Here is a 60948-nt window from a genome sequence, read left to right as displayed (position 1 = left end):
ACAGTAGGGTACCGTAGCTTTTTTTCGCCATGCACAACTAAAGAATGTATGACCTAGCCTATTAGATTTCCCTCTCAGGTAGATGCTTACAGTTTCCAGAATAACACATTTGTGTGTGCACAGGTTCTTAGTTTTGTTGACTGCAAGTGTAGTTTTGTTGACTTTTGTTTGCCAGAGAAATGTGTGAAATGCATTCAAAAACAGATGTTAGTAGTTCATCATTTGGAGTGATCCAACATGTCACACAGAAAAATAAGACATCTGTTGCAATCGTGTTAGCTTTTATTATTAAAACAATATTAACTTAGTGTATTGCTTACCACAAAATGTTGTTGATATCAAAAGACTGATGAGGCAAACTGACATTCACCTGATAAAACGTCATGATTCATAAAAAAAATTATCAATGACATCTCCAGCATAGCCATAACACATTCACACATTTCTGATGTGCCTCCAAGAAGGGTAATGCTGCATCTGGAAAAAAATGTAAGGTTTAAAAGGCAGCTACAGGAAATAAATGTTGCAGAACAGGAAATGTGTGGCACACACTTCTTCAAAGACACACACTTCTCTAAGTCCAAAATAAACAACACAAATCAATGTAGCCTATAAGCTTTTTAATGAAACAAGAACATTGCGATAGAACAAGAAGCACAAATTGAAGAACTACACTGTTGGAGTTTGGATCCTAAGATTTTCACTGTATCCCGCAATTACACCTGCAACCCTGTACATGTGACTATTAAATACTGAATCACTCTGGTGATTATACTGCGGGAGAAGCCATGAGACTATCCAAATCAGGGTTGGAGTAACTGAAATTATTTTCTATTACGAAGATCCTGAATTAAAAAGTAATTGACCCCCAATCGTGATCAAGTCAACAGATTGAAAGCACGTTCTCTTGAGAGCATACTGTACCTGACAGTGGAGGATGTTTCACTGGTTTACCTAACACACCTCACTGGACATTGTTCCACAGATTCACTTTATGAATTGCAGGTCGACAGATTTTCTGGGAGCCTTCAGACGCACAACCGGCTTGTATGCATGGCTGTTAGGACTGCAATGCTGGTACCTCGCAAAATAGGCCATGTATGACATTCCATGATTTGAAACGACTTTAGACCCTGTACTTGATATGCTGTGTATCATGTAATAAGGGTCTGTATAGTCCCAGTATGTCTGATCAGAGGGAGGGAGGATCATAGAGGGAGGAAGCTAAACTCAGTGAGCAGCAGTCCTGAACAGCAGAGACCCTCTTCTCCGTTCCAAGTCAATTATTTCACCATCCCCCATCATGTCGCCCCTCTGCACCACAGAGATATGACAGAATGGGGAATGGTGGGATAATGCAGCATTCCTAAGACAACACAGAGGAACCCTGGGCTGCACTACATAATGACCGTACAGCTAATTACATGGAATACTGTTGTATATTACTGTAGCCACAGTGAAGGGTGTGCAGATGTGACAAAATCAACTCCTTTTGGAGGAATGTCTCCTGCGACGGCTGGTGTGACTGTTTCGCCTCGTGAGCTCAGATGGCTCGGAGTGCGACCGCTCGTGCGCCTTCAGGAGACGCAGGTACCTGAAGGCTTTTCCACACTGGCCACAGCTGTGGCCCTCCCCCGTGTGTTTAAACTTGTGCTCCCTCAGGTGCGTGTGTAGTTTGTAGGTCTTCCCACACTCGTCGCAGCTGTAAGGGCGTTCGTTAGAGTGCAGCCCCCGCTTGTGTATGCGCAGACCCCCGCTGTCTTTAAAGGTCTTGTCGCATATGTCGCATCTGTAAGGTTTGTCTGAAGAGTGCCTGCGTATGTGGGCCTGGAGTAGGCTGTTGTTGCCAAACATCTTCTGGCAGACGGGGCAGGGGAGTTTGGGACTGGGGTCATGGTCTTTTTGGTGTCTCTTTAGGTCAAACTCATAGACAAAGGTCCTTCCGCACTGGGCACACAGGAACTGGCGGTTCCCGATGTGATAGCCCATGTGTCTCTTTAACAAGCTTGGCATAAAGAAACGCAACCCACACTGCTCACAGGCGTACGGGCGGTCCATGGTGTGCCAGCGCTGGTGGGCGGACAGCTGGAATTGAGTTGGGAAACTCTTCGGACAATGAGTGCAGAAATAGGTATTCTCACTTGTATGACAATCCATGTGTCTTTTGCAGTACTGTACTTGCGTGAAACCCTTTCCACATATGGTGCATTTGTATGGTCTAGCATCCGTGTGGACGCGATGGTGATTCTGAAGGCCAACCTTTCTCCGAAAGCACTTGCCGCACTCGTCGCAGCTAAAGGGCCGTACGTCAGAGTGAATTTTCATATGGTTGGTCAGGAGTGCCAAAGTCCTGAAGAACCTGCTACAATCGGTGCACTTGAAAGGTTTCTCTCCCGTGTGTATGCGGAGGTGATCCTCCAGCCGTCCCCGAGACAGAAAACGCTTCCCACACTCTTGGCAGGAGTTGGTTGCAGGGTTTCTCTTTTTCGAGCACGCTACTCGTAGTGGCTTTTGCACCCTCTTCCTTTGGATAATGGAACTTTCAAAGAGATCGACCTCTGTTTCCTGACCCCCGATCACCACACCGCTTCCGAGACCTGTGTCGGCCGACTCCATCTCCTTGTCCAAATGATCGTTTTGTGGAAGGGGTGGCAAGGAATGGAGCGATAAAGTGTAACTGGCAATATGGGAGACCCACTGGTCGACACTGGTTAGCTCGACCGGCTGGTTATCCGTGGCAGGAATGACTATCTGTGAAGGAGAGGCTTCAGTGATGGAAGTATTCATCAGTGATACAAGCTGTTGCCGTCTCATCGTTTGCAGCATACTCCTTACTGTTGGTGCCCCTTTTGATGGTGCCCCTCCCACCAGTCCGCTAACACCTTGAGGACTAGAGCAGACCACGGCGCTCTCTGGCAGTGCATTCTCTTCCTCACCGCCACGCACTGCATCCTCTTCTCTCTCCACAGTACTATCTTCTCCAGCATGGTCAGAGTCATCTGACATCATTCCCAGATCCTCCAAGTTACTGAAGGAGGCAGGGTTCATGACACTTAGAGCGGCTTGTAATGATTCTGATGGCTCGTCAAAATCTGGCTCCATTGAAGGCATTCCACAGGCGAGGCGGAAGGACAGCGACGACAGCACACAGTCACCCACAGAAGACGTGACAGGTACTGAGAGAAAGGGACAAATATAGAAAAATGACATTCTGATTGGTTGAATGTGAAAGCCTAGGAATGAGCATGTTGACATTAACATTGAAAAACTATTTCACATTCCTGTAAATAGAGCTAGTTCAAAGTGATCCATGACAGTTTGGGGAAAACTACATTGTTCTTTGTTTATCTGTTGATAATTCTACTTAACATTAACAGGAAGGAGAAGATATGATTAAAGTAAGCCTACCAAACTGACTCTTATTTAGCAGGTTCTGGTGCTGGAGGAGGATCTTCAGGTGCTCAGGGTCAGACACAGACTGTCCACATTCCTCCAGGTCAGAGGGGGCAGCACTGATCATAGACGCTATCTGAGAAGAAGAGGTAGAAGCTAAGATTAGCAACCAGGGGGTTTCTTACAATGTGCAGGATAAACAACATTACGGCATGTGTTGGCACGTATACAGTTGTCTAACAATGTCAACATGAGATATGATTGGTGAATTGTTAGTTATAGACTTGTTGTGTAACAGTTCATTACCTGGGAGAGATCTGGCACAGATAGCAGTCGTTCCAGTCTGAGGACCAAGCCTCCCACAAGGGCCTGCAGTGCTGTGTCATACTTGGAGCCATACTGTGTATGGAACTCCTCCTACAGGGAAGGAAAGAAAAAGTTTAAGTCAGTGTCTTTGAAATGACAAAGTGGACAGTGTGAGAGGAAAGGGAGAAAGTGTGCCGAACCTGGAAGAAGTGCTTCCTCTCGTAAGGGTTTTTCAGCAGGGTTTGGACCAGCGCCACGAAGTTAGCCTGCGACTCCTCCACTTCTGCATCTTGCTGCTGTAATCAGGATTTGTAGGGGTGACAGGGTTTGTAGAAGTCATAAGTCCAACCTGAAAACAACTTTTTATCTCTTACCCCATCCATGTTTGCCCTTTGCAGATCTAAGGAATCAGATGAGTGACAGCAAAGCAAGACGGATGGCAGAAAGCTCCCGCAAACCCACTGGAATGTGTTAACACTTATGTCGTTTACACTTATCCAGTACCCTCAGATTTGTACACTACAGAGCTAAAGGCTATTTTCAAACCAGACTAATGTGCAAATGTTACTGTCTTTTAAGTAGTCTTTCGAGAATGGTATTGACAGAAATGTTTTTGTATGCCGTGTTACAGGTGTGTTGTGAGTCTGTGCGCCGGTATAGGGCGGCATTTCCACACTGCCACACAAGAGATACATATTCTTACCCCCAAGATGTTCATCTTTTCCAGGAGACGTTGGATGTCCTGAAGGTTGGGTGGGTCCTTGCGGAACAACTCCAAGATCATCTAAAATAACGGGACAAAATTGTACATGATTTTTCTAATACACAATGTGTCAAAACCACCCCTCCCATGACCACATATCATGTCACTCACCCTTGCTCTCAGGCCCAGGATGAGTTGAGCCCTCTGTTTGTAACTCAGCAACTTTGGAACAGCTTCAGTCACCACAGTTACAAACTCCTCGACCTTCCCATAGTGCATCACATTGCGTTGATTCACCACATGCCATACAAATGAATACATCAGCCGCAGGGGAGAAACCAATAGTCGCAAAGAGGAAAATGGAAGTGGGGGAGCTATAGCAAGACGATAGAACAACATGTTAGGGTGTGTGGCTTCATCCTCTAGGTTCTATAGCAACAAATACCTCCAGCAACATGGCTAACTGGCTAGCAAACTTAAATGTATAAGGCAAGCCGAAACGAACATTAGCTTTACACTTAGCTACCCATGGAAGATGCTAGCGCTCTGCACTGCAGTGACTTGGGTCTGTTACCAGGTTCACATTTGTAAAATTGGTTAGATTGCTAATACATGGCTAGCAAGTGTCGTATAATGTAACCTACCCGTACTGGCTGTACTCTTCTTGACTCGTTTGTCCATGCCGGAATGTTACCAAATATGTACGATAGGCAGAAATCTAACAGTAAAGGTAACTAGCATGATAGATAGCTATCATCAACTCACTGACTATTTATATAATTATGAAAATGGCGACAACAACAGATGGAAACGGAACCATAACCAGAACAGAGTTTTGACCAGACTATTAACAATAAGATTGGCAGCATAACAACATTACTGCCACCTATCGTGCTGGAATAAGAGCCGCAATTGAATCCTACTGCTCTCTTTTTTTGAAATTACATTTTAGGTTAAAACACGAATTTCATAATTTTTCTGTATATATTTGGTTGAGTATGAATCCTTATTTTGTGGCTTAATGAACGCTTTAAATATTATAAAAAGTCATCACACAGTACCGTTCTAGCATACATTTGGTTTCCTTTGCTGTGAATAAAATAGCAAAACAATGAGTAGTGGCACACAATTGTGACTTTATTTGCCTTTATCCAACATCAAATGTTGTGGATATTTTTTGGAAAGGCTTCCGGCAATCATTGACTACTCTCAAAAAGAGAAATTAATGAGTAGCTGTCAATTTACATCTTATGTCATTGGAATTTCAACCTATCCCATAAAAATCATCACAAACAAATATGTTTTAATGACACAATCATTAATTGTTATCTAAAAGGAGATATGTTTATTGCTGCATAAATTAATCCAGACATTATACTATTTTTCAGTGTTCAGTCTATTTAGGGAATCCTGAATTATGGTCCAAAATGGTTAAAAATCTACAACAAAAAATTTGAAATATTATTACAGCTATTGGCAACTTGTCAGGACATTAAAACGAGCATTCCAGTCATTGTGTGTGGAAGGCTGCCAGTGAAGTAAATCAACTCCTTTTGGACGAATTTCTTTTGCGACAGCTGGTGTGACTGTATTTCCTTGTCTGCTCAGATCGCTCTCCTGAGTGCAACCGCTCATGTGCCTTCAGAAGACGTGGTAACTTGAAGACCTTTCCACACTGGTCACAGGGGTGCCCCTCCGCCGTGTGGTGGATAATTATGTGCTCCTTCAGGTGCTGATTCAGCTTGTACGTCTTCCCACACATGTCGCAGTGGTAAGGGCGTTCACCCGTGTGCAGACGTTTGTGACTGCTCAAGCTGCTGCTCTGTTTAAAGGTCTTGTCGCATATGTCACATCTGTAAGGTTTTACAGAGGTGTGCGTAAACATGTGAGCCTTAATGAGTCCGTTGCTGCCAAACACCTTCTGGCAGACAGGGCATGGGATCTTGGGCTTGGGGCCATGGTCCCTTTGGTGTTTCTTCAGGTCAAACTCATAAACAAAAGTCTTTCCACACTGGGCACACAGGAACGGGCGGTTCCCAATGTGATAGCCCATGTGCCTCTTCAGCCCACTGGGATGAAAGAAGCGCATCCCACACTGCTCACAGATGAACGGGCGCTCCGTGGTGTGCCAGCGCTCATGGACAGAAAGCTTGTATTGGGTTGGGAATCTCTTCGGACAATGAGTGCAGAGAAAGTTATTTTCACTTGCATGAGACTGGATGTGTATTCTGCAATAGAATGCTTGGCTGAAGCCTTTTCCGCAGATGGTGCATTTGTGTGGTTTCGCACCCATGTGGATGAGCTGATGCTTCTTCAGGTCAGCCTTTTTCCGAAAGCCCTTGTCACACTCATCACACTTAAATGGCCGCGCTTCAGAGTGATTTTTCACATGAGTGGTCATGTATCCTAAGGACCTGAAGGCCCTGCCACACTCAGAGCACTTGAAAGGTTTCTCTCCTGTGTGAATGCGGAGGTGATTTTCCAGCTGAGACGGATAGATAAAACTCTTCCCACACTCCTGGCAAATGATGGTTGCCTCAGGGATGTTCCTCTTCGAGGGTGCCGTTATTCTTTGTGGCTTGGGCGGCCGTCTCCTTCGGATAACAGCCTTCTCAAAGAGATTGGCTTCTGTTTCCTGACCCCCAATTTCCACACTGCTTCCAAGACACGTGTCACCTGACCGGATCTCCTTGTCTTCATCATTTTGTGGAAGGGGTGGCAAGAAAGGGAGCGAGATAGTGTTACTTGCAATGTGGGAGACCCACTGGTGGACACTCGCTAGCTCGACCGGCTGGTTATCTGGCTGGTTCCCATTGGTGACCGTTTCAGGGATGACAATATGTGAAGGAGAGGCTTCGGTGATGAAAGTATTCATCAGTGTTACATGCTCTTTGTCTGTCTCTGTCGGCAGCATGCTCTCTACTGTTGGTGCCCCTCCCACTGGCCTGCTTACACTTTGAGGAGTAGGTGAGACAACGTAGTTCTTTGACAGTGCATTGTCTTCTTCACTGTGGAGTACTGAATTTTTTGTCCCACAACCATTATCTCTGGCATTCTGCTCTTCTCTCTCCACAGTAGTTACTGCTCCAGCGTGGTCCGATTCATCTGATATCATTCCCAGATCCTCCAAGTCCCTGAAGGAGGCAGGGCTCATGATGCTTAGACCGGCTTCTAATGATTCCGCTGGCTCGTCAAAATCTGTCTGCATGGACTGCATTCCACAGGTTAAGCGGAAAGACAGCGAGGACAGCACACAGTCCCCTACAGAGGACGTGACAGGTACTGAGAAAAAGGGACAAATACAGAAAAAAAAAAAAGACAATTCGATTAATATTTTATATTACACCACATTCTGATTGTTTGAATTTGAAAGTATTGGGCATGTTTAGATTAATACCATTTCAAAGTAATTCAAATTCCTGTAAATACAGCTGGTTCAAAGTTATCAAGAGAGTGAACCATGGCAGTTTGGCAAAAAGGGAAAACTTCATTGTACTTTGTTCAGCTGTTGACAATTCTACTTAACATTAACAGGAAGGAGAAGATATGATTAAAGTAAGCCTACCAAACTGACTCTTATTTAGCAGGTTCTGGTGCTGGAGGAGAATCTTCAGGTGCTCAGGGTCAGACACAGACTGTCCACACTCCACCAGGTCAGAGGGGGCAGCACTGATAATAGACGCTATCTGAGAAGAAGAGGTAGAAGCTAAGATCAGCAACCAGGGTTTTTTTAGAGTGCGCAGGATAAACAATATTATGTCATGTGTTGACACGTACACTACTGTTCAAAAGTTTGGGGTCACTTAGAAATGTCCTTGTTTTTGAAAGAAAAGCACATTTGTTGTCCATTACAATTACATCAAATTGATCAGAAATACAGTGTATTCATGGTTAATGTTGTAAATTACTATTTTAGCTGGAAACTGATATAGCTGGAAGCTGGAAACTGAATATATAAATAGGTGTATAGAGGCCCCTTATCAGCAACCATCACTCCTGTGTTCCAATGGCACGTTGTGTTACCTAATAATTTTAAAAGGCTAATTGATCATTAGAAAACCCTTTTGCAATTATGTTAGCACAGCTGAAAACTGTGGTTCTGATTAAAGAAGCAATAAAACAGGCCTTCTTTAGACTAGTTGTGTATCTGGAGCGTCAGAATTTGTGGGTTCGATTACAGGCTCAAAATGGCCAGAAACAAAGAACTTTCTTCTGAAACTCGTCAGTCTATTCTTGTTCTGAGAACTGAAGGCTATTCCATGCGAGAAATTGCCAAGAAACTGAAGATCTCGTACAACGCTGTGTACTACTCCCTTCACAGAACAGCGCAAACTGGCCCTAACCAGAATAGAAAGAGGAGTGGGAGGCCCTGGTGCACAACTGAGCAAGAGGACAAGTACATTGGAGTGTCTAGTTTGAGAAACAGACGCCTCACAAGGCCTCAACTGGCAGCTTCATTAAATAGTACCCGCAAAACACCAGTCTCAACGTCAACAGTGAAGAGGCGACTCAGGGATGCTGGCCTTCTAGGCAGAGTTGCAAAGAAAAAGACATATCTCAGACTGGCCAATAAAAATAAAAGATTAAGATGGGCAAAAGAACACAGACACTGGACAGAGGAAGATTGGAAAAAAGTGTTATGGTCAGACAAATCTAAGTTTGAGGTGTTCCGTTCACAAAGAAGAACATTCGCGAGACGAGGAAAAAATGAAAAGATGCTGGACGCCATCTGTCAAGCATGGTGGAGGAAATGTGATGGTCTGGGGGTGCTTTGGTGGTGGTAAAGTGGGAGATTTGTACAGGGTAAAAGCAATCTTGAAGAAGGAAGGCTATCACTCCATTTTGCAGCGCCATGCCATACCCTGTGGCTTAATTGGAGCCAATTTCCTCCTACAACAGGACAATGACCCAAAGCACAGCTGCAAATTATGCAAGAACTATTTAGGGAAGAAGCAGTCAGCTGGTAGTCTGTCTTTAATGGAGTGGCCAGCACAGTCACCGGATCTCAACCCTAGTGAGCTGTTTTGGGAGCAGTTTGACCGTATGGTACGTAAGAAGTACCGTAAATTCCGGACTATAAGCCGCAACTTTTTTTCCCAGGCTTTGAACCTCGCAGCTTAAACAATGACGCGGCTAATATATGGATTTTTCCCGCTTTCAATTTTTTTTTTTTTGCCAAAAAAACACATTCTGTGACGTGCTCAGTTTTTTGGCGGCATGAAGCTTTCATTAGACCAATGAAATTGCCGAACGGGTTAAGGTCAAACAACTTTTTTGTTTACTGTTTAGATTAAATCGAGCGCTCTCAAACTTCCCATCATTTTGATTACGGTAGTCATTTTGTCACCCTCATCATGGCAAAGACACGGAGAAATGCATATGATGCAGCTTTTAAGTTGAAGGCGATTGATCTGGCTGTTAGAAAAGGAAATAGAGCTGCTGCATGGGAGCTTGGTCTTAATGAGTCGATGATAAGACGTTGGAAACAGCAGAGTGAGGAATTGACTCAGTGCAAAAAGACAAAGCTTACTGCTAATTTTTTGTTACAAGCCGTGTTTCGTTAAAGCCTATTTATTTTTGTTACAAGCCGTGTTTCGTTAAAGCCTGTGTAAAGTTCATTTGTTTCAATGTACCGGTAGGCACCTGCGGCTTATAGACATGTGCGGCTTATTTATGTTCAAGATAAAAAAAAATTTAAAATTCAGTGGGTGCGGCTTATATTCAGGTGCGCTCAATAGTCCGGAAATTACGGTACGCATCAAGCCAATCCAACTTGTGGGAGGTGCTTCAGGAAGCATAGGGTGAAATCTCTTCAAATTACCTCAACAAACTGACAACTGGAATGCCAAAGGTCTGCAAGGCTGTAATTGCTGCAAATGGAGGATTCTTTGACGAAAGCAAAGTTTGAATGACACAATTATTATTTCAATAAAAAAATCCTTATTTATAACCTTGTCAACATCTTGACTATATTTCCTATTCATTTTGCAACTAATTTCATGTATGTTTTCATGGAAAACAAGGACATTTCTAAGTGACCCCAAACTTTTGAACGGTAGTGCATATAGTTGTCTAACAATGTCAACATGAGATATGATTGGTGAATTGTTAGTTATAGACTTGTTGTGTAACAGTTCATTACCTGGGAGAGATCTGGCACAGATAGCAGTCGTTCCAGTCTGAGGACCAAGCCTCCCACAAGGGCCTGCAGTGCTGTGTCATACTTGGAGCCATACTGTGTATGGAACTCCTCCTACAGGCAAGGAAAGAAAACGTTTAAGTCAGTGTCTTTGAAATGACAGTGGACAGTGTGAGAGGAAAGGGAGAAAGCGTGCCGAACCTGGAAGAAGTGCTTCCTCTCGTAAGGGTTTTTAAGCAGGGTTTGGACCAGCGCCACAAAGTTAGCCTGCGACTCCTCCACTTCTTCATCTTGCTGCTGTAACACAAATTGGGAATCATTTGATACAAAGTACAGCCACTTCGGTCATCAGAATTACATGTGTTACTAAAAAGAGGGGTATTGAGTAGGGGTGACAGGGTTTGTAGAAGTCATAAGTCCAACCTGAAAACAACTTTTATCTCTTACCCCATCCGTGCTTTCACTTTGCTGATCTAAGGAATCAGATGAGTGACAGCAAAGCAAGACAGATGGCAGAAAGCACATTCCAGTGGGTTTGCGGGAGCTAACACTTGTGTTGTTTAAACTTATGCAGTCCCCTCAGATCTGTACACTGCAGAGCTAAAGGCTATTTTCAAACCAGAGTACCGTGCATATTTCACCCTCTTTTAAGTGTATGTCGCTCCAGCCTTGGTTTTTCTGGGTTAATGATATTGACAGTCATTCTTGAATATGTTGTGTTACAGGTGTGAGTTGTTCACTGGTATGGGGCGGAATTTCCACACTGTCACACAGGAGAAAGAAATATTCTTACCCCCAAGATGTTCATCTTTTCCAGGAGACGTTGGATGTCCTGAAGGTTGGGTGGGTCCTTGCGGAACAACTCCAAGATCATCTAAAATAATGGGACATAGAAAAATTGTACATGATTTTTCTAATACACAATGTGTCAAAACCACCCCTCCCATGACCACATATCATGTCACTCACCCTTGCTCTCAGGCCCAGGATGAGTTGAGCCCTCTGTTTGTAACTCAGCAACTTTGGAACAGCTTCAGTCACCACAGTTACAAACTCCTCGACCTTCCCATAGTGCATCACATTGCGTTGATTCACCACATGCCATACAAATGAATACATCAGCCGCAGGGGAGAAACCAATAGTCGCAAAGAAGAAAATGGAAGTGGGGGAGCTATAGCAAGACGATAGAACAACATGTTAGGGTGTGTGGCTTCATCCTCTAGGTTCTATAGCAACAAATACCTCCAGCAACATGGCTAACTGGCTAGCAAACGTAATGCCGAAATAGACATTAGTTTTACACTAAGCTATCCATTGAAGATACAAATAGGGTCTGTACCAGGTTCACGTTTGTAAAATTGGTTAGATTGCTAATACATGGCTAGCAAGTGTCGTATAATGTAACCTACCCGTACTGGCTGTACTCTTCTTAACTCGTTTGTCCATGCCGGAATGTTCCTAAATATGTACGACAGGCAGAAATCTAACAGTAAAGGTAACTAGCATGCTTGATAGCTATCATCAAGTCACTGACGATTTTTTTTGTTGTGAAATTGGCGACAACGGGAAACGGAACCAAAACCAGAACAGAGTTTTGACCAGACTATTAACAATAAGATTGGCAGCATAACACCATTACTGCCACCTATCGTGCTGGAATAAGAGCTGCTACTGAATCCGTCTCTCTTCTCTTAAAATTTCATTTTAGGTAAAAACATGAATTTCATCATATATATCTGGATAAGTATGAATCTTTATTAATTAACTTTTGTGGCTTAAAACACTTTAAATGTAATATAAAAAGTAATCGCACAGGACCATTCTAGCAAATACTAGGTTTCCCTTGCTGTGAATGTTTTCAACTAAAACAGACAAACAATGAGTAGTGGTACATAATTGTGACTTTATTTGCCTTTATCCACACCAAATGTTGTGCATATTTTTTGTAAAGGCTTCCAGCAACCATTGACTACTCTCAAAAAGAGAAATTAATGAGTAGCTGTCAATGTACCACTTATGTCATTGGAATTTCAATAACCTATCCAAAAAAAAAAGCATCACAAACAAATATGTTTTAATGACACAATCATTAATTGTTATCTAACAGGACATATGTTTTTTTCTGTATGAATTAAGCCAGACATTCTACCATTTGTCAATGTTCAGTCGAGGGAATCCTGGATTATAGTCCAAAATGGTCAAGTTCACAAAAAGAAAATGAGGACATGATTACAGCCAATGGCATTGGATTTTTTGACAAAGTTAAACTTGTGTCAGAACAATAAAACTAGCATTCCAGTCATTGTGTGTGTGGAAGGCACACACAATGTGTGTGTGCAGAAAATCAACTCATTTTGGAGGAATGTCTCCTGCGACGGCTGGTGTGACTGTATTTCCTTGTCTGCTCAGATCGCTCTCCTGAGTGCAACCGCTCATGTGCCTTCAGAAGACGTGGTAACTTGAAGACCTTTCCACACTGGTCACAGGGGTGCCCCTCCGCCGTGTGGTGGATAATTATGTGCTCCTTCAGGTGCTGATTCAGCTTGTACGTCTTCCCACACATGTCGCAGTGGTAAGGGCGTTCACCCGTGTGCAGACGTTTGTGACTGCTCAAGCTGCTGCTCTGTTTAAAGGTCTTGTCGCATATGTCACATCTGTAAGGTTTTACAGAGGTGTGCGTAAACATGTGAGCCTTAATGAGTCCGTTGCTGCCAAACACCTTCTGGCAGACAGGGCATGGGATCTTGGGCTTGGGGCCATGGTCCCTTTGGTGTTTCTTCAGGTCAAACTCATAAACAAAAGTCTTTCCACACTGGGCACACAGGAACGGGCGGTTCCCAATGTGATAGCCCATGTGCCTCTTCAGCCCACTGGGATGAAAGAAGCGCATCCCACACTGCTCACAGATGAACGGGCGCTCCGTGGTGTGCCAGCGCTCATGGACAGAAAGCTTGTATTGGGTTGGGAATCTCTTCGGACAATGAGTGCAGAGAAAGTTATTTTCACTTGCATGAGACTGGATGTGTATTCTGCAATAGAATGCTTGGCTGAAGCCTTTTCCGCAGATGGTGCATTTGTGTGGTTTCGCACCCATGTGGATGAGCTGATGCTTCTTCAGGTCAGCCTTTTTCCGAAAGCCCTTGTCACACTCATCACACTTAAATGGCCGCGCTTCAGAGTGATTTTTCACATGAGTGGTCATGTATCCTAAGGACCTGAAGGCCCTGCCACACTCAGAGCACTTGAAAGGTTTCTCTCCTGTGTGAATGCGGAGGTGATTTTCCAGCTGAGACGGATAGATAAAACTCTTCCCACACTCCTGGCAAATGATGGTTGCCTCAGGGATGTTCCTCTTCGAGGGTGCCGTTATTCTTTGTGGCTTGGGCGGCCGTCTCCTTCGGATAACAGCCTTCTCAAAGAGATTGGCTTCTGTTTCCTGACCCCCAATTTCCACACTGCTTCCAAGACACGTGTCACCTGACCGGATCTCCTTGTCTTCATCATTTTGTGGAAGGGGTGGCAAGAAAGGGAGCGAGATAGTGTTACTTGCAATGTGGGAGACCCACTGGTGGACACTCGCTAGCTCGACCGGCTGGTTATCTGGCTGGTTCCCATTGGTGACCGTTTCAGGGATGACAATATGTGAAGGAGAGGCTTCGGTGATGAAAGTATTCATCAGTGTTACATGCTCTTTGTCTGTCTCTGTCGGCAGCATGCTCTCTACTGTTGGTGCCCCTCCCACTGGCCTGCTTACACTTTGAGGAGTAGGTGAGACAACGTAGTTCTTTGACAGTGCATTGTCTTCTTCACTGTGGAGTACTGAATTTTTTGTCCCACAACCATTATCTCTGGCATTCTGCTCTTCTCTCTCCACAGTAGTTACTGCTCCAGCGTGGTCCGATTCATCTGATATCATTCCCAGATCCTCCAAGTCCCTGAAGGAGGCAGGGCTCATGATGCTTAGACCGGCTTCTAATGATTCCGCTGGCTCGTCAAAATCTGTCTGCATGGACTGCATTCCACAGGTTAAGCGGAAAGACAGCGAGGACAGCACACAGTCCCCTACAGAGGACGTGACAGGTACTGAGAAAAAGGGACAAATACAGAAAAAAAAAAAAGACAATTCGATTAATATTTTATATTACACCACATTCTGATTGTTTGAATTTGAAAGTATTGGGCATGTTTAGATTAATACCATTTCAAAGTAATTCAAATTCCTGTAAATACAGCTGGTTCAAAGTTATCAAGAGAGTGAACCATGGCAGTTTGGCAAAAAGGGAAAACTACATTGTTCTTTGTTTATCTGTTGATAATTCTACTTAACATTAACAGGAAGGAGAAGATATGATTAAAGTAAAGCCTACCAAACTGACTCTTATTTAGCAGGTTCTGGTGCTGGAGGAGAATCTTCAGGTGCTCAGGGTCAGACACAGACTGTCCACACTCCACCAGGTCAGAGGGGGCAGCACTGATAATAGACGCTATCTGAGAAGAAGAGATAGAAGCTAAGATCAGCAACCAGGGTTTTTTTAGAGTGCGCAGGATAAACAATATTATGTCATGTGTTGACACGTACACTACTGTTCAAAAGTTTGGGGTCACTTAGAAATGTCCTTGTTTTTGAAAGAAAAGCACATTTGTTGTCCATTACAATTACATCAAATTGATCAGAAATACAGTGTATTCATGGTTAATGTTGTAAATTACTATTTTAGCTGGAAACTGATATAGCTGGAAGCTGGAAACTGAATATATAAATAGGTGTATAGAGGCCCCTTATCAGCAACCATCACTCCTGTGTTCCAATGGCACGTTGTGTTACCTAATAATTTTAAAAGGCTAATTGATCATTAGAAAACCCTTTTGCAATTATGTTAGCACAGCTGAAAACTGTGGTTCTGATTAAAGAAGCAATAAAACAGGCCTTCTTTAGACTAGTTGTGTATCTGGAGCGTCAGAATTTGTGGGTTCGATTACAGGCTCAAAATGGCCAGAAACAAAGAACTTTCTTCTGAAACTCGTCAGTCTATTCTTGTTCTGAGAACTGAAGGCTATTCCATGCGAGAAATTGCCAAGAAACTGAAGATCTCGTACAACGCTGTGTACTACTCCCTTCACAGAACAGCGCAAACTGGCCCTAACCAGAATAGAAAGAGGAGTGGGAGGCCCTGGTGCACAACTGAGCAAGAGGACAAGTACATTGGAGTGTCTAGTTTGAGAAACAGACGCCTCACAAGGCCTCAACTGGCAGCTTCATTAAATAGTACCCGCAAAACACCAGTCTCAACGTCAACAGTGAAGAGGCGACTCAGGGATGCTGGCCTTCTAGGCAGAGTTGCAAAGAAAAAGACATATCTCAGACTGGCCAATAAAAATAAAAGATTAAGATGGGCAAAAGAACACAGACACTGGACAGAGGAAGATTGGAAAAAAGTGTTATGGTCAGACAAATCTAAGTTTGAGGTGTTCCGTTCACAAAGAAGAACATTCGCGAGACGAGGAAAAAATGAAAAGATGCTGGACGCCATCTGTCAAGCATGGTGGAGGAAATGTGATGGTCTGGGGGTGCTTTGGTGGTGGTAAAGTGGGAGATTTGTACAGGGTAAAAGCAATCTTGAAGAAGGAAGGCTATCACTCCATTTTGCAGCGCCATGCCATACCCTGTGGCTTAATTGGAGCCAATTTCCTCCTACAACAGGACAATGACCCAAAGCACAGCTGCAAATTATGCAAGAACTATTTAGGGAAGAAGCAGTCAGCTGGTAGTCTGTCTTTAATGGAGTGGCCAGCACAGTCACCGGATCTCAACCCTAGTGAGCTGTTTTGGGAGCAGTTTGACCGTATGGTACGTAAGAAGTACCGTAAATTCCGGACTATAAGCCGCAACTTTTTTTCCCAGGCTTTGAACCTCGCAGCTTAAACAATGACGCGGCTAATATATGGATTTTTCCCGCTTTCAATTTTTTTTTTCTGCCAAAAAAACACATTCTGTGACGTGCTCAGTTTTTTGGCGGCATGAAGCTTTCATTAGACCAATGAAATTGCCGAACGGGTTAAGGTCAAACAACTTTTTTGTTTACTGTTTAGATTAAATCGAGCGCTCTCAAACTTCCCATCATTTTGATTACGATAGTCATTTTGTCACCCTCATCATGGCAAAGACACGGAGAAATGCATATGATGCAGCTTTTAAGTTGAAGGCGATTGATCTGGCTGTTAGAAAAGGAAATAGAGCTGCTGCATGGGAGCTTGGTCTTAATGAGTCGATGATAAGACGTTGGAAACAGCAGAGTGAGGAATTGACTCAGTGCAAAAAGACAAAGCTTACTGCTAATTTTTTGTTACAAGCCGTGTTTCGTTAAAGCCTATTTATTTTTGTTACAAGCCGTGTTTCGTTAAAGCCTGTGTAAAGTTCATTTGTTTCAATGTACCGGTAGGCACCTGCGGCTTATAGACATGTGCGGCTTATTTATGTTCAAGATTATTATTTTTTTTAAATTCAGTGGGTGCGGCTTATATTCAGGTGCGCTCAATAGTCCGGAAATTACGGTACGCATCAAGCCAATCCAACTTGTGGGAGGTGCTTCAGGAAGCATAGGGTGAAATCTCTTCAGATTAGCTCAACAAATTGACAACTGGAATGCCAAAGGTCTGCAAGGCTGTAATTGCTGCAAATGGAGGATTCTTTGACGAAAGCAAAGTTTGAAGGACACAATTATTATTTCAATAAAAAAATCCTTATTTATAACCTTGTCAACATCTTGACTATATTTCCTATTCATTTTGCAACTAATTTCATGTATGTTTTCATGGAAAACAAGGACATTTCTAAGTGACCCCAAACTTTTGAACGGTAGTGCATATAGTTGTCTAACAATGTCAACATGAGATATGATTGGTGAATTGTTAGTTATAGACTTGTTGTGTAACAGTTCATTACCTGGGAGAGATCTGGCACAGATAGCAGTCGTTCCAGTCTGAGGACCAAGCCTCCCACAAGGGCCTGCAGTGCTGTGTCATACTTGGAGCCATACTGTGTATGGAACTCCTCCTACAGGGAAGGAAAGAAAAAGTTTAAGTCAGTGTCTTTGAAATGACAAAGTGGACAGTGTGAGAGGAAAGGGAGAAAGCGTGCCGAACCTGGAAGAAGTGCTTCCTCTCGTAAGGGTTTTTAAGCAGGGTTTGGACCAGCGCCACAAAGTTAGCCTGCGACTCCTCCACTTCTTCATCTTGCTGCTGTAACACAAATTGGGAATCATTTGATACAAAGTACAGCCACTTCGGTCATCAGAATTACATGTGTTACTAAAAAGAGGGGTATTGAGTAGGGGTGACAGGGTTTGTAGAAGTCATAAGTCCAACCTGAAAACAACTTTTATCTCTTACCCCATCCGTGCTTTCACTTTGCTGATCTAAGGAATCAGATGAGTGACAGCAAAGCAAGACAGATGGCAGAAAGCACATTCCAGTGGGTTTGCGGGAGCTAACACTTGTGTTGTTTAAACTTATGCAGTCCCCTCAGATCTGTACACTGCAGAGCTAAAGGCTATTTTCAAACCAGAGTACCGCGCATATTTCACCCTCTTTTAAGTGTATGTCGCTCCAGCCTTGGTTTTTCTGGGTTAATGATATTGACAGTCATTCTTGAATATGTTGTGTTACAGGTGTGAGTTGTTCACTGGTATGGGGCGGAATTTCCACACTGTCACACAGGAGAAAGAAATATTCTTACCCCCAAGATGTTCATCTTTTCCAGGAGACGTTGGATGTCCTGAAGGTTGGGTGGGTCCTTGCGGAACAACTCCAAGATCATCTAAAATAATGGGACATAGAAAAATTGTACATGATTTTTCTAATACACAATGTGTCAAAACCACCCCTCCCATGACCACATATCATGTCACTCACCCTTGCTCTCAGGCCCAGGATGAGTTGAGCCCTCTGTTTGTAACTCAGCAACTTTGGAACAGCTTCAGTCACCACAGTTACAAACTCCTCGACCTTCCCATAGTGCATCACATTGCGTTGATTCACCACATGCCATACAAATGAATACATCAGCCGCAGGGGAGAAACCAATAGTCGCAAAGAAGAAAATGGAAGTGGGGGAGCTATAGCAAGACGATAGAACAACATGTTAGGGTGTGTGGCTTCATCCTCTAGGTTCTATAGCAACAAATACCTCCAGCAACATGGCTAACTGGCTAGCAAACGTAATGCCGAAATAGACATTAGTTTTACACTAAGCTATCCATTGAAGATACAAATCGGGTCTGTACCAGGTTCACGTTTGTAAAATTGGTTAGATTGCTAATACATGGCTAGCAAGTGTCGTATAATGTAACCTACCCGTACTGGCTGTACTCTTCTTAACTCGTTTGTCCATGCCGGAATGTTCCTAAATATGTACGACAGGCAGAAATCTAACAGTAAAGGTAACTAGCATGCTTGATAGCTATCATCAAGTCACTGACGATTTTTTTTGTTGTGAAATTGGCGACAACGGGAAACGGAACCAAAACCAGAACAGAGTTTTGACCAGACTATTAACAATAAGATTGGCAGCATAACACCATTACTGCCACCTATCGTGCTGGAATAAGAGCTGCTACTGAATCCGTCTCTCTTCTCTTAAAATTTCATTTTAGGTAAAAACATGAATTTCATCATATATATCTGGATAAGTATGAATCTTTATTAATTAACTTTTGTGGCTTAAAACACTTTAAATGTAATATAAAAAGTAATCGCACAGGACCATTCTAGCAAATACTAGGTTTCCCTTGCTGTGAATGTTTTCAACTAAAACAGACAAACAATGAGTAGTGGTACATAATTGTGACTTTATTTGCCTTTATCCACACCAAATGTTGTGCATATTTTTTGTAAAGGCTTCCAGCAACCATTGACTACTCTCAAAAAGAGAAATTAATGAGTAGCTGTCAATGTACCACTTATGTCATTGGAATTTCAATAACCTATCCAAAAAAAAAAGCATCACAAACAAATATGTTTTAATGACACAATCATTAATTGTTATCTAACAGGACATGTTTTTTTCTGTATGAATTAAGCCAGACATTCTACCATTTGTCAATGTTCAGTCGAGGGAATCCTGGATTATAGTCCAAAATGGTCAAGTTCACAAAAAGAAAATGAGGACATGATTACAGCCAATGGCATTGGATTTTTTGACAAAGTTAAACTTGTGTCAGAACAATAAAACTAGCATTCCAGTCATTGTGTGTGTGGAAGGCAGCCACTGTGCAGAAAATCAACTCCTTTTGGAGGAATGTCTCCTGCGACGGCTGGTGTGACTGTATTTCCTTGTCTGCTCAGATCGCTCTCCTGAGTGCAACCGCTCATGTGCCTTCAGAAGACGTGGTAACTTGAAGACCTTTCCACACTGGTCACAGGGGTGCCCCTCCGCCGTGTGGTGGATAATTATGTGCTCCTTCAGGTGCTGATTCAGCTTGTACGTCTTCCCACACATGTCGCAGTGGTAAGGGCGTTCACCCGTGTGCAGACGTTTGTGACTGCTCAAGCTGCTGCTCTGTTTAAAGGTCTTGTCGCATATGTCACATCTGTAAGGTTTTACAGAGGTGTGCGTAAACATGTGAGCCTTAATGAGTCCGTTGCTGCCAAACACCTTCTGGCAGACAGGGCATGGGATCTTGGGCTTGGGGCCATGGTCCCTTTGGTGTTTCTTCAGGTCAAACTCATAAACAAAAGTCTTTCCACACTGGGCACACAGGAATGGGCGGTTCCCAATGTGATAGCCCATGTGCCTCTTCAGCCCACTGGGATGAAAGAAGTGCATCCCACACTGCTCACAGATGAACGGGCGCTCCGTGGTGTGCCAGCGCTCGTGGACAGAAAGCTTGTATTGGGTTGGGAATCTCTTCTGACAATGAGTGCAGGGAAAGTTATTTTCACTTGCATGAGACTGGATGTGTATTCTGCAATAGAATGCTTGGCTGAAGCCTTTTCCGCAGATGGTGCATTTGTGTGGTTTCGCACCCATGTGGATGAGCTGATGCTTCTTCAGGTCAGCCTTTTTCCGAAAGCCCTTGTCACACTCATCACACTTAAATGGCCGCGCTTCAGAGTGATTTTTCACATGAGTGGTCATGTATCCTAAGGACCTGAAGGCCCTGCCACACTCAGAGCACTTGAAAGGTTTCTCTCCTGTGTGAATGCGGAGGTGATTTTCCAGCTGAGATGGATAGATAAAACTCTTCCCACACTCTTGGCAAATGATGGTTGCCTCAGGGATGTTCCTCTTCGAGGGTGCCGTTATTCTTTGTGGCTTGGGCGGCCGTCTCCTTCGGATAACAGCCTTCTCAAAGAGATTGGCTTCTGTTTCCTGACCCCCAATTTCCACACTGCTTCCAAGACGTGTCACCTGACCGGATCTCCTTGTCTACATCATTGATTTGTGGAAGGGGTGGCAAGGAAGGGAGCGAGATAGAGTTACTTGCAATGTGGGAGACCCACTGGTGGAAACTCGCTACTTTGACTGGTGGGTTACCCGGTTGGTTCCCAATGTGTGAAGGAGAGGATTTGGTGAAGGAACTACTTACTCATCAGTGATACAAGCGGTTGGTGTGTCTCTGTTGGCAGCATACTCCTTGCTGTTCGTGCCCCTTTTGATGGTGACCCTCCTACTAGTCCGCTAACACCTTGAGGACTAGATGCGCTCTCTGACAGTGCATTGTCTTCTTCACTGTCACACACTGCATTTTTCGCCCCCACTTCCATTATCCCTGGCACCCTCTTCTCGCTCCACAGTACTATCTTCTCCAGCATGGGGCGAGTCATCTGACGTCATTCCCAAATCCTCCAAGTTACTGAAGGAGGCAGGGTTCATGACACTTAGAGCGGCTTGTAATGATTCTGATGGCTCGTCAAAATCTGGCTCCATTGAAGGCATTCCACAGGTGAGGCGGAAGGACAGCGAGGACAGCACACAGTCACCCACAGATAGAAGTGAGAGGTACTGAGAAAAAATAAAATATGAAAAAGATTTAAGTACATTACATTTAAGGATATTCTGCAAATTAAAAATACTAGGCTTTTTATATATATTCCTGTTTAAAAAATCAGAAAATAGTTCATAATGAACTGAAAGGTCCCTTATGTAGCTTTGTGCGCGACCCAACCAAATGTACATAGAAATGTGAGTTATAGATCTGTCTTTCTCATTGTAAGCAAGTCTGAAAGGTGGTATATCGGTTCTATGCGTGCTATTTCTATGCCTTCCGTCCTTAAGTTTAGCTTTTGCATCTTTTTATTTAAGGTTTTGTAAACTAAATTCATACAGCTAAAAATATGATATTTAGGATTATTGAAATTATATTTCACAGTGGTTTATATTGTACAGAAATTCTCTAAATTGCTTGTTTTGACACTAACTGAAACTCGGCGAACACTATAGAATTTTACCAACCAGGTAATGGCTGAGCGATTTCTACACATTGTACATTTAATTATATATGTCAAAAATAAAACTTGTAATGTTCATTGTTTAGCTGTTTATAAATCTACTGTACATACACAGGGAGGATAACAGATAATGATTGAAGTAGAGTCTCCAAAGCTTCCTATGGACTGTTTTCAAGCCTACCATTTTTGTTGAACTGGGTTTTATTTAACAATTTCTGGTGCTGGAGGAGAATCTTCAGGTGCTCAGGGTCAGACACAGACTGTCCACATTCCTCCAGGTCAGAGGGGGCAGCACTGATCATAGATGCTATCTGAGAAGGAGAGGAAGAACCAAAGATCAGCAAAAGGGAGGTGGCTTAGCATGTGAGGTAAAGACAATAATATGGCATGTGTTGACTTAAATTGTTATCTAATAATGACAAAATGTAGGTATGACAGTGAACTGCTAGTTATATACTTGTCATTTACCAGTTCATTACCGTGCTTCTACACCTGCATTGCTTGCTGTTTGGGGTTTTAGGCTGGGTTTCTGTACAGCACTTTGATATATCAGCTGATGTAAGAAGGGCTATATAAATACATTTTATTTTATTTGATTACCTGGGAGAGATCTGGCACAGATAGCAGTTGTTCCAGTCTGAAGACCAAGCCTCCCACAAGGGCCTGCAGTGCTGTGTCATACTTCAAGCCATACTGTGTATGGAACTCCTCCTACAGGGAAGGAAAGAGTGACAGTGTCTACGACAGAACCTACCTGAATGACGGGCCACAAAAAGCAAGTCAGACGAAATGGAGAGAGAGAAAGTATGTCAAACCTGGAAGAAGTGCTTCCTCTCATAAGGGTTTTTCAGCAGGGTTTGGACCAGCGCCACAAAGTTAGCCTGCGACTCCTCCACTTCCGCATCTTGCTGCTGTAACACAGAATGTGAATAATTTGCTACAAGTATTTATTTGTATTTTTATAACTATTAAAATGGGTAGCTTTTACACCCTTTGAATGTATGCAGGAGAGAGAAAAATGTACTTACCCCTGAGGATGCACTGATGTTCATCTTTCCCAGGAGTTGTTGGATGGCCTGAGGGTTAGGTGGACAATCCTTGCGGAACATCTCCAAGATCATCTAAATAATGGGAATCATGGCGATATTGAGTAAACGTGCATCTTCCCCGCCCACCTTACACACATCTAGTTTCTACTGGCATTGATACAAATGTGTCAATCAAAGCATGATAAACCACCCCTCCCATGACCACACAACATGTCACTCACCCTTGCTCTCAGGCCCAGGATGAGTTGAGCCCTCTGTTTGTAACTCAGCAACTTTGGAACTGCTTCAGTCACCACAGTTACAAACTCCTCGACCTTCCCATAGTGCATCACATTGCGTTGATTCACCACATGCCACACAAATGAATACATCAGCCGCAAGGGAGAAATCAAGAGTCGCAAAGAGGAGAGAGGGAGAGGGGGACCTATGGAAAGAAGAGAGAACCAAAAAAGTGTTAGGCAGGAGTTGCATAAAAAAATGTTTTTGTCTACAACATCAAGGCAAAAAATATTATGATAAGACTATACCACAGATGGGCGTTATAATCTTTGGCTTTACTATATTTAGCAGCAATAGATAGCTACATTTAGAAAGAAAGCCAACATGACATTAACATGAAATGAATGTAGTTAGCTATACTAGTAAATTACTTTACAGTTCACTTAGGGCTGCCTGTAAGTTGAATTTGAGCTACTTAAGCTAACGTTAGCCAGGGTTAATAGCATAGACAGTTTAGAAACAACCCCTGCCCTACCCGTAGCTTTGACTCGTTTGTCCATGATGGAAAAGTTGTTATCAAATGTATGTATGGATAATAAACAACAAATCTAACAGCATACAGCTATATACATGTATTACTTCGCCACCATGGCCTTTTTTGCCCTTACCTCCCTTATCTCACCTCATTTGCTCACATTGTATATAGACTTATTTTTCTACTGTATTATTGACTGTATGTTTGTTTTTACTCCATGTGTAACTCTGTGTTGTTGTATGTGTCAAACTGCTTTGCTTTATCTTGGCCAGGTCGCAATTGTAAATGAAAACTTGTTCTCAACTTGCCTACCTGGTTAAATAAAGGTGAAATAAATAAATAAATATCAACATGCAATAAAATTAATAAATGTGGAAATGGCAACAACAACGGTACATCCAGAAAGTAATTAGTGTGTCGTCAGCAACACTGAAAGAGTACTTCCGGGTCACGGTTTCGGGAAAATGTCAAAATAAAAGTACCATACGTAATAGTATAAAAGGAATTAACCTGTATGTATTCATGATGTATGAACAATTATTGTCTGGACATTAACAATGATACATATTTGTTTATATTTACATTTTAGTCATTTAGTAGATGCCCTTATCCAGAGCATTCATCTTAAAATAGCTAGGTGGGACCACATATCACAGTCATAGTAAGTACATTTTTCCTCAATAAAGTAGCTATCAGCAAAGTCAGTGTCAGGAGCAAGTGTTAGTTCGCAAAAGGCTTTTAAGGGGGGGGGGGGGGGGGGGGGGGGGGAGATTATTTAAGTGAGGGGGGGATTTAAAATACTAATAGTAGAGGTGGAGTTTCAGATGTTTTTAGGAAGATGAGCAAGCTACTGTCCCAGCTTCAGGGGGAAGCCTGTTCTACCATTGGGGTGCCAGGACAGAGAAGAGCTTGGACAAATCTGAGCGGGAGCTGCTCTCCCGTAGGGGTAGATGGGCCAAGAGACCAGAAGTGGCAGAATGGAGTGCTCAGGTTGGGGTGTAGGGTTTGAGCATAGCCTGAAGGTAGGGAGGGGCAGACGCGTGTCGCCACCTGGGTGTCAGAAGGGGTGGAGGAGAAAAGTAGTTGAGTGTCATCCGCATAGCAATGATATGAGAGACCATGTAAGGATATGACAGAGCCGAGTGACTTGGTGTATAGATAGAAGACGGCCCAGAACCAAGCCCTGGTGGACATCAGTAGTGAGAGTATGTGGTGCAGACAAAGATCATCTGCCTGTCACCTGGTAGGAGCGGCCTGCCAGGCAGGATGCAATCTAAGAGTGTACAGAGCCTGAGATGCCCAGCTCTCAGAGGTTGGAGAGGAGGATCTCATGGTTCACGGTTTCGAAGGAAGAAGATAGATCTAGGACAGGTATTCCCAAACTGGGGTATGCCCAGGGGTACGCGCAATGCCGTCAGGGGTACGCCAAATAAAAATGTGATTCACATTTAAAAACAGTCCATTTATATTTTCCAACGGGGCTATACATTTGTGTGAGGTTTTTTTCTCTCCTGAGTAGCCTCGTTTCACTGCCCCAAATAAAATTAAACCATCTAGTGTTCAGCGAAATAACAACACAATGTCAAATACAGGTAGCCTAGTCAAATAATTAACATCCAATCACATTAACCATTACTCTCTTGCAGGAATTCCACTAACAGTCCGTATGTAGCCAAACGTAGCTGCTGCTCATGTTGGTATCTGTACTGATGGCACAAAAGCCATGACAGGGAGACATAGTGGAGTGGTAACGCGCGTGCAAGCAGTTGCTCCCAACGCCACTTGGTTACACTGCAGCATCCACCGAGAGGCTCTTGCTGCCAAGGGAATGCCTGACAGCTTGAAAGACGTTTTGGACACTACAGTGAAAATGGTTAACTTTGTTAAAGCAAGGCCCCTGAACTCGCGTTTATTTTCTGCACTATGCAATGATATGGGCAGCGACCATGTAACGCTTTTACAACATGCAAAAGTGCACTGGTTATCAAGGGGCAAAGTATTGACACGTTTTTTGAGAGACGAGCTGAAAGTTTTCTTTACTGACCATCATTTTCACTTGTCTGACTGCTTGCATGATGACGAGTTTCTCACACGACTGGCCTATCTGGGTGATGTTTTTTCTTGCCTAAATGATCTGAATCTAGGATTACAGGGACTCTCCGCAATAATATTCAATGTGCGGGACAAAATTGAGGCTACGATTAAGAAGTTGGAGCTCTTCTCTGTCTGCATTAACAAGGACATTTTCCTAACACAGGGTCTTTCCATCATTGTATGATGTTTTGTGTGCAAATGAACTCAAGCTTACGGACAATGTCAAATGTGATATAGCGAAGCACCTGAGTGAGTTGGGTGCGTAATTACGCAGGTACATTCACGAAACTGATGACACAAACAACTGGATTCGTTATCCCTTTCATGCCCTGCCTCCAGTCCACTTACTGATATCTGAACAAGAGAGCCTCATCGAAATTGCAACAAGCGGTTCTGTGAAAATTGAATTTAATCAGAAGCCACTGCCAGATTTCTGAGCATCCTACCTTGGCAAATCGCACTGTTAAGACACTGATGCCCTTTGCAACCATGTACCTATGTGAGAGTGGATTCTCGGCCCTCACTAGCATGAAAGCTAAATACAGGCACGGACTGTGTGTGGAAAATGATTTAAGACTGAGACTTTCCAATACAACCCAACATTGCAGAGTTATGCGCATCCTTTCTCATTAACCTGTGGTGAGTTATTCACAATTTTCGATGAACAAATAAGGTTTTATATGTAAGATGGTTAAATAAAGAGCAAAATTATTGATTATTATTATATTATTATTTGTGCCCTGATCTTATAAGAGCTTTTTGTCACTTCCCACAAACCGGGTTGTGACAAAAACTCACACTCATTCTTATGTTTAATAAATGTATCGTATAGTGTGTATGTGGCAGGTTTACAATGATGGCAAAAAACGTGAGAGTGCACTGACCCAGGCACTAGAGTGGGTACGCTTCTGGAGGTTGAATGTTTGAAGGGGTACGGGACTATAAAAAGTTTGGGAACCAATGATCTAGGAGGATGAGAACAGAGGAGAGAGATTCAGCTTTGGCAGTGCGGAGAGCCTCCTAGAATTGGAGGAAAGGGAGACAGAAAAGGAAACAAAGTATAGACCTGGAAGGGGGTTGCAGTGAGATTAGTGGGTGAACAGCCTCTCGTAAAGATGAAGTCAAGTGTATTGCCTGCCTTGTGAGTGGGAGAGGATTGGGAAAGGATGAGTTCAAAAGACAAATAATGTACAGGAAACACTCCAGTCTGGTTTTAGACTCCATCATTGTACTGAAACTGCACTTGTGAAGGTGTAAATTACTTTTGAATGGCGTCAGACCAAGGCTCTGCATCTGTCCTTGTGCTCCTAGACCTTGGTACCGCTTTTGACACCATCGATCACCACATTCTTTTGGAGAGATTGGAAACCCTAATTGGTCTACATGGACAAGTTCTAGCCTGGTTTAGATCATATCTGTCGGAAAGATATCAGTTTTTCTCTGTAGATGGTTTTTCTCTGACAAATCAATTGTACGTTTCTGTGTTCTTCAAGGTTCCGTTTTAGGACCACTATTGTGTTCACTATATATTTTACCTCTTGGTGATGTCATTCTGAAACACAATGTCAACTTTCACTGCTATGCGGACCACACACAGCTGTACATTTCAATGAAACATGGTGAAGCCCCAAAATTGCCTACCCTGGAAGCCTGTGTTTCAGACTTAAGGAAGTGGTTGGCGGCAAATGTTTTACTTTTAAACTTGGATAAAATAGAGATGCTAGCTATAGGTCCCAAGAAACAAAGATATACGCTGTTTGATCTGACAATTAATCTTGATGATTGTACAATCATCTCAAATAAAACTGTGAAGGACCTCTGCGTTACTCTGGACCCTGAGCTCTCTTTAGACAAACATATCAAGAATATTTCAAGGGCAGCTTTTTTCCATCTTTGTAACATTAAAAAAATCTGAAACGTTTTGCCCAAAAATTATGCAGAGAAGCTAATCCATGCTTTTGTCACTTCTAGATTAGACTGATACAAGGCTCTACTCTCCGGCTACCCAGATAAAGCACTCATATAAACTTTATTTAGTGCTAAATACGGCTGCTAGAATCTTGACCAGAACCCACATTTTTTGTCATATTGCTCCAGTGCTAGCCTCTTTCACTGGCTTCTGTTAAGGCTAGGGCTGATTTCAAGGTTTTACTGCTAACCTACAAAGCGTTACATGGCCTTAATAATGTCTGGAATGGAGTGAATGGAATGACATCAAACACATGGAAGCCATGTGTTTGATGTATTGGCACCATTCCACCAATTCCGCTTCAGCCATTACCACGAGCCCGTCCTCCCCTCCTCCCCAATAAGCTGCCACAAAACTCCTGTGGTTGGTCCATATAAACAGGATGCAACCGTAACAGACGGTCCATGACGCGGTGTATGTGAACGTGAGAAGATTACCTTGAAAACAAAAATCTTGGACACAGTCCCCAGTTCTTATTATACCTCAGTGATCCAGTTAGTGTTGCTGCCATGAATCAGAAAGTAATCTTAACATCCAACTGGAGGTTTTTGGGCGGCATAGAAGCTGGCAGCATTACCGCCACCTAGCGTGCTGGAATTTAATGTGTAGACTACGAAAAACGATGTAAAACCTATAGCGCAGGATAGGCCTACTCTTGAATACACAAATACTTTTTAGGCCTACACAAATGTCTGGATGGTTTATACACTTTGCACACTTGCTCTGTCAGTGTTAATTTTCTGCGTTCTGTCTGAACCAACCTTACCTAATGTAGTATCGGTGATCTATATCAGTCTATATTAGTTACTATGCTGTTACTAAGCACAAATGTATTACGTCAGTGTTATGTTACGACACCTAATACAGTGGGGGAAAAAAGTATTTGATCCCCTGCTGATTTTGTACGTTTGCCCACTTACAAAGAAATGATCAGTCTATAATTTTAATAGTAGGTTTATTTGAACAGTGAGAGACAGAATAACAACAAAAAGGAGGTTCTCACCCAAGATTTGAGGGTACATGGCCCTGTCCATCGTCCCTTTGATGCGGTGAAGTTGTCCTGTCCCCTTAGCAGAAAAACTCCCCCAAAGCATAATGTTTCCACCTCCATGTTTGACGGTGGAGATGGTGTTCTTGGGGTCATAGGCAGCATTCCTCCTCCTCCTCTAAAAACGGCGAGTTGAGTTGATGTCAAAGAGCTCCATTTTGGTCTCATCTGACCACAACACTTTCACCAGTTGTCCTCTAAGTCATTCAGATGTTCATTGGCAAACTTCAGACGGGCATGTATATGTATTCTTGAGCAGGGGGATCTTGCGGGCACTGCAGGATTTCAGTCCTTCATTAGGAGCACTCCCTTTAAGAGTGTGCTCCTAATCTCAGCTCGTTACCTGTATAAAAGACACCTGGGAGCCAGAAATCTTTCTGATTGAGAGGGGGTCAAATACTTATTTCCCTCATTAAAATGCAAATCAATTTATAACATTTTTGACATGCGTTTATCTGGATATTTTTGTTGTTATTCTGTCTCTCACTGTTCAAATAAACCTACCATTGAAATTATAGACTGATCCTTTCTTTGTCAGTGGGCAAACGTACAAAATCAGCAGGGGATCAAATACTTTTTTCTCCCACTGTAGATAGTGCACATGCGCACTATTGGGCAGGGGGCTGTAGGACATGAAATTGTCTCGCTAAACTACACTAACTGTACTCCCGTCTCCTGCATGGTAATTTTCTCCACGACACAAATATTACAGTGGCGATGAGGTGATTAAGTTTCTTAAACGGACATTGCTTGAAGGGAAAAATTTTGCGTGAGTAATGAAACTCATTATCCTGATGTAAATCGTCAGTAATTTTTTTCCGCCAGTAGAAGACTGTTTATTCTAAGCACTGCCAGTAGGTACAGTGTTCGGGAGCTGCCAAGTAGCAACCCTATTGGAGTCGAGAATAGCGACACTGCCCTCTGGTGGTTAAATTAAGAACTGTCGTTGAACCCATCGAAAATAGGCATCCGTTGAGAAATATTGTAAAAAAGAAAATGAAGAAAAAGAAGAAACGTAACACAGTGTATACATTTTTACAAATGAGTGCAGAGAATGAAGAAATTGCAGAAACTCTGAAATGGAGAAAGTGAAGAATTAGATGAAAAATTAATACAAGGAATGAGGAAACTGAAAAATTAACTGTGAAAATGGCAACCACTGGTCGAGTACCAGAGTTTGAGGCTACAAAAGAGGATTTTGATTCCTATTTAGAGAGTTTTGAGTGTTGGCTGGCTGCAAATGAAATCAAAGATGAAAAGAAAACGGATGTATTTCTCAGTGTTTTGGGTCCAACTGAGTATGGATTGCTGAAAGGTTTCATTCAACCAAAAAAAGCAGTGGAGTTGACCTATGCAGAACTGACTGAAACTCTTTCAAGGCATTTCAAGCCCAAACCAAATCTCATTGCGGAACGTTTCAGATTCTACCAACGTCACCAGAGTCAAGGGGAAACCGTGACTACGTCCTTGCTTTGAAAAGACTGGCAGGTACATGTGAGTTTGCACAATTTCTTGATGATGCTCTCCGAGACAAGTTTCTATGTGGTCTCACAAGTGAAGCATATCACAGAAGGCTTCTGTCAGAGAAGGACCTGACTTTCAAGAAAGCTTGTGATATCGCACTTGGACTCGAGCTTGCCCACAGGGATACAAATGAGCTATCAGGACATGCAGAAGGTCAGAAAGGATTTCACAAGGTCAGTGACACATGTGAAGGAAAAGGCTCACAAAAGTCACACTTTTCTCAGTCCCGTCCTCAAGGCTACACAAGAACACAGCAGCCTATATCACAAAGGTCTAAGCCAAGTTGCTACAGATGTGGGAGAGATAATCATCAGCACAGTGAATGTCGATTCCAAAATGAAAAGTTCCACAATTGTGGAAAGGTTGGACATTTACAGACAGTATGTAAAGCTCCAAAATGCACAGCAAGAGCGCACAAGGTGTCAGACGCAGCACAAGAAGAGGAAGGCACAGCTGGATCAGTATTGGAACTGTTCACAGTGTACACAGCTCAACAACAAAAATATGGAATCTATCTCAGCACGGATTTAGCTGGAAATCTGGAGCGTCTGTATCTCTTGTTCCTGAGAGAATCTACAAAGAAAAACTGAATGAGTGCCCTCTTCAGCCAACGTCCATCCGCCTTTCATCATACACTGGTGACACTATTCCTGTGTTAGGGCAGATCCAGGTACCAGTCTGGTATGAGGGGAAGGAGTGGACGCTACTGCTTATCATTGTTGCTAGGCAGAAACTGGTTACAGAACATCAAGCTGAACTGGGGAGAAATCATCAGTCTGAGAAATGACAAACCAGTGAGTCTGGATACACTCACTAACATGCTGGAGAAGCACAAAGATATTTTTAAAGATGGCTACCTACGGCGAGATAGAAAACTTCACTAGTAAAAGTCAAAGTGCAAGAAGGAACCAAGCCTATCTTTCACAAACCACGTCCAGTTCCCGATGCTCTTAAGGAAGCAGTAGAGATGGAACTGGACTGCCTACAGAATAATAACATCATCACAAAAGTGGAAAGGAGCGACTGGGCCGCTCCGATAGTTGTGGTCCCAAAGAAAGACAAGACCGTCAGAATGTGAGGAGACTACAAGGTCACAGTAAATCACTGCATACTACCAGAGGAATATCCACTACCAAACTCTGAAGATCTGTTTGCCACTCTAGCTGGTGGGAAGATTTTCTGTAAGCTGGACCTATCATTCGCTTATCAGCAACTGAAGCTGGATCCGGAGTCAGAACACTATCTGATCATCAATACACACAAGGGGCTATTCAGATTTGATCACTTGGCCTAGGGAATCTCGACAGCTCCAGCGAGATTCCCTAGGCCAATGGATCAGACCTTGGATGGTATAGACAATGTTGTGTGTTTCATGGACGACATCCTCGTGCCAGCACAAACCATTGAAGAGCACCTTGTAGTGCTGGACAAAGTGATGTCAAGACTGGAGAAATACAGAGTGAGAATGAAACACAGCAAGTGTGAGTTTCTCCAGGGCTCAGTGGAGTTTCTCCAGGACTCAGTGGAGTATCTCGGATACAAGATTGATGCACAAGGCCTGCACCCAACCAACAGCAAGGTGGAAGCAATCGAAACGCACCAGCACCCACAAATGTCTCAGAGCTGAGGTGATTTTTGGGGCTCATGAACTTTTACGGAAAGTTTGTGGCAAACTTGTCCACATTGTTGCATCCGCTTCACCAACTGCTGGAGGCTGATACAAAGTGGAATTGGCCTCCACAATGCGAATAAGCATTCAAGACTTGCTAACAGCGTCTGCTAAAGTGCAAGTGGCTTGCCCACTACGACACAGAGATGAAGCTGAGACTTGCATGTGATGCATCTCCATAAGGAGTAGGAGCCGTCATCTCACATGTTCTACCGTTAGGTGAAGAGACACCCTATTGCATATGCATCACGGACTCTGTCACCAAGTGAGAAAGATTATGCTCAAATTGAGAAGGAAGCCCTGAGCACAATATTCGGAGTGAAGAAGTTTCACAAATACCTCTACTGAAGGAAGTTCCAACTGCTGACAGATCACCAGCCTCTGTTGGCCATCCTGGGACCAAAATCAGCCATACCAACCCTGGCTGCACTTTGAATGCAACGTTGGGCTCTGATACTGCTAGCCTATGACTACGAGATTGAGTACAGACGATCCAGTGATCACTCAAATGTCGAAGCACTATCAAGACTACCATGCAAAAGTGACTCAGACAGTGAAGATGATAGAGCTGTCTTCCAGATCTCTCTCATCGACGAACTGCCCATATCTGCTTCAGACATAGCAGAGGAAACGAGGAAAGACCCAGTGCTTTCAAAGGTCTTGGACTTAACATTGGCAGGCTGGCCAACCTTCATTAACAGCAATAACCTTTGTCCATTCATCGACAAGAAAGATCTGTTGTGTACTGATCAAGGATGTGCTCTGTGGGGATCAAGGGTGGTGGTACCTCACAAATTGAAGAGGAGACTGCTATCTGTCCTGCATGAGGGACATCCAGGGATCACTCGAATGAAAGCACTCACCTGCAGTTATCTGTGGTGGCCTGGACTGGATCAGGACATTCAGCAGCATGTAATCCACTGCTCATCCTGTGAAGCTGTTCGCAAACAAGCCTGCTACTGCACCTCTTCATCCATGGTCCTGGGCTGCTACACCATGGGAATGCATCCATGTGGATTACACCGAGAATGACAAGCAACATTTCCTTGTTGTCGATGTCCATTCCAAATGGATGGAAGTGTTCCCTACTCAGCTGAACACAGCTGAGAAGACCATCAATCTTCTCAGACATCTGTTTGCATCCTTTGGACTAGTCAAGGAGCTCGTCTCGGACAATGGCCCTGCTTCCATGTCCATTTCAAAATGTTTCTCAAGAACAATGGAGTAAGGGGCATCCTGTCACCCCTTTACCCTCTGGCATCAAACAGAGCAGCGGAGAGAGCTGTGCAAACCTTTAATTCTTGGTGACAGGGGGCAGCATTCGGAAATTCAGATGAATAACGTGCCCAAATTAAACAGCCTGCTACTCGGGCCCAGATGGTAGGATATTGTCACGTCCTGACCAGTTTAGGTATTATTTGTATTGTAGTTTGGTCAGGATGTGGCAGAGGGTATTTGTTTTGGTTGGTTCGGGGTGGCTGGTTGTGTTTAGGGTGTGTGATTTGTTAGTTCTGGGTGTTGGGTATGTTCTAGGTTGTATTTTCTACATTCTGTCTAGTTTAGTTTTTCTATGTTTAGGTTTGGGTGTGGACTCTCAATTGGAGGCAGGTGTTTCTATTTTCCTCTGATTGAGAGTCCTATATATAGGTATGTGTTTGGGGTTGTTAATTGTGGGTAGTTGTATTTCGCACTGCTGTTATTATTGTAGCCTGTGAAACTGTCGGTCTGTCATTCTTTGTTTTCTTGTTTTCCGTGTTCACGTTTATTTAATAAATTATAATGATGAGCACGCAACCCGCTGCGTCTTGGTCCTCTCTCTCCTACGACAGCCATTACAGATATGCATATTATTAGTAGATTTGGATAGAAAACACTCTGAAGTTTCTAAAACTGTTTGATTGATGTCTGTGAGTATAACAGAACTCATATGGCAGGCAAAAACCTGAGAAAAAATCCAACCAGGAAGTGGTTTGTAGTTTTTCAAGTGATTCCCTATCCAGTATACAGTGTCTGTGGGGTCATTTTGCACTTCCTAAGGCTTCCACTAGATGTCAACAGTCTTTAGAACGTTGTTTCATGCTTCTACTGTGACTAGGGAGAGAATAAGAGGCCCTGGAGTCAGATGACTGAGAAAATGACATGAGTTCAGTGGTGCGCACTCCCGTGAGAGTTAGCTGTGTTCCTTTTCTTTTTTGAAGACAAAGGAATCGTCCGATTGGAATATTACTGAAGATTTATGATAAAAACATCCTAAATATTGATGCTATACATCGTTTGACATGTTTCTACGAACGTAAATATAACTTTTTTTGACTTTTCGTCGTGACATTTTGCGCACGCTTCCTGTATTTGGAGTAGTGGACTAAACAAGCCAACAAAAAGGAGGTATTTGGACATAAATGATGGACTTTATCGAACAAAACAAACATTTATTGTGGAACTGGGATTCCTGGGAGTGCATTCTGATGAAGATCATCAAAGGTAAGTGAATATTTATAATGCTATTTCTGATTTTAGTTGACTCCAAAATGGTGCGTATCTGTATTGCTTGTTGTTGTTGTCTGAGCGCTGTACTCAGATTATTGCAAAGTGTGCTTTCGCTGTAAAGTTTTTTGAAATCTGACGCAGCGGTTGCATTAAGGAGAAGTGTATCTATAATTCTTTCAATAACCGTTGTAAAGTCTATCAACGTTTATGATGAGTATTTTTGTAAATTGATGTGCTTATTCACCGGAAGTTTTGAGTGGCAATACATTTTCTGAACATCACGCGCCAATGTAAAATGGGGTTTTTGGATATAAATATGAACTTTATCTAACAAAACATACATGTATTGTCTAACATTGAGTCCTGGGAGTGTCATCTGATGAAGATCGTCAAAGGTTAGTGATTAATTTTAGCTGCATTTCTGGTTTTTGTGATGCCTCTCATTGCTTGGAAAATGGCTGTGTGGTTTTTCTTGTGAAGTTGATGTCCTAACATAATCCAATGTTTTGCTTTCGCCGTAAAGCCTTTTTGAAATGTGGTTGAATAAACGAGAAGATTATCTTTAAAAGGGTGTATAATAGTTGTATGTTTGAGAAAATAGAATTATGAGATTTTTGCTGTTTTGTGTTTTGCGCCCTGCTATTACATTGGCTGTTGGCAAGGGGTTCCACTAGCGGAACTCCTGTCCATAACAGGTAATTTTTTTTAAATGTAAATATATATATGTATATCTATATGCATACATACATACATACATAAACATTCATATATACTGCTCAAAAAAAAAGGGAACACTTAAACAACACATCCTAGATCTGAATGAAAGAAATAATCTTATTAAATACTTTTTTCTTTACATAGTTGAATGTGCTGACAACAAAATCACACAAAAATAATCAATGGAAATCCAATTTATCAACCCATGGAGGTCTGGATTTGGAGTCACACTCAAAATTAAAGTGGAAAACCACACTACAGGCTGATCCAACATTGATGTAATGTCCTTAAAACAAGTCAAAATGAGGCTCAGTAGTGTGTGTGGCATCCACGTGCCTGTATGACCTCCCTACAATGCCTGGGCATGCTCCTGATGAGGTGGCAGATGGTCTCCTGAGGGATCTCCTCCCAGACCTGGACTAAAGCATCCACCAACTCCTGGACAGTCTGTGGTGCAACGTGGCATTGGTGGATGGAGCGAGACATGATGTCCCAGATGTGCTCAATTGGATTCAGGTCTGGGGAATGGGCGGGCCAGTCCATAGCATCAATGCCTTCCTCTTGCAGGAACTGCTGACACACTCCAGCCACATGAGGTCTAGCATTGTCTTGCATTAGGAGGAACCCAGGGCCAACCGCACCAGCATATGGTCTCACAAGGGGTCTGAGGATCTCATCTCGGTACCTAATGGCAGTCAGGCTAGCTCTGGCGAGCACATGGAGGGCTGTGCGGCCCCCCAAAGAAATACCACCCCACACCATGACTGACCCACCGCCAAACCGGTCATGCTGGAGGATGTTGCAGTTAGCAGAACATTCTCCACAGCGTCTCCAGACTCTGTTACGTCTGTCACGTGCTCAGTGTGAACCTGCTTTCATCTGTGAAGAGCACAGGGCGCCAGTGGTGAATTTGCCAATCTTGGTGTTCTCTGGCAAATGCCAAACGTCCTGCACGGTGTTGGGCTGTAAGCACAACCCCCACCTGTGGACGTCGGGCCCTCATACCACCCTCATGGAGTCTGTTTCTGACCGTTTGAGCAGACACATGCACATTTGTGGCCTGCTGGAGGTCATTTTGCAGGGCTCTGGCAGTGCTTCTCCTGCTCCTCCTTGCACAAAGGCGGAGGTAGCGGTCCTGCTGCTGGGTTGTTGCCCTCCTACGGCCTCCTCCACGTCTCCTGATGTACTGGCCTGTCTCCTGGTAGCGCCTCCATGCTCTGGACACTACGCTGACAGACACAGCAAACCTTCTTGCCACAGCTCGCATTGATGTGCCATCCTGGATGAGCTGCACTACCTGAGCCACTTGTGTGGGTTGTAGACTCCGTCTCATGCTACCACTAGAGTGAAAGCACCGCCAGCATTCAAAAGTGACCAAAACATCAGCCAGGAAGCATAGGAACTGAGAAGTGGTCTGTGGTCCCCACCTGCACAACCACTCCTTTATTGGGGGTGTCTTGCTAATTGCCTATAATTTCCACCTGTTGTCTATTCCATTTGCACAACAGCATGTGAAATGTATTGTCAATCAGTGTTGCTTCCTAAGTGGACAGTTTGATTTCAAAGAAGTGTGATTGACTTGGAGTTACATTGTGTTGTTTAAGTGTTCCCTTTATTTTTTTGAGCAGTGTATATATATATATATATATATATATATATATATATATATATATATGCAGTTGAAGTCGAAAGTTTACATTCACCTTAGCCAAATACATTTAAACTCAGTTTTTCACAATTCCTGACATTTAATCCTAGTAAAAACCCTATCTTAGGCCAATTAGGATCACCACTTTATTTTAAGAATGTGAGAAGTCAGAAAATAGTAGAGAACGATTTATTTCAACTTTTATTTATTTTATCACATTCCCAGTGGGTCAGAAGTTTACATACACTCAATTAGTATTTGGTAGCATTGCCTTTAAATTGTTTAACTTGGGTCAAACGTTTCGGGTAGCCTTCCACAAGCTTCCCACAATAAATTGGGTGAATTTTGTCCCATTCCTCCTGACAGAGCTGGTGTAACTAAGTTAGATTTGTAGGCCTCCTTGCTCGCACATGCCTTTTCAGTTGGGATTGAGGTCAGGGCTTTGTGATGGCCACTCCAATACCTTGACTTTGTTGTCCTTAAGCCATTATGCCACAACTTTGGAAGTATGCTTGGGGTCATTGTCCATTTGGAAGACCCATTTGCGACCAAGCTTTAACTTCCTGACTGATGTCTTGAGATGTTGCTTCAATATATCCACATGTCCCTTCCTCATGATGCCATCTCTTTTGTGAAGTGCACCAGTCCCTCCTGCAGAAAGCACCCCCACAACATGATGCTGCCACCCCCGTGCTTCACAGTTGGGATGGTGTTCTTCAGCTTGCAAGCCTCCCCCTTTTTCCTCCAAACGTAACAATGGTCATTATGGACAAACAGTTCTATTTTTGTTTAATGAGACCAGAGGACATTTCTCCAAAAAGTACGATCTTTGTCCCCATGTGCAGTTGCAAACCGTAGTCTGGCTTTTTTTATGGCGGTTTTGGAGCAGTGGTTTCTTCCTTGCTGAGCGGCCTTTCAGGTTATGTCGATATAGGACTTGTTTTACTGTGGATATAGATACTTTTGTACCCGTTTCCTCCAGCATCTTCACAAGGTCCTTTGCTGTTGTTCTGGAATTGATTTGGACTTTTCGCACCAAAGTACGTTCATCTCTAGGAGACAGAATGCGTCTCCTTCCAGAGCGGTATGACGGCTGCTTGGTCCCATGGTGTTTATACTTGCGTACTATTGTTTGTACAGTTGAACGTGGTACCTTCAGACGTTTGGAAATTGCTCCCAAGGATGAACCAGACTTCTGGAGGTCTACAGTTTTTTTCTGAGGTCTTGGCTGATTTCTTTAGATTTTCCTATGATGTCAAGCGAAGAGGCACTGAGTTTGAAGGTAGGCCTTGAAATACATCCACAGGTACACCTTCAATTGACTCAAATTATGTCAATTAGCCTATCAGAGGCTTCTAAAGCCAATACATAGTTTTCTGTTTAAAGGCACAGTCAACTTAGTGTATGTTAACTTCTGACCCACTGGAATTGTGATACAGTGAATATAAGTGAAATAATCTGTAAACAATTGTTGGAAAAATTACTTGTGTCATGCACAAAGTAGATGTCCTAACCGACATGCCAAAACTATAGTTCGTTAACAAGAAATTTGTGGAGTGATTGAAAAACAAGTTTTAATATCTCCAACCTAAGTGTATGTAAACATCCGACTTCAACTGTATATATACATACATACATACACATATACACTTTTTTATGTACCTTTATTATTCCCCGCAAACCCTACCACTGCTCCCCCAATTGGAGTAAACTAATAAACAATAACACTTAGGCTTCTACCTTCAGTTTATACATACTATACACATTTTACAGACTATTTTACAATAGTTATATTTTGTTTGTTTTTGTCCTGGCCTTCCTCTATTTCTGATGTCCATCCAGTTTGATTTCTATTTGTATCTGTGCTGTTTCACAACAGTTCTGAACCTATATACATTTTACAGACCCCGTATGTTTTACATTTGTTATCTTGTTCAGCTCCATTGAACCCCTCCCATCTATCGCTTAACACCAGCCATTCTGGATTTCCATTTGCCATATATTTCTCAACTGTGCTGTGACGCTTCACAAAAGTACTGAACCTTTCTATTCTCATAGTTTCTACAGATTGTAAATTAAAGATAAACATTTTTGCTAAAATAATTATTATATTATTGATTGATTGAATATGACTTTTCAAATCACCAGTATTGCTATCTGCAGCGTTAATTCTAGGTAAATGTTGCAGTTCTTCAGCCATTCCTGGACCTGTGACCAAAAACGAGCTACATATGGACAGTACCGAAATAAATGATCTAATGACTCTGCCTCCTCACAGCAAAATCTTCAGAGCTGGGAAGATTGTTCTTACTAAACGAGATGTTCTTACTAAACAACACTAACTGTACTCCCGTCTCTTGCCTGGTAATCTTCTCCACAATACAAATATTACACCTAAATGGGCATAAATACACACACACACTGGCATATTAACTGATATTATATTCAAATTGGGCCTTGACCTCACCTGTATTTGCCATGATAATCCTTGTCATGATAAATGTTAATATTGTATTTCAACACAACATTTGTGAAAGTCCCCAGTAGGCAGATTTAGATCACTTCCTCTACAGCTGAGGGAGGTTTTTGTACGGCTCTGTATAACTGTGTGAACGGAGTAGCTTCATGCTGCTGACAGTAATAATCTCCTGCATCTTCAGCTTGAACTCCACTGATGGTCAGAGTGAAATCAATATCATATCCACTGCCTTGATATCGACCAGATGTGAAACCTGAGTTAAAGTTGATGATGAATTTAGGAGCTTCTCCAAGTTTTTGATGGTACCAGGCTAAGTCATCGTCAATGGCACTACTGGCTTTACAGCTGATTGTGGCAGACTCTCCAGACTGGACCATGACAACTGCAGGAGTCTGGGTCAATAGAATGTCCCCTGCACAGCCTGGAAGAGATAAACAAATATTAATTTGCAGTCTTTGATTTAAATTAAACCTGTTTCAGTTCAAATACGAATATTAGAATAAAGACTTTCTGTTCAAATTAGGACAATAATATTAAAATCGAATGCTTTAAGGTCAGTTACTGAAGTAATTCCAAACTTACCATTTGTGTAAAATGCAAGGACCAAGATAGTTACGGAGATAAAAGTCATTTTTGTCTTATGTTGTGTTGCTTCTATAAAGCACACGTTTAACTCACAGGACTATATACACTTTAAGAACACTGAAGCATGTGCTACCAATGCAAATTGTCTTCATATGCAAATGGAGCAACAGTCTGATGACACAGGACACCTGTGATATGAACGCTGTTGACAACTCATCAGTGAGATGACCAGAATTGTAGTGTGGTTTATTTATTCATAAAAAAAGCAGTATCAATACTGTCCCATATTGTAAGACAGACACTAATATAAAAACATTGCCTAGATATATTTTTGTTCACTTTAGAGTTACAGTATCTTCCTTCCCTTGTAAATACATCTGGCACCTTGTTTTTCTTGTTCTCCATGCGTTTCGTACCACCTCCCCTATTGGTTCCTAACGTCCTACACAGACACAAACAAAATGTACTTTGTTAAGTCACCTTGTGTGTGCCTGATCAAAACCTTACAACGAGTAACAAGTGAGTGATTTGTCACATGAGTTGTACGTTCATCCTCCTCCATGTTGTCTGACTCATATATGCTACCAACCACGCTGTGCACTCTCACCGAGCAACTTTTGTTGTCACAAAATCTCACAGACTCTCTCTCTCGCTTACACACACACACACACACACACACACACACACACACACACACACACACACACACACACACACACCACACACACACACACACACACACACACACACACCACACACACACACACACACACACACACACACACTATGTGACTGAGTGACAGTAGACTGGTCACACAATGCTGTCCTTGTGCAGTACACAAAAGGTCAGATGAATCAAAGCATATGAATCACAGACTGTCTCTCCTCTCAGGCTCTCAGACGTACTTCTAATCCATATCACAGCCAAATATCCTCCTCATATTCTTGGATACTACACTGGATATTGATTCACAATCCATTTGATAACATTTATGATAAATATTTAGCTGGAAATGCTAGTGAATCAGCACAGAGATGTTTTTGTGAGATGGTGCTTGGTGCTTGAAGAGGCTCAGGGCAGGTTATGAACGGATACGGGACTACAACTCTTAAAAAAAAGTGATTCCCCCATTTAGATAGACCACAAATATCAAACAAGTAAGAGTTTCTAAAATGTGTGTGTGCGTGCGGGTGAGTTACAGACAGTAGTGCCCGTAGGCGGCCCTTGCGACACTAGTCAGCCGGACCCTGGTCTATAGTATTTACATGTCATCATGACAAGTCCTCTGCCTGAAGGAAGAAACATTGGATTTCAAGTCTTCCTCATTAACTTCTCAAGTTCCATATGAAGAGCAAAGTGAGTAAAAATCCATATTTTTAAGTATGATATTATTATTAGATTTTCCTGAATATATTGTGATTTTTGTTTTTAGAACGTTTCTAGAATTAACTTGAGGGTTGATGAGAAAGTGAAGCCATATACAGATTTAGAAAAGAAAGCAATGTACGGAGGGGCTGGGAAAGGAAAGTCTTCCCTTTCTGATCTGTTTCCTCTGTCAGATTCGGACGACCACGTGTGTCCTCCTATTTCTATTCACAAGTCTTGGAGTATGCTCAGGAGGATTTGGAAATCCTGTCACAGATGACGTGAGCAGGCTGATGTTATTGGTAAGAACTTATACATACTCTAACCTGAACTGTACTATGCAAAACTAGTCTGGTGATTATTTAGAGTTTATTTTGTCATAAAAACTACTTTAAATCTCTTCTTTTGATACAGAAAAATGGGCCAAATAATCCTAATTTATTTTTACAGAAACACAATATTCCAAAGGATTATAACATTTCTATGCATTATATTCCCAAAGAGAGGGTGAGTAGAATTTCTCAAGAACAAAACATCATACAGAAACTTTTAGAAGGAGAGAAGTTGGGTGGTCTTAAACTTTGGCAGCATTTTTGTTGAGGAACATTTTTGTTTTATTTGGAATCTGTAGATTGGAATCATATGTAACCTTGTCGGTTTTCTCCCTTTTCTTACTCCAGAGTGGTGTGTGCTGGGTTCTACTGAATATCTATCCACTGGAACAAAGCCTCAGGGAACTGGCCCGGGTGTTTGGTGCCATTTCTTCCAACAAAGATAATATTATGATCTTCATCACCATGCTGCAAAATCTACGCTTGAAATTTGATCATGAGGAGCTGGTAATGCCTGTCAGTTCTGCCAAATGTAGATTCAGTTACTGTAGACCCAGTTACTGTAGACCCAGTTTATTGACTGTATTAAGTGGTGCAACTATCCTGATGTTTACTTTGTTTGTCTGTATTTCCAGGAGGCAACAATGCAAGTCTTTAAATGCCACTATAGGGTGGTCAAATGGCCGTCTGGGCAGTATTTCGACTATATCAGAGACATTTTGAATTCTGCAGCTCAGGGAGAAGGAGGATTCCACTGTGTGCCTCCACCCTGCCCTGCCTCTACTACACCAGGTAAGAAACACGCCCCAACACACAGTATCGATTCAGCCCCAACATACAACATTTCTGAAGTCTCTTCCTCACAGAGTGTGTTGTTGTCTCTCTCAGGAAGTGAAGCACAAGACCATGAACAGACTCGGTCAAGGGGGAGTCTGCTGTCCCTGCTTTCGATCCCAGTCACAGCCTGCGTGTTCCTCATTGTGTGGGCGGTAAGTTAACAATGTGGATGGCTTGCTCAGGCTGTATGACAGTGTCTGGTCCAGAATACCTACAGGGTATGCAGACTCTTGTTCCAGCCCAGCACTACTACTACACACCTAAAGAACACTTCAACTAATCATCAAATGTGTTAGTACTTGGCTAGAACAAAAGCCTGCACACTGGCTCTCCAGGATTAGGACTGAAGAGCACTGGTGTATGTATTGGATGCTTCAACGTGATACTCTGTTCCACAGATTAAATCTAGAAGAGGAGGCTCCCCAGAGAGTAACCTTGAGAGAGGCCATAGAAGGCTGTCCACTGATGCGGAACGGACCATAACCATCCCTATTCCACCAGTCACCAGTACAACTGACACACCAGTAATGGGGGAAGCCTGATCACCACTGAGGGAGCAGAAGAAGCCAACATCAAGCACTGCATAGAGATCAGAAAGCTCCCCGTCTGGACTGGTGTCACTCTGGACTGGTGTCACTCTGGACTGGTGTCAGTCTGGACTGGTGTCACTCTGGACTGGTGTCACTCTGGACTGGTGTCACTCTGGACTGGTATCTCTGATTCCTCTTGGGTGATATCCCTGAGAGAACAGAGCTGAAATCTCTTATTTGGTATCTTTGACATATCAGAGCTGATATCTCTAAAATATATGGGCTGATATAGGGGTCTCACTTAAACAAGGGACAACGGCGATAAGACATTAATAATCAACCGCTTACTAGAACTATATCATTTGGACTGTCATATATTTTGACACAACACCATGTATCACAGGTTCCTACCTTGTCTATGTCTGTCTAATCAGAGATTTTGTCATTACACAACATCAGAGACATTCTCTACTGAGACTGGACTTTGTTGTTGCCTAAATATCTATTGCTGCTGTGTGGCCACAGAGTGTGTGCTGACACTTTTTTGTCTCACCCCCTCTTTGAGTCACATCATCAGTGTGTGTGTGACCACAGTATGACAGTTTAACTGCCAGCTGTGTGTGTGTGTGTGTGTGTGTGTGTGTGTGTGTGTGTGTGTGTGTGTGTGTGTGTGTGTGTGTGTGTGTGTGTGTGTGTGTGTGAGAGAGTAAGCTACCCTGCTCTGGATGATCTCAGTGAGGGCCATAAGAGGGGCTTGTTCTCGTCACAAAAGAAAAGAGCCGTAGGCTGAAGGAAATACCAGTTCCATGCTAACTGACAGAGACAGATCCTTATGAATCAAAAACCGTTTGATCCTCAATCCCCAGACAGCAGGAAATCAGGATTATCCGCCATCTCCTCTCATGCTGCACTATCACACGCATTATGAAGCCTTCTCACTGGGCACAGACGTCAATTCAACGTCTTTTCCAAGTTGGTTCAACTTAATTTTATTGAAACGATGTGGAAACAACGTTGATTCTACCAGTGTGTGCCCAGTGGGATAGGACTGACTGATTTCAAGCATAAGTTATGGCTGCTTTTGAACTCCCCTCTAGTGGTCAGATACAATAACTATACTTGGTTCCCTCAGCATCTGCAGTAGATCCCAGCTGTAGCAGTACAGTCACTATGCAGTCTGACTGAGGGAGGTTTTGTACGGCTCTGTATCACTGTGGAACACCTAGACACTTTATGTAGATAGTGTAGTGTAGGTAGTGTAGATAGTGTGTGTATGTAGATAGTGTGTGTATGTAGATAGTGTAGGTTGTAGATAGTGTATGTACTGTAGTGTAGATAGTGTATGTGGAGTAAATTATGTAGATAGTGTATGTAGTGTAGATAGCATATGTAGACAGTGTATGTAGACAGTGTATGTAGATAGTGTATGTAGACAGTGTAGATTATGTAGGTAGTGTAGATAGTGTATGTAGCTAGTGTGTGTAGTGTAGATAGTTTATGTAGTGTAGATCGTGTATGTAGACAGTGTATATAGATAGTGTATGTAATGTAGATAGTGTATGTAGTGTAAATGATGTAGATAGTGTATGTAGTGTAGATAGTGTAGTGTATCTAGTGTGTGTAGCTAGTGTGTGTAGTGTAGATAGTTTTTGTAGAGTATACAGTGTATGTAGATCGTGTATGTAGTATAGGTAGTGTATGTAGTGTAGATTGGGTATGTAGTGTAGGTAGTATAGTGTATGTAGCTAGTGTATGTAGTGTAGATAGTGTATGTAGATAGTGTAGATCGTGTCTGTAGTATAGGTAGTGTATGTAGTGTAGATTGGGTATGTAGTGTAGGTAGTATAGTGTATGTAGCTAGTGTAGATAGTGTATGTAGTGTAAATTATGTAGATAGTGTATGTAGTGTAGGTAGTGTAGATTGTGTATGTAGTGTAGTGTAGATAGTGTATGTAGACAGTGTATATTGATAGTGTATGTAATGTAGATAGTGTATGTAGTGTAAGTTATAACCATGATTATGATGATGATGATGGTCATGTGATCTGAATGATTGCTTTCTAATCATATTGTAACATGTCACAGTTGACCTCCTCTAATGACCAGTGTTCTATGTCACTGTATCTTCCCCCTCAGACACTGCAATCTGACTGAGGGAGGTTTTTGTACGGCTCTCTATCACTTTGTGAACACATTACCACTGTGCCAACTCTGACAGTAGTAATCTCCTGCATCTTCAGCCTGGACTCCACTGATGGTCAGAGTGAAGTCACTCCCAGATCCACTACCACTGAATCTAGATGGAGTCCCAGACTGAAGGGTTTTAGCCCAGTATATTAGGAGTTCAGGAGCTCCTCCAGGTTTCTGTTGATACCAGGCTAGATTTGTTATACACATTACTGCTGGTTTTACAGTTCAGAGAGACTGTCTGTCCTGGGAGAACAGTTTTCACTGCAGGAGTCTGAGTCACAGTGTACTGTCCACTGGATTCTGAAACGTATAATAAAAACATTTATATGAATGAAATATTACATATAGTAATGAATAGTTCTGAATATAAATATTATTACTGATATACATTACTGTTGTGTAGATTTAATTCATTTTCAACAATAAATTCAGCAGATGAAGATGGTGGTAAAAATCATGGTTGATGTGGGTTCTGTTGTCATGAAGGACAGCTCTCAGTCATGAAGTGTTAAACTCACAGGGCTGTAAACACTCAGAGCAGGGGGAGATGCATTATTCAAATGAATGTTTTAAATATATTTCAGTTTCCAAGAAGGCCCACATCTTTAGAAAGTATTTTATCCTGCATGTGCTCATTTTTATAACATCAAACAGCAACTTTTTAATCATATCACTAATGTATGACGTTTGTTAGTCACACCACCATTATATTGTTATTCTGATGATGATCAGATATAATGAACTGTCTGTTCACTCATGCTTGGTCTCTAATGTAAGTTCCTCTAATCAGTTAGTGAACACTTCTCTAAACTAAAGCCGGTAGGATTCCTCTGGTAGTGTTGTCTGTCCTCTGTGACTTTACCACCACTGTTAAATCTGAGATCAACATGTTTAATAAAGGAATATACAACATGGATCACTATCACTACTGCTGCTGCTGTTGTCTTTCAGATGGACAATATGGAGGAATACTAGCAACACTGATCTAATGCTGGACTGTACCTCCAGACTAGGAGAACACCTGATACACAGAGGAAGGAAAAAGGACTAATATCTGGATTTAAGATACAATTCATATTTGTATTATCTTGAAACAACTTATGTGAAGTGTTTGTTTTACCTGGAAGATGTTAAAGGGTATTTGTGTTGATTATGATTCTGTATGAATCATCTTCACTGTCACAACTGCAACATCACAACACAGAGAGGTTTTTGTACGAGCAGTAATAGGGATTGTATCACTGTGGTGGACTTTTGGTAGCGGCACCAGACTTGATATTGGAAGTAAGTAAACAACACAATTAACTGTTTTATTCACCTTTTGATGTTGTGAGTCAATTTCTCTATCAATTTAGCCTTTATATTGAGGATATTATTTAATACTTTTTTTTGTGATTAGTCTACATTTTAGATTAGTTGTATGAATAAACATACGTCACCTATTAGGAAATGTACACGAAAAAGTAGGTTTTGCTAAATGTTAGGAAAAACAAAACAAAAAACGATTTATTTAAAATGAAAAAGATAAAATAATATTTGGCAATTATTCATACCATAGTGGAGTTAATTATTTGAACCACAGACTACAGAAATTCAGCTTCCCCAATGGTCAGGAGGTTTTTGTACGAGCAGTAATAGGGATTGTATCACTGTGGTCACTTTTGGTAGCGCCACCAGACTAGATGTTGGAAGTAAGTAACAAGCTCTCTTGATATTTCTTTCTGATTACACTTATTAAGTATGCTAATCTTAAATTCTTTAAAAATATTGAGATTTTAGATTTAAAAAAATATCTATACATTGCTTTGACTGAGACTTCTTTCAACAGTTTATTGAATCAAAATGTTAAATTGTAGGCATTTATTTATATGTCTGATTTGTATGATTGCAGAATATAACTCTTAATTCTGGTATAATAACTATTTAATAGTATTGGATATTGTAGTCATTATTGTTGCATTGAGTTCATGGTAGCCTTCACTGTTAGTGTGAATACAAAGGGTCTCAGTTATGTTTGTAACTGACTTCATGGTCTAAAATGGTTGATATTTTATAAAAACGAATTAACACTCTAATTCTGCAAATACTATGAATATGACTAGGTTATTCTGATCAGATCCATTCCTAAACAATATCTGTATAACATGTATAACTGACACCATATGACTAGTAACTCTAGTTATTTAACCACTTTATACTTGTTTGGTTCATAAATCTGCTGTATCATATTACTTTAGTGTTTTCTCCACATCTTTTAAACAATCTAACTTCTACATTCCTATTTAGAGGGCATTTCCACTTCACTGTATTTTGATGTGTACTTTGCTGAAGATAATCTCTTACTGTAGCTGTACTTGATGTAGTTACTTAGTTGATGTGTTCTGTTTGTTCCAGGTAACAGTGCCCCCACCCTCACCGTCCTGCCCCCCTCTAGTGAGGAACTGTCCAGTACAACAACAGCCACGCTGACGTGTCTGGCCAACAAGGGCTTCCCCTCAGACTGGACCATGAGCTGGAAAGTGGACGGGACCAGCAAGAACCAGAAGACCAGTCCCGGGGTCCTGGAGAAGGACGGCCTGTACAGCTGGAGCAGCACCCTGACTCTCACTGGCCAGGAGTGGACCAAGGCAGGAGAGGTGACCTGTGAAGCCCAGCAGAAATCCCAGACTCCAGTCACCAAGACCTTGAGGAGGGCTGACTGTTCTGGGTAGGACCCCTCAGTCACACACCCCTGTGGAGAGAGGCTGCTGGTTCCTCTGCTTTGACTCTGTTCTGAGATCAGATGTTCTCTGTCTTATTGATCACTGACATGTAGACTAACAGAGGGCTTTGCTTGAGTTCATGTATCAATCCTCTCTGTAGACTGAGGTTGTATCAGTGTTAGATTTGATGTGTTCTGTTTTATTACTATTAGATACTGTAGGAATGATTGCTTTGATGCCTTGATTAATAAATGAAAATAAAGACTTCTCTTTGGAACAAGCTTTTTGTTGTTGTCAGTAATTAGATTTTAGTCTTAAATGTTGAATGAAATAGAAATAGATTCATCAAACGTATCAGACCTAAATGTCATTGCTTAGTTATTTAGGTTCTCACTTGAAACAAGATCATCATCAAACTGTAGTTCATAGCAACACAAGATACTACGATGTTTACAGATTAACAGAAGGTCTATCCACTTGTAGTAGATTGTACGCTTTATTAATATTTCCGAAATGTTTTTGACCTGCTTGACTTCTAGACTTATAAAGACAGTAATCTAACATGCTATCGATATATTGGACTCTCACCAATGTGATCATACCTGCATTTAGCCCACCTGGGAATAGAGTGAACATCTGGTGACAGTGCTGCTCTATACTGGGACAAGCAGAACCACCCAGCCCTGTCTATGTAAATCTGTTTCACTCCCACAGCTACAGGTATAGTTTCAGTTTCACTGCCTGGACTGAGCCAGATGTGAGTGGGTGGACTAGTTTTACTGTAACCTCTATGGTGGATTCAAGGAGGGGGAAATTCTTACAATGAATAAACCACCATTTAATAGATGACATATAAGATGGGTATTACTAAAGACAGACATTGACAGTTACTGACATGTGTCTAATGCCTGAGCTCCACATCTTTTTACTTTCATACAGGGGAAGTAGGGGCTGAAATGTTTCTAATTTTAATTTGCAAATGTTTTGACTTTTGTAACTCGGTGGGGTTACTTTTTATGTTTACACTTAGGTGTCATGACAATATAGCAATAATCATCTGTAATTTAATCAGGATGATGATGACGACAGAGAACATTTTATCTGAATGATCGCTTTCTAATCATATTGTCACATGCCAGAGTTGATCTCCTCTACTGATCAGTGTTCCATGTCACGATCTCTGCCAACTTAGCACCTGCGGTACATCCCAGCTGTAGCAGGACAGTCACTGTGCAGTCTGACTGACTGAGGGAGTTTTTGTATGGCTCTGTATCACTGTGTGAACACTGGACTACTGTGGAGACTCTGACAGTAGTAATCTCCTGCATCTTCAGCCTGGACTCCACTGATGGTCAGAGTGAAGTCACTCCCAGATCCACTGCCATTGAACTAAGATGGAGTCCCAGACTGATGAGTTTAGGAGTTCCTCCAGCTTTTTGTTGATACCAGGCTAGGTTATTTCCATACACATTACTGCTGGTTTTACAGTTCAGAGAGACTGTCTGGCCTGGGAGAACAGCTTTCACTGCAGTAGTCTGATTTACAGTGTACTGTCCACTTGATTCTGAAAAATGAATTAAAAACACAAATCGTTATAAAATGTTCACCCTCTATCATCCAGAAAGCGAGGTCAATACAGGTGCATCAAAGCTGGCACCGAAAGACCAAAAAACAGCTTCTATCTCAAGGCCATCGGACTGTTAAATAGCCATCACTAGCCGGCTACCACCCAGTTACTCAACCCTGCACCTTAGAAGCTGCTGTCCTATCTATGTACATAGACATGGAATCACTGGTCACTTAAATATTGGAACACTGGTAACTTTTAATAATGTTTACATACTTTTTAAAAACTAATTTCTTATGTACAGTGCCTTCGAAAGTATTCAGACCTCTTGACTTTTTCCACATTTTGTCACAGCCTTATTCTAAAATTGATTAAATAGATTTTTTCCCTCATCACGCTACACACAATTTTTTTTTAAGCTTGGCACACATGTATTTGGGGAGTTTCTCCCATTCTTCTTTGCAGATCCTCTCAAGCTCTGTCAGGTTGGATCGGGAGCATCGCTACACAGCTATTTTCAGGTCTCTCCAGAGATGTTTGATCGGGTTGAAGTCCGGGCTCCAGCTGTGCCACACTAGGACATTCAGAGACTTGTCCTGAAGCCACTCCTGCATTGTCTTGACTGTGTGCTTAGGGTCGTTGTCCTGTTGGAAGGTGAACCTTCGCAAAAATAAATTCAAAAATAAATAATTGGCTGTGCAGCGACGCTCCCTATCCAACCTGACAGAGCTTGAGAGGATCTGCAAAGAAGAATGTCAGTAACTCCCCAAATACAGGTGTGCCAAACTTGTAGCGTCTTACGCAAGAAGACTCAAGGCTGTAATCACTGCCAAAGGTGCTACAACAAAGTACTGAGTAAAGGGTCTGAACACTTATGTAAATGTATTATTTCATTTTTATTTATTTTTTATTAGCAAAAAAATATTTTTAAAAACTGCTTTTGCTTTGTCATTATGGGGTATTGTGCTTAAATTGATGAGAAAGAAAACATTTAATACATTTTAGAATAAGACTGTAACGTAACAAAATGTGGAAAGAGTCAATGGGTCTGAATACTTTCCGAAGGCACTGTACATAAGAAATGGTTAGAGCTAGGTTTAGAGTTAGTAGATAGTTAGTTGAAATGTTACTAATAGTCTGTAGAGCACACTTTATTTGGATAGTCCGGATATTCCATCTGTAACTGCTCTACAGATGGTCACACACCATCTGTTGATAAGCAACTGCTGGCTAATGTTACAGTTAGGGTTAGGTTTACAATAACGTTAAGGGATAATGTTAGGGTAAGGGTTAATGTTAGGGTAAGGGTTAATGTTAGGGTTAGGGTAAAGGTAAAGTGTAGGGTTGGGATAACAGTTAAGGTTAGGGTTAGACTAAGGGTAAGGATTAATGTTAGGGTTAGGATAAGGATCAAGGTTAGGGTTAGGATAAGGTTAGGGTTAGGTTTTGTAGATAGTTACTAACAGTCTATAGAGTATTTACAGATGGACTATCCAAAGAAAGTTTTAACTTTATATTGAGCATTTCTGGTTTGTTATTTATATTTTGGAGAATGATGAACATAACTTTGTTATTACATTGATAAAACTATTTCAAATGAAGAATAAAAAATGGTATTTGACGAGAATTCATACTGTATGAGTTCATGATTGAAATCATAGTCTAAAGAAATTCAAGCATTTCACTGGGGATTGCATCACTGTGGTACACTTTTGTTAGCTGCACCAGACTTGATGTTGGAAATAAGTGGCTCACAAGCTCTCTTGATATGTATGTCTCATCACGAATTTAGTATTTCACTTTCTTAAACTCTGTCTCAATTAAAATATTACTATTTGAGATATTTGTATCTAAGAAATATAAACTCAGCAAAAAAAGAATGTATGAACATAACAAGATTCAACAACTGAGACAAACTGAACAAGTTCCACAGACATGTGGCTAACAGAAATGGAATAATGTGTCCCTGAACAAATGGGGGGAGGGGGTCAAAATGAAATGTAACAGTCAGTATTTGGTGTGGCCACCAGCTGCATTAAGTACTGCAGTGCATCTCCTTCTCATGGACTGCACCAGATTTGCCAGTTCTTGCTGTGAGATGTTTCCCCACTCTTCTCAAGTACTGCACCTGCATGTTCCCGGACATTTCTGGGGGGAATGGCCCTAGCCCTCACCCTCCGATCCAACAGGTCCCAGACGTGGTCAATGGAATTGAGATCCGGGCTTGTCGCTGGCCTTGGCAGAACACTGACATTCCTGTCTTGCAGGAAATCACGCACAGAACGGCTGGTGGCATTGTCATGCTGGAGGGTCATGTCAGGATGAGCCTGCAGGAAGGGTACCACATGAGGGAGGAGGATGTCTTCCCTGTAATGCACAGCATTGAGATTGCCTGCAATGACAACAAGCTCAGTCCGATGATGCTGTGACACACCGCCCCAGACCATGATGGACCCTCCACTTCCAAATCGATCCTGCTCCAGAGTACAGGCCTCGGTGTAACGTTCATTCCTTCGACAATAAACGCGAATCCGACCATCACCCCTGTTGAGACAAAACCGCAACTCATCAGTGAAGAGCACTTTTTGCCGGTCCTGTCTGGTCCAGCGATAGTGGGTTTGTGCCCAGAGGCGACGTTGTTGCCGGTGATGTCTGGTGAGGACCTGCCTTACAACAGGCTTACAAGCCCTCAGTCCAGCCTCTCTCAGCCTATTGCGGTCAGTCTGAGCACTGATGAAGGGATTGTGCGTTCCTGGTGTAACTCAGGCAGTTGTTGTTGCCATCCTGTACCTGTCCCGCAGATGTGATGTTCGGATGTACCGATCCTGTGTAGGTGTTGTTACACGTGGTCTGCCACTGCAAGGACGATCAGCTGTCCGTCCTGTCTCCCTGTAGTGCTGTCTTAGGCATCTCACAGTAGAGACATTGCAATTTATTGCCCTGGCCACATCTGCAGTCTTCATGCCTCCTTGCAGCATGCCGAAGGCACATTCACGCAGATGAGCAGGGACCGTGGGCATATTTCTTTTGGTGTTTTTCAGAGTCAGTAGAAAGGCCTCTTTAGTGTCCTAAGTTTTCATAACTGTGACCTTAATTGCCTACCGCCTGTAAGCTGTTAGTGTCTTAACGACCGTTCCACAGGTGCATGTTCATTAATTGTTTATGGTTCATTGAACAAGAATGGGGAACAGTGTTTAAACCCTTTACAATGAAGATCTGTGAAGTTATTTGGATTTTTACGAATTATCTTTGAAAGACAGGGTCCTGAAAAAGGGACGTTTCTTTTTTTGCTGAGTTTATATATTGTCATATATTGCTGTTGACTGAGCCTTCTTTCAAATATTCTGGTATGATAAGTATGGTATCTGTTATTGTAGTCATCATTGCATTGAGTTTATGATAGCCACAATATTAATGTGAAGATAAATGGTATGCGTTATGTTTGTATCCAACCGCTTAGCTTCTGCAACTACTACAAATATGAGTATTCTGATCAGATGCGTTCCTAAAAAAATATCTGTATGACAAAGTAATGCTAAAGTTAAACACGTCATACTTGTATACTTTATACTTGTAATCTGTTTACTATCATATTACTGTTTGTTTTCTTTACATCTTTTAGCAATCTAACTTTTATATTCATATACAGTTTTAGAAGTCATTTCCAAAGTGCTTTGTTTTGATGTAATTGATGTGTTGCGTTTCTTCTAGGTAACAGTTCCCCGACCCTGACCGTCCTGCCCATCTCTAGTGAGGAGCTGTCCAGTAAGACAACGGCAACGCTGACTTGTCTGGCCAACAAGGGCTTCCCCTCAGACTGGACCATGAGCTGGAAAGTGGACGGGACCAGCAAGAAGCAGGAGGCCAGTCCCGGGGTCCTGGAGAAAGATGGTCTGTATAGCTGGAGCAGCACCCCGTCTCTCACTGTCCAGGATTGTATTCAAAACACAGGTCATCTTCAGGTGTTTGGATCACTGCACATCATCTCTATCCAGATTGGTTGATGGTTTTCCCTTGAGATACTCAACAGTGTCAACATGTAGTTAATGGTCAGGAGAAACATTTAGTGATCAGTTATGATGTAAGGTCTTCTAGAAACAGCTCTAGTTTGACTCTATTGTTGTTCAGCACTACTACACACTGTGTCATTGTACTGGATCATCTCCTCCCCTCAGCACCTGCAGTAGGTCCCAGCTGTAGCAGTACAGTCACTGTGCAGTCTGACTGAGGGAGGTTTTTGTACGGCTCTGTATCACTGTGTGAACACATTACCACTGTGCCAACTCTGACAGTAGTAATCTCCTGCATCTTCAGCCTGGACTCCACTGATGGTCAGAGTGAAGTCACTCCCAGATCCACTGCCACTGAATCTAGATGGAGTCCCAGAATAGAGTGTGTTCCCTGGGAGCATCATGAGTTTGGGGTTTTCTCCTGGTTTCTGTTGGTACCAGGATAGACACTGATGGCCCCATGACTGACCATTGTGACAATCACCAAATACACTACTGCTGGTTTTACAGGTCAGATAGACTGCCTGTCCTGGGAGAACAGCTTTCACTGCAGGAGTCTGAGTCACAGTGATCTGTCCTCTAGAGTCTGAAACAGAGAGACCGCAAATATTTGTATCACCAGGAATGAATAACACATTCTTAACAACTATCAGTTCACTCAGACTGATTAATTTTTATTATAGAAACATGCAACTTAATTGTATTCACCCTTGAAGCAGAGAGCAAGTGTCCAGATGAAGATGGTGATAGAAGTCATGGTTGTTGTGGGTTCTGTTGTCATAAAGGACAGCTCTCAGTCATGAAGTGTTAAACTCACAGGGCTATAAACCCTCCCAGATCACTGAAGCATGTGCTGCCAATGCAAAGTGTTCTCTCTATGCAAACAGACTTTCATGGTCCCACAGGGAAACTGTAGTTGAAGAGATCTGTGTGAGCAGCTGACATTGAAAAAGGTTGAGAGCTGATTGTCCAGCCAATCATGGCCTTGATTGGTAAACAAGCCTCAGCTGGAATCATTTAAAGACTGAGAATGTGCTGGAATATAGAAGGGTGTGGCATGAACAAGGTGTTGCGCTAATGGTCAGGAGTTTAAGAAATAAATAATTGATTTAGAGTTTAAACCTTAGACCACATCTCGACTTTATTATTCCTGTTTTATTGTTCAATCAGATCGGATAGGTCAACTGGACAGGGTGATGGTTGTGCTATGTTCGTAAGGGAAGGTCTTGTATATCGTAATATACCTGTCCCATCTGAATATGAATGTGTGATGCTGGAAATATACATTGCAGGTAGTAATATTAAGTTGCACAATTTTTGTCTGTAGCGATGTGTGATGAAATATCAGGAGAATTGGGGTCTAGAGAGATATGGTGCGGCAACTTTAATACACATAATAGTTTATGGGGAAGCACACATACAGATGCTAATGTTACTGTTGTGGAATATTTGATGGAAACAACAGCATTAGTATGTCTTAACGATGGATGTGGTACAAGAGCTGATGTTGTTAGAGGGGTTACATCCTGCCTGGACCTCACGCTGGCTTCTAACTCTATTGCATCTATGTGTGAACGGAATGGATGATTCTAATGTTGGAAGTGATCATTTCCCCATTTCGTGTACCATGAACTTTGATGTCACTATTCCAGATAGGATCCTGTTCACCAGATGGTGCTTTCATAAAGTAGACTGGGAAAAGTGATAATTACTTGAAGTCTGTTGGAGAGTTGTCTTTAGAGAGGCCGGTTGATGTATGTGCTGCTTCTGTGACCTCTCTGATTTTGAGTGCTGTGAATTTATACGTACCAGTGAGTGAAGAGTGTGAGAAAAGGAAGGTTGTTTCTTGGTGGACTGAAGGGTACACTGTGGCTATTGGAGAAATAAATAGGGCTTACAGAGTGTTGTGTAGGAATTTGATTCCTGAGAATCTAATTGATTGCCAAACAAAGAGAACTTTAGTATGTAGGGTCACGAAGTCTGTCAAGAGAAAGCATGTAGACAGTTCTGCTCTACAATAGGCAGGGGGATGTATGGTCTATGTTGAAGAAGCAAGTCCACTCGAATTGTTGGGGAAGACATTTGCTAGGGTACATAGTGGGGTTACTTTGGATGAAGTATATAAGCAACGCAGGTGTGAGATTTGAAATGCTCATGTTAATGTGTATAAGACAAGGCATAGTGTTGACTCTTCTTTGGATGCTGTTTTTACCATACATGAGATGCATTCAGCCTTAAGCTGTGGATATACAGCCCTAGGTCATGATCATTTGTGCTTTGTAATGCTTAAGCATATACCTGATGAGGTAATGTAGTGTATCTGTTTACTACATGTCTTTGTAGACTCAGGGGCAGTTTGCCAGACAGATTAAGCCTAGTCCTGGACTAAAAAGCAAGCTCGATGGATAATCTTTGTTGCTCTTGGTGGGCTAAACTGTAGAGCATGAATGTAACACATTTATCTGATGGATTGTTTTGTCCCAAAATATTTTCAGAGTTTATTTTTGCCTTTATCTTTATAGATTAAGGGTTTTGTTGTCGGTTGTTCTCAGTACTGTAACTAGTTGTTTATCCTGTGTGTATTGTCGATTTGAAATATGTTAACTGATAATGCAGTGTCTCTTCTTCCCTCTCCACTCCTAATGTTATAATGTAGTAGCTGACCCTCTTCTCCAGCTGGTCCCTCTATCAGGCCCACAGTGTCTCTGCTTCCCCCGTCCTCTGAGCAGCTCTCTGGGGGCTCGGCCACACTGGCCTGCCTGCTGGGCGGCTACTCTCTCCCCAGGGGGCGATGGTGGGGTGGAGGTGACGGGCGGGGTCCTGACCACCACAGAAGAAAAGGGTGGCCCCTATAGCACCCTGACCCTGAGCAAGGCACACTGGGAAAAGGGAGAGGCGTACACCTGCAGGGTGGTCCATGACGATACCAGTGAATTCGGCCGCATTCCGGAAAGTCACTGTTGTCTAGAGACTGGAGAGGCAATTGTAGGGGGCTAGAATTCCCACATGGTGCTAGTCCTGGAAACAGTGTTTTAGAGCTGAATGTTACAGTATAATAGTGAATAATATCAGTAGTGCTGTGTGCTAAATTAACTATTTTGAAATTAAGTTGTACATGTCTTCTTGCCTCTGAGATCAAATACAGCTTGTTTTAATAGAAATATAACCACAAGAGTTACTTTATTCATGATTCCTGTGATCACTGTCCAATGAAGGTAGCACATTTCATACACATTTTGATTACTTCACCTAACCTAAGATCTGCTCTCACAACTCACACTGCTGAACAGTACATTTCCATAACTTATTTATTTCAAATGTTTATTTCCTAATATGATTTGATGAATTGTTTCCGCTATGGTTTTTAACCATGTGTGGTCTACACTGTAGCTTCCCTGGGTTCTCTACCTCCAACCCCATGGGGACAGGCTGAACATCTGGTGACAGTACTGCTCTATTCTGGGACAAGCAGAACCAACCAGCCCTGCCTATGCAAATCTCAGCTTCACTCCCACAACTCCAACTGATAACACAGCCACAAAGTCAAAATTGCCTAGACAAACGAGCTTTTTGGTCTTAAATTTAAGGTGGGGTTTAGTCAGAATTATGACTTTGTTGCTGTATTAAGTAGTGACTACCCAGTTTCACTCTCTGAAATATCCTAGACTGGGACAGATGTGGAGAGGGGTTAACTTCTATGGTTGATTGGATTCTGATATTTTTTCTATGATAACTACTACCCTCATAGATTAGTTCTAAAATAGTAATAACATGGTCCATTAAGCAATTTCATTCTCTATTTTAGGACAACTGGGGCATCCGTGTAACAATTATGTGGCGTATTCAGTGGATTAAGACAAATCGTTTGCAATTAGGACTTTTTTCTAATGTCTGAGCCCCACATCTTGTTCCTGATTGACAGATCCGGCAGTCCGTAACCTGCTCATGACAATCAATAATTCTAAATGATCAGATTGATTTTCATCACATCATATGAGGACTTTTAGTGGGCTGAAATGTTTGTAACTTTGATTTAAAATGTGATGATCTCATATTTTGACTTTGTGACTCAGTGGGGTTACTTATGTACGTACACTGAACAAAAATATAAATGCAACATGTAAAGTGTTGGTCCCATGTTTCATGAGCTGAAATAAAAGATCCCAGAAATTGTCCATAATTATGCACAAATAGCTAATTTCTCAAATTTTGTGCACAAATGTATTTACATCCCTGTTAGTGAGGATTTCTACTTTACCAAGATAATCCATCCACCTGACAGGTGTGGCATATCAAGAAGCTAACTAAACAGCATGATTATTATACAGGTGCACCTTGTGCTGGGGACAATAAAAGGCCACTCTAAAATGTGCAGTTTGTCACACAATACAATGCCACAGATGTATCAAGTTGTGAGGGAGCGTGCAACTGGCATGCTGACTGCAGGAATGTCCACCAGAGCTGTTGCCAGAGAATTTAATGTTCATTTCTCTACCATAAGCCGCCCCCAACGTTGTTTCAGAGAGTTTGGCAGTACGTCCAACCGGCCTCACAACCGCAGACCACGTGTATGGCATTGTGTGGGCGAGCAGTTTACTGCAGTCTGTGCCTAACAATGTTTGTACCATGCTTGTGCTGCTACCATGTTGTGCTGCTGCCATGTGCTGCTACCGTGTTGTTGTCATGTTGTGTTGCTACCATGCTGTTTTGTCATTTGTTAGTGCCATGCTGTGTTGTCTTAGGTCTCTCTTTATGTAGTGTTGTAGTGTCTCTCTTGTCATGGTGTGTTTTGTCTTATACACTGCTCAAAAAAATAAAGGGAACACTTAAACAACACAATGTAACTCCAAGTCAATCACACTTCTGTGAAATCAAACTGTCCACTTAGGAAGCAACACTGATTGACAAATGTCACATGCTGTTATGCAAATGGAATAGACAACAGGTGGAAATTATAGGCAATTAGCAAGACACCCCCAATAAAGGAGTGGTTCTGCAGGTGGGGACCACAGACCACTTCTCAGTTCCTATGCTTCCTGGCTGATGTTTTGGTCACTTTTGAATGCTGGCGGTGCTTTCACTCTAGTGGTAGCATGAGACGGAGTCTACAACCCACACAAGTGGCTCAGGTAGTGCAGCTCATCCAGGATGGCACATCAATGCGAGCTGTTGAAAGAAGGTTTGCTGTGTCTGTCAGCGTAGTGTCCAGAGCATGGAGGCGCTACCAGGAGACAGGCCAGTACATCAGGATACGTGGAGGAGGCCGTAGGAGGGCAACAACCCAGCAGCAGGACCGCTACCTCCACCCTTGTGCAAGGAGGAGCAGGAGAAGCACTGCCAGAGCCCTGCAAAATGACCTCCAGCAGGCCACAAATTTGCATGTGTCTGCTCAAACGGTCAGAAACAGACTCCATGAGGGTGGTATGAGGGCCCGACGTCCACAGGTGGGGGTTGTGTTTACAGCCCAACACCGTGCAGGACGTTTGGCATTTGCCAGAGAACACCAAGATTGGCAAATTCGCCACTGGCGCCCTGTGCTCTTCACAGATGGAAGCAGGTTCAACTCTGAGCATGTGACAGACGTGACAGAGTCTGGAGACGCCGTGGAGAACGTTCTGCTGCCTGCAACATCCTCCAGCATGACCGGTTTGGTTGTGGGTCAGTCATGGTGTGGGGTGGCATTTCTTTGGGGGGCCGCACCGCCCTCCATGTGCTCGCCAGAGGTAGCCTGACTGCCATTAGGTACCGACATGAGATCCTCAGACCCCTTGTGAAACCATATGCTGGTTCCTCCTAATGCAAGACAATGCTAGACCTCATGTGGCTGGAGTGTGTCAGCAGTTCCTGCAAGAGGAAGGCATTGATGCTATGGACTGGCCCGCCCGTTCCCCAGACCTGAATCCAATTGAGCACATCTGGGACATCATGTCTCGCTCCATCCACCAACGCCACGTTGCACCACAGACTGTCCAGGAGTTGGCGGATGCTTTAGTCCAGGTCTGGGAGGAGATCCCTCAGGAGACCATCCGCCACCTCATCAGGAGCATGCCCAGGCGTTGTAGGGAGGTCATACAGGCACGTGGAGGCCACACACACTACTGAGCCTCATTTTGACTTGTTTTAAGGACATTACATCAAAGTTGGATCAGCCTGTAGTGTGGTTTTCCACTTTAATTTTGAGTGTGACTCCAAATCCAGACCTCCATGGGTTGATGAATTGGATTTCCATTGATTATTTATGTGTGATTTTGTTGTCAGCTCATTCAACTATGTGAAGAAAAAAGTATTTAATAAGATTATTTCTTTCATTCAGTTCTAGGATGTGTTGTTTAAGTGTTCCCTTTATTTTTTTGAGCAGTATATTTTTATTTTTAATTCCAGCCCCTGCAGGAGGCCTTTTGCATCTTGGTAGGCCGTCATTTTAAATAAGAATTTGCTGTTAACTGACTTGCCTAGTTAAATACAAATATCCAGCAACTTCGCACAGCATTTGAAGAGGATTGGGACAACATTCCACAGGCCACAATCAACAGCCTGATCAACTCTATGCGAAGGAGATGTCGCACTTGTCACGTCCTGACCATAGTAAGCTGTTATTTTCTATGGTAGAGTAGGTCAGGGCGTGACGGGGGGGGGGGGGGGGGGGGTTCTAGTTTAGTTTTTCTATGTTGTTATGTTCTAGTTTTGTATTTCTATGTTGGGTTGTTCTAGTTTTGTATTTCTATGTTGGGCTTTGTTTGGGATGATCTCGTCATCGTTGTCTCTAATTGGAGGTCATATTTAAGTTGGTGTTTGTCCCACCTGGGTTTGTGGGAGATTAGTTTTGAGTAAGTGTATGTTCACCTCTGCGTCACGGTTTGTTGTTTTTTGTTCTTTAGTTTATGTATTGCATAGTTTCGCAGAGAAAATAAAATGTGGAACGATAATCACGCTGCACTTTGGTCCGCTCCTCTCTGCGACAACCGTGACAGCACTGCATGAGGCAAATGGTGGTCACACCAAATAATGACTGGTTTTCTGATCCACGCCCCTACCTACTGTATCTGTATTCCTAGTTGTATCTCATGGACTTGACTTTTCAACGACACTGCTCTGGGGTCTTGGAGTACCCTTGGTCATGCATCTTTTCTGCTACTCTCATGTTTTCAAACATAATTAAAAGGGCATCTGATCCAACAAATACTCTGCAATCATTTCTACAACTGAATGACCCTGTTATACTGTAGCTCCAATACCAGTGAGAATAATTAGTGATATTTGGTGATACACCTCTAAGATCTGCTCTCACAACTCACACTGCTAAACAATTACTTTCCATAACATATGTATTTATGTTTCATTCCCAATATGGTGACAGTGCTGCTCTATTCTGGGACAAGCAAAACCATCCTGCCCTGTCTA

At 42.4% G+C, this 60948-nt stretch overlaps 5 protein-coding genes and 1 pseudogene across 15 annotated transcripts; 1 reads left to right on the top strand and 5 right to left on the bottom strand.

Moving 5' to 3' along the window:
* Positions 1-605: 605 nt before the first annotated feature.
* On the bottom strand, positions 606-5385 carry LOC106609423 (uncharacterized). 3 transcript variants are annotated; one of them, XM_014208238.3, is made up of 7 exons: positions 5047-5385; positions 4574-4776; positions 4403-4483; positions 3900-3995; positions 3700-3810; positions 3409-3529; positions 606-3176 (listed from the first exon to the last, which is right to left on the bottom strand). In XM_014208238.3, exons 1-7 carry the CDS (start codon positions 5081-5083, stop codon positions 1483-1485), a joined length of 2343 nt encoding a protein of 780 aa, XP_014063713.3. In that variant the 5' UTR covers positions 5084-5385; the 3' UTR covers positions 606-1482. The 3 variants fall into 3 exon arrangements, with proteins under 3 accessions (XP_014063713.3, XP_014063714.3, XP_014063717.2); XM_014208239.3 differs by having other exon boundaries at positions 3418-3529; XM_014208242.3 differs by having other exon boundaries at positions 4574-4666.
* Positions 5386-5518: 133 nt separating this feature from the next.
* LOC106609421 (uncharacterized) lies at positions 5519-12138 on the bottom strand. Of its 4 annotated transcripts, none has more exons than XM_045722108.2 (7): positions 11952-12138; positions 11511-11713; positions 11335-11415; positions 10743-10838; positions 10545-10655; positions 7977-8088; positions 5519-7684 (listed from the first exon to the last, which is right to left on the bottom strand). In XM_045722108.2, the coding sequence occupies exons 1-7, from the start codon at positions 11986-11988 to the stop codon at positions 5946-5948; spliced, it is 2379 nt and encodes a 792-aa protein (XP_045578064.1). In that variant the 5' UTR covers positions 11989-12138; the 3' UTR covers positions 5519-5945. The 4 variants fall into 4 exon arrangements, with proteins under 4 accessions (XP_045578064.1, XP_045578063.1, XP_045578062.1 ...); XM_045722107.2 differs by having other exon boundaries at positions 7968-8088; positions 10743-10835; XM_045722106.2 differs by having other exon boundaries at positions 7968-8088; positions 11952-12137.
* A 137-nt stretch (positions 12139-12275) lies between these two features.
* LOC145850224 (uncharacterized) lies at positions 12276-19083 on the bottom strand. Of its 4 annotated transcripts, none has more exons than XM_045722104.2 (7): positions 18895-19083; positions 18454-18656; positions 18278-18358; positions 17686-17778; positions 17486-17596; positions 14910-15030; positions 12276-14625 (listed from the first exon to the last, which is right to left on the bottom strand). In XM_045722104.2, exons 1-7 carry the CDS (start codon positions 18929-18931, stop codon positions 12887-12889), a joined length of 2385 nt encoding a protein of 794 aa, XP_045578060.2. In that variant the 5' UTR covers positions 18932-19083; the 3' UTR covers positions 12276-12886. The 4 variants fall into 4 exon arrangements, with proteins under 4 accessions (XP_045578060.2, XP_082833872.1, XP_082833873.1 ...); XM_082977746.1 differs by having other exon boundaries at positions 17686-17781; positions 18895-19082; XM_082977747.1 differs by having other exon boundaries at positions 14919-15030; positions 17686-17781; positions 18895-19082.
* Positions 19084-19218: 135 nt separating this feature from the next.
* On the bottom strand, positions 19219-20962 carry LOC106609428 (uncharacterized). The gene has a single exon (XM_014208244.3). The coding sequence runs from the start codon at positions 20675-20677 to the stop codon at positions 19820-19822; it is 858 nt and encodes a 285-aa protein (XP_014063719.3). The 5' UTR covers positions 20678-20962; the 3' UTR covers positions 19219-19819.
* LOC106609424 (TERF1-interacting nuclear factor 2) lies at positions 19369-40127 on the bottom strand. Of its 2 annotated transcripts, XM_082977749.1 has the most exons (9): positions 40011-40127; positions 39417-39849; positions 28860-29262; positions 23261-23463; positions 23019-23111; positions 22806-22901; positions 22591-22701; positions 22172-22301; positions 19369-21544 (listed from the first exon to the last, which is right to left on the bottom strand). In XM_082977749.1, the coding sequence occupies exons 3-9, from the start codon at positions 28948-28950 to the stop codon at positions 21519-21521; spliced, it is 750 nt and encodes a 249-aa protein (XP_082833875.1). In that variant the 5' UTR covers positions 28951-29262; positions 39417-39849; positions 40011-40127; the 3' UTR covers positions 19369-21518. The 2 variants fall into 2 exon arrangements, with proteins under 2 accessions (XP_082833875.1, XP_082833876.1); XM_082977750.1 differs by lacking the exon at positions 28860-29262.
* Positions 40128-46835: 6708 nt separating this feature from the next.
* Positions 46836-48250, top strand: LOC106609426 (Ig kappa-b4 chain C region pseudogene; annotated as a pseudogene). The gene is made up of 2 exons (XR_014392820.1): positions 46836-46959; positions 47663-48250. The product of XR_014392820.1 is annotated as an Ig kappa-b4 chain C region pseudogene (transcript).
* Positions 48251-60948: the final 12698 nt, after the last annotated feature.

The sequence above is a fragment of the Salmo salar genome, chromosome 07 (assembly GCF_965601325.2).
Source record: "Salmo salar chromosome 07, fSalSal1, whole genome shotgun sequence".
NCBI classification, from domain to species: domain Eukaryota; kingdom Metazoa; phylum Chordata; class Actinopteri; order Salmoniformes; family Salmonidae; genus Salmo; species Salmo salar.
This window is presented reverse-complemented; position numbering and strand designations above follow the sequence as displayed.

What these genes read in the sequence shown, in the direction of transcription:
- LOC106609421 (XM_045722106.2), bottom strand. Translation starts at nt 11,988, where the DNA reads ATGGACAAACGAGTTAAGAAGAGTACAGCCAGTACGG. An exon ending in GAAGAGTACAGCCAGTACGG is followed by an intron (nt 11,714 to 11,951) that starts GTAGGTTACATT and finishes GTCTTGCTATAG; the next exon opens with CTCCCCCACTTCCATTTTCT. An exon ending in TCCTGGGCCTGAGAGCAAGG is followed by an intron (nt 11,416 to 11,510) that starts GTGAGTGACATG and finishes CCATTATTTTAG; the next exon opens with ATGATCTTGGAGTTGTTCCG.
- LOC106609423 (XM_014208238.3), bottom strand. Translation starts at nt 5,083, where the DNA reads ATGGACAAACGAGTCAAGAAGAGTACAGCCAGTACGG. An exon ending in AGAGGAAGCACTTCTTCCAG is followed by an intron (nt 3,811 to 3,899) that starts GTTCGGCACACT and finishes CCTTCCCTGTAG; the next exon opens with GAGGAGTTCCATACACAGTA. An exon ending in CTGTGCCAGATCTCTCCCAG is followed by an intron (nt 3,530 to 3,699) that starts GTAATGAACTGT and finishes TCTTCTTCTCAG; the next exon opens with ATAGCGTCTATGATCAGTGC.
- LOC106609428 (XM_014208244.3), bottom strand. Translation starts at nt 20,677, where the DNA reads ATGACCACTCATGTGAAAAATCACTCTGAAGCGCGGCCATTTAAGTGT.
- LOC145850224 (XM_082977746.1), bottom strand. Translation starts at nt 18,931, where the DNA reads ATGGACAAACGAGTTAAGAAGAGTACAGCCAGTACGG. An exon ending in GAAGAGTACAGCCAGTACGG is followed by an intron (nt 18,657 to 18,894) that starts GTAGGTTACATT and finishes GTCTTGCTATAG; the next exon opens with CTCCCCCACTTCCATTTTCT. An exon ending in AGAGGAAGCACTTCTTCCAG is followed by an intron (nt 17,597 to 17,685) that starts GTTCGGCACGCT and finishes CCTTCCCTGTAG; the next exon opens with GAGGAGTTCCATACACAGTA.
- LOC106609424 (XM_082977749.1), bottom strand. Translation starts at nt 28,950, where the DNA reads ATGCTTTGGGGGAGTTTTTCTGCTAAGGGGACAGGACAACTTCACCGC. An exon ending in AGAGGAAGCACTTCTTCCAG is followed by an intron (nt 22,702 to 22,805) that starts GTTTGACATACT and finishes CCTTCCCTGTAG; the next exon opens with GAGGAGTTCCATACACAGTA. An exon ending in CTGTGCCAGATCTCTCCCAG is followed by an intron (nt 22,302 to 22,590) that starts GTAATCAAATAA and finishes TCTCCTTCTCAG; the next exon opens with ATAGCATCTATGATCAGTGC.